Source organism: Augochlora pura, chromosome 6 (assembly GCF_028453695.1).
Source record: "Augochlora pura isolate Apur16 chromosome 6, APUR_v2.2.1, whole genome shotgun sequence".
Lineage (NCBI taxonomy): Eukaryota > Metazoa > Arthropoda > Insecta > Hymenoptera > Halictidae > Augochlora > Augochlora pura.
The window spans coordinates 1,559,830-1,630,953 of record NC_135777.1 but is presented as its reverse complement, the minus strand read 5'-3'; the positions used below and the strand labels follow the sequence as shown (position 1 = coordinate 1,630,953).

The following is a 71,124-nucleotide window of genomic DNA, read 5'->3' as shown; positions in this document are numbered from 1 at the left end:
CGCCCCGAAATTACCAACGCAAACCACCGACGTTACGTCCGCGGTAATCACCGGCTTTTTCGTTGCCGGTCGCTCGACATTAACCCGTAAAAATTCACTCGCGACCCCGGGCACCACTTAACTTAATCACGGGTATCCGTGGACGACCTCATATTTATTCATGGGGCTTCTGGACTGAAAAATGCTCGTCCCGGACACCCCCTTATCGGCTCGCGCCGCGACCCCGTCGCGACAACACCGTACGAAACACGATCTCTGCTCCGTCTCTCTTTCTTCTTACTAGCTTATATGGAATCGTCGCGGCGAGGAAAGACAGAGCGGAAGAACCGTGCGGCGAGGCAGAATGCGACGTCCGCAGGGTCGTCGGTGAGTTTTAGAAGGGTTGCCACGCCGCTGAAAAAAAAGGACGAGGTGCGGTGAGCAGAGCTGCGACCTCCTGCAAGACTGCGCCGTCTTCGGGCGCCGCGGGGCCCGAGCGAAAAGAACCGTCTCTCGGCTAGAATGGTTCCGAGTGGAACGAAGACGCGTTGAGCCACCGGCTCGCCGAGAAACAACAACGCGGACGCGGGGGATTAAAAACGAAACCGTTCGCGCCCTCCGGGACCTCGGCCGGGTTCGTCAGAAATATTTGAACGAGCCAGGAAAATATTTTTTGGTAGCGCGAGGCGAGACTCGGTTCCACGGGAACCGTACTTCTGAATAGCGGTCTCGGTTAGACAGGATCCAAATAGGGGTGGAAAAACAGAACGCGAGAAACAGATTCAATGGCGCCTATCTCTTTAACCCTCTTTGACCTACATTATCGTGACAGGCTCGTTGCGAAGATTTCGGACATGGTCTGCTAAATATGTACGTTGTTCTGCATCTTTCAAATCAAAGTTAAAGTCTACGCATCTAACAGTGCACGTGTTCGAAAACAACAAAACTTTTCCTTGCACTTAATATAAACTTAATAAAAATTTAATAAAAATTTAATAAAAAATTAATAAAAAATTAAAGAGTTAAAAAAAACTTAATAAAAATTTAAAGAGTTATATATTAAAGTCTACAAATCTAACATTGATATTTAACCCTTTGTATTGAGTTTATATTTAGGAGTATAAGTATATCATTCATTTTGGGGTGTAAGACGTTCAGACTTAAAATGGACATCTTTGAGACATCCCGTGCTTGTTGAGCAGAGGGATAAAACAGCTTACAAAAAGTGCATTGCATGTGAAATATTAACGCGTTGAACGCTGCAAATCAACCCCCGAAAATTCCCACAAAATAAATAATAATGATAATAATATAGATGCCCCTGGGCATCCAGTGTAAGCCCGGTGGAACATTATTTAAATAGTATTACTAATTAAAACAGTATTAATATTAATATGTCAAATTTAATGCTAATGCTATTAACCCTTTGTGGTCGTATGTCTGCTCTCAGCCACCAAAGTTATTTATTTATTCTTTACATCTTCTATTTTTACATAAAATTAAAACATATTATTGTGTCACCTATATCTAAATTTTAATCTTGCATGTATGTACTACTGTACATACAATTAAAATTCATTTCGACACTTATGTACAAACTTATGTACAAAAAAGCGTTATGTCGCCTTTGAATCGCCGTATAGAAAGACAAGACGCAAGGTATACATCGTGAGACATGGCTCGCACACCAAAGTGCATCTAACGAAAAAGTCTCAAAACTTTTTACTTCGCCATGACTTAATAAATCATTGCATTACATTTCATAGCGAGGCGAACTCGTCAAAGTAAAGTAAAGGGATTAAATGAATTGTAACAACAAACCGATTAAAAATGACAAGCCCCCGTGCCGTCGCAAATCGCCTTTGTTTTCGGCGGAACGAAATTATGTATCTAGGTGCGTCGGATGTCGCGGTCGGCTGACGTAGCCGCGGAGCACGTTGAACGGAATTATAGACAATAATGAAGTAAGTTCCCGGCTCCCTTTGTTCCCGGGTCAGACGAATGGGTCACGGACGTGTAACGAATGCGAGACCGTGGCCAACTACAAAGGGCTAAGCCCCTGACGTTAAGCCTCGACGCTTAAACCACACGTCAGCCGGCTCCCCTTTTTCTTCCCCTGCTTTATAAATTCCCAGCCCATTATTGCTCACGGAGTATCACGCTTAAGAAAAATTTCCGCCCTTTTTCTTCGGCGGACGAGCACAAAGCCCGGCCGCCGGGCACAAAGGGTTGGGAACGCGAAATTAAAGCTTGACGATTTAACCATGCGTTTATCCGCGGACCGAGTCCCTGAAATATCGCGGTCAAGGGAATTTCAACCGGACCATTCAGCCATAGTCTATAGTCGCGTCTATAGTCGCGTCTCCGGAGAGGGCGGTCCGAGGCAACGGCGGACGTGCTACGGAGTAAGGAAATCGGCGAACTTGAGAAAACTGTCGGACCCGGAAATCCGATATTCCCGATGGATTCTCGCCAGCTGTTTGTCGAGCCCTTCGAGGGATTCTATTTTCCTGCCGAGTTCCCCTAATGGCCGCGCTTTGTTAATGCGTTTAGCCCAAGCTGCGCGTAATCGCCGCTTCGATTAAGCTCGACGACCGTTGCCGAGCCGAGCAATCGTCGCCCCCGGCGAAAAGATTATGCTCGTTTTCAGCAAACTCCCCGACGAATTTCCCCAGCCGATTAATTGCTCCTTTTACTACGCGAGCAAATCTCATCGTTAATTAGCCGGCTCTGCTCGTTGGGTTTTCATTCTCAAAGGACCCTGTGCGTGTGTGTGTGTGTGTGTGTGTGTGTGTTTGTGTGTGTGTACGATATGCTTTGCCATCGCGTAAACTGCGCGTCAAAGGGCAGATCAGCCGGCATAGGGGTGCATGTGGGCCGAAGGACGACACGCGGCACAATGGTTGCTTGCGTATGGAAAATTGGATTCTCGCGCGCGCGCGCGCGGTCGAAAAATGAAATTCGCCGTGCGATTTTTAAAGCATGGGTACTGCTGAATAGCCGCCGAATTTGATAAGGGAACGAGCCGCGCGCATTCTCTTTACGGATTTCATTTCGAAGCCGGCACCTTTGATGCTCGAGGGGCGCTTTAATCTTTGAACTTACCGAATAGTGCTCCGAATGGACTCTTTCCGCTTAAAACTGGCGTCGGTCGGGCGCGTCACCGGGGGGAAAAACTTGCGCGAACCCCGTTTAGGTAAGTTGACAGTTTCCGCGGGCCAGCCTAACCCAGAGACCAAGCTCCGCTCTGCGATAAAACCACTATGTTCTTGTGCGGACCGCCGCACGAATAAATAGGATCTTTGAAACGCACAGATTTCCTCATGATATTAGCCTGTCGCGAGCGGAACGCGGAAATACTTTCCGCCCGGAAATCCGCGAGATCGTCTTCTATCCTCCCTCGAGCAAACTTAATACTTTACCGACGGATCACCTGCAAGTCGGTTGCCTTTTCACAATATTTCGTTATCTATTACTGAGGTAACAGTGTTGGATTGTATTACCGTAAGCTTCGGTATTATTAAATATTTTTTAAAATATTAAATACCTTTCGTGACTGAGCAAACAAGTAAAATAGAAGTAAAAAGTATTATACAATTTTTCAAATATTAGTCATCCTTCGCCAATAATAAAATAAATTAGATAATAAAATAAAGGAAATAGATGAAATAAATATTGTCTCATACTAAAGTAAAATGTGAAATATCAAAATGTTAGTAGCTTCATGTATTTAATTATCTTACAGTAACTTTATCTTATCATTATATTATTTAGTTATCTTACAATAACGTTATCTTATAAAAAAAACCACATCCAAAATTTTTGACATTTCTAAAAACAAACGATACTATAACATATAATAAAATAACAAGCATTGCGCGAAACTCGAAGCCGAAACAAAGCCGACGACAGGACAATGTTTACGGCCGAATGACCGGTTGGTAAAGTATTAACAAATTAATTGGGAACGTGGAAAGACACTCGCGTGAAAGACGGGTCGGTATATGAATGCTGCTTAATTTTAGATATCGCTCGATGACGAGCACGAAATAAATTATTGCGGAAAGGAGGATATATGAAACGGTCAATCTCTACCAGATATGCCATTGCATGTCGAATGGAATTTGCAGGATTGAAATGCATGCTCAGTAACGGTGACCTCATGGGCAATTAGTTGAATTAAAACCAAAATGACACTGTAAATAATCATTCTCGATCTGTATCAAATTAGGTATAATTATTTCACCGACAATAGCTTAATCGACACCATTTGACCGACAATATTAATTAACCCCTCGAGCGACACGGTTCACTGATGCAAGACTATACCTGGCTGGCAGCAATTTTCCCCCTGTAATGACCTGTACGTCATAGCCGCGATCGGAAACAAATTTGTGAATTTTAAGTGCACGAAAATGCAATACAATCTTGCAAATAAATAGATCTAATATAAATACCGAGGTATACGAGCTATCATAACCCATATTATACATATTGACCGTCGCATGTATAGGGTGACCAATTTAAATGAACCCAGCTAAATATCTTCAAACCCGTCGATAATATTAAAGAATGTTTCCAACATTTGAATCGTTTTAGTTGCAAGGTAATCTGGCACATTTCCTATACCATAATTATAACGCGAGAAATTAAAGATAGCACACGTGAGCTATCTTTTTCTTTCGGAGTGTAGATATATAGATATATAGATATATAGATATATAGATATATAGATATATAGATATATAGATATATAGATATATAGATATATAGATATATAGATATATAGATATATAGATATATTGATTACATAGATATATAGATATATAGATATATTGATTACATAGATGTATAGCTCACATAAATCCAGTTTCTGCAGCATTGAGCTAGTTCGTCTCGACCCCATCGAAGATTATCGATCCGGATCGAAGACGAAAAGTGGTGTACCGGAAACGGACGATCGATGAACCGGATCGATTCGAATGCAAATAGGCCGGTAGCCTCGCGATCTTTCACCGCTGGCGGTCTATAACCGAGGTGTTCGTCCAGTTGGCAAGAACACGAGTGGCCATCCCGAAGAAAAAGAGCCGTCGGCCGGAAAGTTTGCGAAGAGGGTGGCGAGCGAGCGTGACGGTGCAAGAGAGAAGAACGACGTCCGAGGTGAGGACGGGGTTGGTCCGGGGTGAAAAGTTAATCCCCTATCGGAACGGCCGTCAAAGGATCGGCTGGCTGGCTGGTTGGCTGGCTGGCTTGCTGGCGGAAGTTTACGGAATGATTCAAACGGGCCGGCAGCGGAATCGTAAAGTTCCCGTGGCCCTCGAAGAACCATTGACCCCGTGCTTATCGTTTCTCCAGGAGGCAGGCAGCGGCGAGCCCTCCGGGCGAGTTATAAAATCGAATGGTTCCTGTTCCCGCTCGTCCCGATGCCGGAGAGATCGTATCGCGGGGCTGGCGCGCCGCGTATCCGCGGGGGAACGAGTATGGCAAATGGAAATTAAAGTTTAAGCTACTCGAGATACGGGCCGAGCCTTGATAACACCTAGCTCACCCCGAAACTTTGCGAGCCAAAGACAATTCGGTCCGAGAGCATGGATCTTCGAACGACAGAGGCTCGCGCGACGCCTGCAGCGGCTCCGAAACGCGTAACCGGCTCCGAACGCTTTCCAAAGCTACCGAGATGGTTATTGCCATATGATTAACCCGAACCAACGCCGATTAGAACCGCGGCAAGGCGAAGACGACGGCAGCACACGCGTCGCCGCGATCTTTCCATGGACGCGTACAGTTCGCAGTTGAAAGCACAGCGCGCCGCATCGTCGCGCTTCCCGAACCTACGGACCTAAGAAGGTATGTATGTGTGTCTGAAAGAAAATATCAACGAAGCTATGCTTCTCGAACCTATATTTGACTGGCATTCTAAGGAGAGTTGCCTATTCCATTTACTGACATTTAGTGTAGAGATGCCTCGATTCACTGACTTTCAAAGGAGAAATGCGTCGATTCGGCAGACGTTCGCTGAAACGACGCGTTTCACGGAGACTGCGAAGCAACAGTTTACTGCACTTTCTCCATAAACGCAGGAATTTGAAGAGGTTTCGAAAACAGAGGAAAACCATGATCGCATGCCACAATACTAAACAATTTCAAGGCTGACGCGGAAGAATACAATTTACGGATAGAGATCATGGTGGTTTTCAAGACGGGCCAAAAGAAAAAAACGGCTGGCAATTCCAGCCCTCTTGTCGGGGATTAAAAAAAATCCAAAGTTAATAACAACGCGGATCGGTCATTCTTCTCCTTCGCCGGCGCTGTCTGGCTGTCGGCTCGTCCGCCCGGAGCTTACGGTACGACCTGGATCGTCCGTGACTTTGATTTATTACAAAAATGACTCGGCTCATCGACGAGCGTGCTCTCTTAGACTTACATGAAGACGTTCTCAAGGGGAGAATGGATGGAACTTGTACCATCGTGACAATCAATCTTACGGGGATCCTATATACGGGTCCGGCAGCCTCCGTCAAGAATTTCCTAGGTTTATGGAACGACGGATCGCCGCGCCGAGGCGTAATCGTCGCTCGGTTCCGCGTCGATTCCCGCGGCAATTCCTCGCGGAAACGCGGCCGCGCTGATCCCGTTCGGACTCATGGAAAAACGGGACCATATTCATAAATCGCGATCCATGCTAATCGGGGCTCTGCGCGGGTCGCGTGGCCAGCAATAAAAGGCTAATACACCATGAATCAGGTTTAATGCCGGCGTAAAACCGGTGCGTCGGTGCGTCCGCGCGCGAACGCGAGCGCGTGAAATTTTTAAGTCGGATCGCGTGACCCGCGCGCCGTAGAACCGTTCGAACCGGAAGGCGCGCGCGCGCGACCGCGTTATAAACCCTCGTACCTGGCCGAACAATAAAAACTTGGCGAACGAGTGGCCGTTGTTAAAAAGATACGGGTCCTCCGTCCGACGCTTTATCTTTTTTACGGCTGTAGTTTTCGACATGATCGCCCGGCGAAACGGAACCCCGCAGCGAAATAAGGGTAGCGTTATGCAGATCAACCCCCGGGCTTGTAAAGCGCGTGGCGCGGCGGCGGCGGCGGCAGCACGCGAGCCTGGAATCTTTAATTGCTGCGCGACGATCAGCCGCGAAGCAATCCTCGACAATTCTCCCGCCGGCCTGTACTTTCCGTTTACCATGTGTACACGCCTTTCATGCTCGGCGCTGATGCACGTTTACCTACGCCAGTCGACGGTGCCCGTCTCTCGATTGTGCACCTCCGTAACATTTCTTTCTGGTTCCATCCTCGCAGCACTTTTCTTTGTGATCGCCGTCTATTCTCCCCGGCCCCCGTCTCTGCCCCACCCGCCCGATTCTTCTCGTACCTTCGCACAGTCGATCATCTCCTACCGGGGAGAACACCTGTCTCCTCGTTCGCTCGCTTTTATACCTCGCAACGTCCATCGCTCGACAAGCGTTCCGACCTTTTAATCGCGCTTGCACTATTTCCAGCGCCCCACGATCGACTCTCTCTCTCTTTCTCTCTCTCTGGCTCCAATCGAAATCTTAACCCCTTGACACACAACTGAACCCTTTCCACGCGAAGCCATTTTAAACTATCGAACCGGTCAAAACGAGTGGTTTCTGATTTTTTTCTTTCACAGCACCCGATGTTGGAGGAGGAGGTGGAGTTACGTAGGACATCGCAGTGTTGAGTAATATACTGTAGGGTTTTTTCCGAGTATAAAAGGCGGAATGGTCGAGAGCGAGACTCGTAAAATAGAGAATGAATGGGACAGATGTTTACAGAGTGTTCGGACAGCTTTGACGTGAATCATAACTTTGCGGAAGATTTTGGAATGTTAGAATTGGATGATGAGGAAGCTCATTTATCTGTCTATAAACAGCAATATTACCAGGGTTTCATGAAATTTCCTTATAATAATCCTTACAATACGATACAGTAGCCAAGCCCTAAGATACAGCCCTAAAAGTCGCTCAAAATCGGAAAATATGGGGTTCCTCACGAAGTTCGATAGTTACAATTCTAAATCCGAAACACGGATAAATACTCTCCCTTACGAAATAGTATTTTTAGAAACGGTATTTATAGTTAGAAACGGTATTTTCATTTTACACGACTCGGTGCATTTTTCTGCATACAAAATTGAGTGCTGTGACTCACGTGAACTTCTCGTTTGTGCAAGTTCCAAGAAGAATTTCGTGCTGGATGGACGCGTTGCTCGGGTAATGGTGCACAATATTTCACGTCAACCTGTACCGCCGTGTGGCACAAGAGCGACGGAACGCAAGGGTGACCCAACAGTCAAAGCTAGAATTCCGTGCCCCCCCAAAGGGATCTTCCATAAAAGCATATCGTTGTCTAATTATCGGGGCCGTCGCGTCGTTATCGACGGCGAAAGCTCGGCCCCGGGATCAAAAACGGCGAGCCTACAGTCGTCGAACGAGACCGTAAAAACCGTCGAACGATGGAACAAAAATCCGAGGGCGACGCTCTATTCGTAGGACAAAGCTATTCGGAGCATCGACGGACGTTTCGTCGGGCACGTATAACGAGAACCGTGGATCGCGGCGACGCGAAGCGACGGTCAGCCAACGAAACGCGACGAGGAAAAGCGCGGGGGAAGGGGGGAGGGGGAAGGGAAAAGGACAAACAAAACAAAACAAAACAAAGAGTTTTCTCATAAATCCCAATTTGGTTGTCGACGGCAGGGATGGATGTTCTACGTCAGCGGTGGAGAGAAGGGGATTTCGACGGGGCCGCGAGGGGTTTGAATCGGAGCCGGGGGGCGGAGGGGGCGCGGTGGTACGGTCGGCTTCGTAATACCTCGGGGGTGTCGGCTGCGTTCGATCGTAACGGGGATGGCGCGCGGGCGCAAAAAAAAAAAATATATCCCGACAAAAGAATCACTGGCCGGCCGAATACGGGCCCGTTTGTTGATAAACAATGGACTGATGATTTATCGTCGGTTTATCAGCAAATCGAATCCATTTGTCATTTATCGAAGGCTGACGGGCTCGCGTCTCCCTCCGCCAGTCCGGCGACGGAGGGGGGAAACACCGAAATACTTGCGGAGGGTCGAGGATCTCTGTGGTAATTCGACGATGTTGGCCTCGGAAGCCAGGGAATCCCCCCGAAGACGATCGCTAATCACCCACAAAATACATGAAATTCTCTTTTTACGCGGGTAAATACGTCCCGGAAAAAAAGCGTGGAAAATACGAGGTGTACCACGAGTTCTGCCCGAACAATTTGAGGCAGAGAGTAATTTTATAGATTTTTAGGGGGTGCAGAGTACAAAGTTAAGCTAGCAACGGGGTAGTTGTTATGAACACAAGGATATTATCTACAAATAGATGCAGCAGGGAAGTTCTCGCGGTACTACTTCAAGAAGAAATGAGAAAGCAAAGTGAAGAAAAGCTTCGGAGCACTCAATAACAGATGGAATACACAACGCATGATTTTCTATGTAGATTATTAATAGAAGAAATATAGAATTACTTGAAAGTTAGATAACTACCCTTGTCGGAAGATTAAATTGCATCGACTACTCAAGAGATTTCAAGAGAAGCTAAAATTACTTAGAACAAGAGATAGAAAGACGCGCGCCCCTGTTAACCTAAAATGAAAGCGTTGACATTCTATTAAAGCCGAGAGAAAAGAAGCTAAGGGGGAACGGATGGTACGTTTTAAGAAAACAACCCCCATCGATATTACCTGGGCTATCTCGATGCTGCAGGACAAAGTAGCTCGTTGTCGAGGGTCGGTTAATTCGACTTAACCAGCCGGACGTTTAGTTAGCTGGGGATGTTCGGCAGGCGAATTTGAATTTAAGGCTCCCGGGAACAATGGCGGTCGCTGGACGCGGCGATATCCTCGTCACGGATGTCCGCAGTGTCCAGACGGTAACGCGGCGAGTTTCCCGAACGCGTTTGATAAGTTTATATTAAGTTGTGGCTGTTTGCGTTCCGGCGACGTTTAACCAGGAAACATATTCTCCAGCGCGCGTTCAATAAACGTCGACAAATATTTCCTCGAATTCCTCCAGGTAATTTCGGATCCATTTTACAAGCCATAGAACGGGACAAGCGCCCGCGCACGCTTGATGCTCGATGCTGTAGCGCAAATAATATTCCTAGCAGGCGCCGATGTACACCTTCTACGATCGAGTTGAGCAATGTGAGAAAAATTAACTGTAAATCGACCGTAAGCGTTTCTCTTACGGGATAATGAAATCCAACATTTTTATTAAGCTATTTAATTGTTTCTTTTTATTTATCATCCATCTCATTCCGTTCGATGAAGATTCGTTGGTGTTGCTGAGGGATTCATAATGTTAAGGAAACTAAACGTACACATACGTAGTAGTATCCCTAAAGAAGTTAAACAATATTTGTTTCATCTATTTTATTTATCTTATTTAATTTATTTTATTAATCGCAAAAGAAATATATTACTTAAAAAGTTATATATCATATTAGAGCTTACATTAGCTCGATGTTAAATTTTATTTCGTATTTTTCTTTTATTTATCATATATAAATAAATCGGTCGGTAAAGTGTTAATACTGGATCTACTGAATTCTACTAGATAGGATTATTATTAAAAACTTCATTGAGAACATATTTTTATATCTTTTTGAAATACGTTTCAATCAAACAATCCAATTACAATCATTTTGATATACCCTACCATTTATATAACAAAAAATTCATCTTCCCATTCAGTTTCAGAATCAGAAATAAATCTGGCTATTTTTTAGCAAGAGATATGCAACGAAAATTTTCATCCTCGCTACTCGAAAATTCAATTCTATTGGCAGCCTCCCCTATTTCAATTTCGTTATCGCGTAGTACCATATTCGTTGCATTCAATTACATTAGCTGATTGGCCTTCCCTTATTTCTATTATCTTTTTTAGCAAAAGAAAGTCTCACCGACGTTTCCCCATAATAACTACCCCATGCAATTCGAAATAAAACAGATATCAATTGAAATATCTTTCGCAAATAAATATCGAGATACCCTGCAAACCAAATCTCTGTTGCAAAAACTTTCTTCACTTTGTTCATTCATTAAATATTAATATTTAATAATATTTATGTTAGTATTATTATATCATACATCAAGTATATATTATTCTTTAAATACATATTTTGGTTTTTGCTTACATAATAAAATACATATAAATATTAATTCCTCTCCTCCACCTACCCCGTTATTCCGCATTGTCGAATATGGTATATCTATGTTCATAAGCTAATATATATATATATATAGGAATGAAATTTTAAATGAGCCAAATTGGCTCCGTCCATAAAGCTAATGATAAATAATATCCCTATTTCATGCGATATCCGTAACAATTCCCGGCGGTATTACTATACCCCTCGTATATGTAGAAACATCGTTTATTAATTGAACAGAACCATTTTCTTCCTGTTTGATGAAAGTTTAACGTCGTATCGATATCTATGCCATTAACGACGAGGTTCGATAATGGGCCGTACAAATTTTGCAGACGAGATTGGAGTCGAATAAATATTCCATAGTATTCCTAATGTGCTTGTCGGACGTGAGCGACGTGTAAGAGTTAATTCCGCGTTTCCGCCTATGAACTTCGAATCCCCTACATTCATGTAGAAGCTGATGAACAGTAATTTGACTAGGGCAGGTGTTGCAGGTTGATGGTTTCCTTTTCCCGAGTAAATGTTCATGCGTGATCCTCGAGTGGCCATCATCAGACGAGACATTATTATCCTCTCTCCTGCCTACTCGGATCGTTCACAGAGAAATCTTTGACTATAACATTGATGCGAACTCCGTTACTCAAAGCGTTATACGTCGCGGCATTTTATTCTCAAACTACGCTATTTACAAATGTGCTCTGATAACTAACATACAATTATATTGGATTGTTCGGAAAATAATTTCCCTTCCTTTTTCTTGTGATAATAAAAGACAATTTTCGTATAATGAACAAATACTTTATTTTTGATATTGGCCATTTTGTTCCCATTACCTTTTGCCATCTTTCTGGTAGTAGCATGATTCCACGCCCATAAAATTTTTGGTCTTTGCAGGCAAAAAACTGATCCAGGTGATTTTTGACCTCCTCATTTGAAGTGGAGGTTTTACCGTCTAAAAATTCGTCAAAAATTCTATGTCTAAAAATTCGTCAAATTCGGAAGCACTTTCGTCGGCAGCAGGTCGGATTGATTCCGAACAGTCTCGCATCGTTTATAAAATCCGTTTCGTCGCGCTGCCACCGGCAACAAAAGTTCACGGCCGTGCAAATAAACGCGACGTCGCCCGATAATGAAAACGAATAAACTGCGAGGGGAAATAAATAGAAGAGACAATCGGGTTTATGTCCCCGTTGAAATAATCATAACAGTAATGTAGACTCGCGGGCCCGTCTGATCGCGGCCGCGGTATTGGCCGAACGACAGGGAATAAAACCCGGCGGCGTAATTCCGCGGGAAACGCGTGCGTGGCAGGGTGCGCGGAAAGACAGGAGAAGAGAGGCCGAAGGTGGCGAGGATCCGGGGGGAGGGGAGGGCAGGGTAGAGCCGGAGGGGAAAAATGGAGTGAGCAGCGGTAAATCTGGGACGGTCGGCCGTTAATCCGGCCGGTATTTCTATATCCGAGCGATACCCCGCGGACGAATAAGAAACGGTGGCCGTTCCATGGGTTTACGAGGCCGTCGTTGCAACTTGAGCCGCGATTCGCGCCGGAAAATTCCCGCGGTTCGTCGGCGCGGCGCGCGTTGCCTTTCGCGTTTCATCTGCGGCGCCGTTATTTTTTTTCATCGCCCCCACCCCCCCCCCCCCCCCCCACCGGTTTTTCCGGCACCGTAAAAACCGACGGCGACGACGCGTTTTCCCGCGACACCCCGCCCGTAATTTACCGGGTAATATTTCCCGCGATGGAGTCACGGCGGAACGGAAAAAGTTCGTTTATTCCGCTCGGCTCGCGGATACATCGGGCCCGCGATTCTCCCGTTTCACAGCTCGGTGTCTATTGTCGCGGGGCAACATTGTCTCGGATGTCAGTTTCGGCATAGATCGCGCACCGCCGCCGCGCCGATAATCCGATAAAATTCGCGCATAGTACTTGAAACAACGGCACGGGGTAAAAAGCCCGGTCTCGTTCACCGTGCCGGGATCGAGAAATTGAATGACGTTTTGTCAAAAAATCGTCTTTCTATTACCGAAATCAATTGAGCTCTTCTCGTCTACGTGTCCGGTAACCGCAAAAATTAATGAAGTAATCAAATACGGTGTAAATTTTAAGTAATATGATCATTGAAAACTAGAAGTCTTAGCAAGTCTTGAACTATCGTAACTCTGTTAAAAACAACTGTACAATAATGAAAATTAGCGTGTTTTGTAGAGCAAAGTCTCCTCTTTAGTTTTCCTTAGTCGATTTTTAACTTGACCCTTCGGGAGCACCGAAAACGTTCGGAAAGCCAGGAGGCCAAAATCGGCCCGTGGGGACCGATTTAAATAGGCTGTAATTTCTATATTCATTTTCAAGAAGCTGTATCTTTTTTCCCAAAAATGGTAAACCAATGGGGCTTAGCAGGTTTTAAAGGGCAAAGTCTCTACTTTAATATGTACTAACTGATTTTTACTGTCAAAATTTGTATAAAATGTAAATAATACGTATGTGGAAAATGTGCAATACAAAATACTGTAATTTGTAAAAAATGTGATGAGAGGTAAATAAAACTTTCTAAATAGAAAAGCGGGGAGCGGGTTTTTATCGTAGCACTAGAAAAATATTTTGTTTACTATCCAATTGGCTAAAATCTCTTTCTATATTAAGATACATATGTTTTTTTTTTTTTGAAGCGGTCATTTGACCGACATGAAACTGGGACGATTTATAAATCAATTTTTCGTCGAATTTTAAACGTACAATTTTATTCTCAGTTCAATGTTAAAAGCGTCAGCGTTCGAATACTTTCGAGTATTATTGTACGTCGCGGAAGTGAAAGTTATACTAGCGCCCAAATAATTGATTAGAGTCACAGTACATATTTGTCCTAGGAAGGAAGGAAGGAAGGAAGGAAGAAGCAGTTTCAACGAGCAGACTGCGGAAAGGAGCTCTATTTCTCGCAATCGACGCAGACAATTTCCATCCGGCACAAAGATCCAAAGTCTACTAATTACCGTAGCAGCGGAGCGGATCCTGACGGAGCTTAATGGCGAGCAGAACGGCGCGCTCTCCTTACAATTACCGGTTTGTTCTTGTTAAATATGTTTGCCGAATCCGTCGATTATTTCGCATGCTAAATATTCAAAATCGCCGGAGGCTGAGCGTGTGCTCTCCGAAACGCACTCGTTCATTTCGCATTTTGCTAATCACGCTTCTGGAACGATCGCCGGGCGGCCGTGGCATGTTCGCTGCAATCAGCATCGTGCCTGTTAATCTCGGCCCGATCAGCGGGCGCGGCCGTGTCCCGATTAATTAAAACCCGTCATCGGACGGGCACACTTTTTCCGCTTCTTCCGAAATGCTCTCGCCTCGTGTCATCTCTGTCTCCCTGCGGGCTTTTCCCCCCTCCCCTCGCGGCGGCTGCTAATCCCGCGCGCAACTATCGTGGAAAAAAAAATAGCAGGCGGGTGGCTGCGGGGCGCAGTTTGCAGTTACACGCGCGCGTTCCGAAAGCGGATCCGTGCCAACACATTTTATTAGTTTGATGTTTGCGATGCTGGCACGCCGGCCGGTCGCTCGTCCGTTCCCATGAGCATCACGTTCCGAAACCTCCAGCGATTGCTTCTCGCGGCGAAACAAAATTGGTTCGAAAGGCTCGGAAATATTTTCCGCCGCGGGCGTTCCCCGGCTGCGAACAAACCGGCCCCCCGCTCTCTAATGAGCCGCCGGGAACGTTAATCACCCCGCGATTATGAAATCGCTTCCGCTTGTTCACGCTGAATCGCTGTTTTTCGGGGATCCGTTCGAGGCGAGAACCGTTCCGCGCGAAACTCCGCAGAGAGATATTTCCTCGACGGTTGATTAACGGAAACCGTTTCCGAAATTATCTGCGCGCGGTCGAAATTGAATTTTTACTTTCACATTTCGCTAGGCTGCTCCGCAAATCGTGGGAATAATGTTGGAATCGTCGCCGACGAACGAGCCGCTCCGACTTTTCCGCATATCGGGAAGCAACTCGCTGATCGAGCAACCATTCCCCTGAATCGCTACGTACCCCTTTTAACGATAGATTAAAACACGACAGTCCGCCGCGGATTCCATATTTCAAAGTGGCGATCACGACCATGACTGGCAGCGTTTCCCGATATTTCGAATTGGATCCCGTTCGAACCCCAGTAAATCAAAAACCATGTCACGGTCCTCGCGCCCGCCATTACAACCCCCCGAACTCTATCCCGGATCGCTCCAGCAAGTTTTCATTTGTCAGCCGAATTTTCGTGACCCGTGGCGCATTATCGTTTAACAGGGAAATGCAACGATACCCCGCGTGCCTTGAAAAATTGCGTTCCCGCCATTAAGCTTGACTGCTACATTGTCATTACGTTCTCTCATTCTGACAAAGGATTTATCTCGTCGATAAATGGGGTTGGCGTATATCCTTGTACGAATACTAAATTTTTCTATTATTTCTCTAGATTTTTTAGGGCAATAATTGCAATTTTTGTTATTTAATTTTTTAATAAAGAAACAGAGAATAATTGAAAAAAACAGAATATAATTGTCACAGAGGATATTTGTATAAAAGAAAAAGTTGCTTGAAATTACCTCAGATATTTCCAGATTATTAGGCATTTTTGGGACACCCTGTATATTTCAATAGCCCAGATATTTTTATCCACAATTGGACATATACATATATATAAATAAAAACTTGTTACAAAATGGGATTACTTAGATCGTCGAATCAGAATGTCGCCAATAAAATCCAAAGAAGAATTAAAATTGTGATTACCCGAAGAATGGTCACGTATGCCATTAGAATATTTAAAAAACTATAAATTCGTTAATTCAGCAAACAGTAAAGATACGGAGAGATATTATCTACACATCCTACCACTCGTCTTATAATAAAATACTGCAAAAACGATATATAAAAATACTATAATAATACATGATAATTAAAGAAGACCTGATAACGTAATTCGAGACTATTTGTACATTGCACTTTCGTCCCGCGAGCTTTTGTTCTCGCCGCACCGTGCGCCGATCGGAGGGGCGAGATCGCGTAATTTCCCTGGCGCGCGGATCGTTGTCGCCGTAAGAGGGTGGGACTGTTGAAGATCGAGAAGAATCGAGTATCGGCCGGGTGTCGGTGCAACTGCCGCCAATAAAGGGAAAGTATCGTAAACGCGGAAACGTAACGGGCGTGGTTAAGCGCAAATTGCCGTCGTAAAACCGGGAATCCATGGACGGGCAGTAATAACAGAAAGAAATGGAATCTTTATCGTTGTCGCCGGGTTAACGCTTCAATTACAAAAGTTTATCGCGACGATCCTCGGACGTACGAAGAAGTCGGCCAGAAAAGGGACCCAGCATCAACCGGGCCCCGCGCCATGATATATTTTTTAATCATAATAACTCGCACGCAGGAACAACCGGGCCGGGAAAGGGGGGGAGGGAGGGCGTAGTTTATGTACCGGCACGGTTCTCTCCCTTGGCCGCGAAAGAAAGCCACTTTCTGACCTCCGCTATAACTCCGGCCGTCCTTCATAAATCTTTGACGGTGGATCGTATCTTTCAAAGGCTGACTACCGCTATTCCGGACCTTTGGAAAATACTGGCCGCCCTGATACAAAATTTACGGCGGAGACCGGCCCGCCCTCGCAAAAAGGGCAACTTGATCGACGCGCGAGCCTCTCCAACAGCTTCTCGGCCCTTGTCAAAAAAATGCCCGAGAAAAATCGAACCGCCTTCCTTGGAACCGTATCAATTATACCTCCGCGATTTCACCGCTCTCGCCGAGAGCAAAAGCGTCGAACTTCCCGAAACCATAAACAAGATTCTGATTCTTTCGCGGAGGCAAACCGAGCTGCTGCCGCCTACGCTCCCAAGGCGTCCTCGGCATATTAAATATTTTTAGAAGCGAGTCCGAAAGGAACGTTCATTTAAGAATGGCTGGCGCAAGCTACGTCGAACCGAGTCTCGCTGCTACCTTGCCGCCGTAATATCTTTTGTTGACTTCCCTTTATGCTCCCGTTGGCTTTACTACCCAGCTGCGTCGTCACTCCCCGGCATACACTAAACTGCGCAACCGTATTGTGCAAATCTCTGTGCGGAAATTGATCGGAGAACCCTGGTGCATACTGTCAGGACAATAGGTTTTTGTAGCAATTACGATGTCTCTTAATTCTCTTAACCTAATCAATTGCAAGGATCTACATTTGGAGATTTTAGAATTTGATGCACACGTGTCAGACGCGTTTGACAGTTTAGTGTTATTTTATACATATCAGTCAATATTTTCTTGTAATTTTTACCAGTGTATCATCAGCAAAGCAATGATATAATAAGTTGGAACATGAAAAGTAACTGGAATTAAAACTAAATTTGTTTCCTCTAGCCGTATATAGAGTTAAATTATTATACAAAATATTATTACAAAATGAATTAATTGTAACAGAACTGTTTAAATTGGTAAAAATTTTGTATAGCAGGCGGAGTGAATTTTGTGTTGCGTTTCTTTTCATTAATGAATGGACAAATTCGGAAATCATCTGTACGTTGAACACAATTCAATTATCATGTTTGAAACATGATATTTTTGATTTTATTCTATAATTAAATACCTTATGCGAATATGTAGTTTACAAGATATAAAATATCACTTCGTAACATTTTACTTAGAGTCACCCCCAACCCATTAATGTCACTCATACCGAAAAACGAAAGGGGTTCGAATGATTCATTGAGATCCAAAAGAGTTTCAAACCATTGCGATTCAAGGGGAATTCCTGAAGGGATTCAAGGGGTCAAAAGGGATTTAAAGAGTTGAAAGTGTCAAGAGGTGTTCAAAGACTTAGAAAAACGTTCTAGAATTAAAAAACAATGTACATTATACCATCGTATTTCTCCACTTATTCCTTCATGGAGTTAATCGATTTCTACAACTTAAACACGACTGCCAATCATTTATTCTAAATAAAAAAAGAAAACCTTCGAATCTCCTCTCATCGAAACCTTGGAAACGAAAGTAAAGGAAGATGATCGGGAAACAAAAATCCTCTCGTTCCATCAAGGAGATAATTAAGGACAAAGTGCTAATCAACGCAGTTCGGGGTTAACCAACCCTCCAGCCATCCGACTGTTTGTGCTCCTCGACGATCCGAAAAAGGTTCCACATGTTCGAGCAACTCCTCGAACAAATGCTCGGCAAGAATTAGAGTAGCTGTTCAAAAACTCCGGCGCCCGGTAGAGGCGGTGAGATACGTGAACGGAATTGTTGGCTGAACAGAATGATTTCCTTTAAAGGACCGCCCGCCGAACAGAGGCGTTCGCAGCGTCGCGACGCAGCGACCTCGCGCGGAATAAAGACGCACTCGGGCCTCAATTTTCATCCTTTCTGAGAGGGGGAGGGCCACTTCGCCGGATTCGGGGCAAGTTACCCACGACGAACGTGCACGCGCACGAAATTCCCGCTTCGTCTCGCGGCTCGAGAAATTTCCGAGGTCCCGTTAAAATAAGAGTTGCCGATGCGAAAGTTCCACGTCGAGGGAAAAGTTCTTCCTACGGTACGGACGCCGCCCCTTTCCTTGCCGGTCGAGAGGCCCTCCCCTCTAGTATTCCGCATAATCGAGACACCGGTTCTCCGGCCAAGATACGAGCTTGTACCATTCCCAACTCTGACAACTGTCAGCGCTACCCGGATACACTCTGTTTTTCTATGGAAATTTTATAGGAGGCGATGGCTGCTACACGGAGACACTGCTGATTGGTACAGCAGTTAACATCGCCTAACTGCGAGACGGCGTGGAAAGTGCTTTCCCGGCTCGCTTCAAAAGGAGAAATTAATCTCGAGTGAATAACGTAGCGAATCTCGAATGAATAATGTAGCGAATCTCGAATTAATAATGTAGCGAATCACGAGTGAATAATTTAGCGAATCTCGAGTGAATCAATCGAATCGATGCTGATTAAAATAGCTTTAATATTAAATCGACCACGGCTAAATGACCAACTCCTCGTTTTAAAACAGGACGCCTATGTCACATTTATGTTTGTCCGAAAATTGGTGGAACAACTTGCAGGTGATTTTCGTGATGGAGCATCTTCGAAACCCGCATCCCGAGGACCATTGACCTCGGATAAAAAGGAAAGGCTTAATGGAAAACTGCATACATTGCGGCACTGTGAACGTGTAAAAAGTAAAAATCGTTCTGTATTTATTTTTAATTATTTATAATCTACTCATAACAGTTGAAGAATCTCGTACCATAAATCTTACAAAATATCAATTTACATTCAAGACTCTAGTTCTTATATTTCCATCTTACTCAATCTTTTGAATTAAACTATTAACTGAATTAATTCTCTAACCCTCGTAATTAAAATCTCCTGAAGATCCAATCGACGCCAAGAACGTACAAAGAATTCGCATGCTAAAGTCGCGTTAAAAACTTACACGCCAAAACAACCATAAGAATTAACGTGCTAAAACAATTCTAAGAATTTTCGCTCAAAAGCAACCGTAAGAATTAACGGTGTTAAAACAACCCTAAGAATTGCCACAGATTCAACGCATGGAGCGAGGGGTCGGAGGATGCCGGCGATGAACTCCGAAGTTTCGAGCGATGAGGAGCAGCAGCACGTGTCGCTCTCGGAGGGTAGAATAATGCAGACTCTCTCGCGAGGCTTGCAATGGGACTCGCTCCGAAGTCCGGCCAACGGTGGAGTTCTACCCTGGAAAGAAGCTGCTCGCGTGGACTGCCAAGTAGGGACGTAATCAACGTAATTGTAGCCGAAGGTCGTCGAGGGTCCGTCGCCGGCGCGTTTAAAAGTAATTTTCGCGTTATTAAACGGCCATCAGCCGGGCTTCCCATGTAATTAGACGAACACGGGGAGGATCCGGGAGGAATCGGAGCGACGCGCGCCCGGGTCTTGACCGACAAGCAGCAAATCGGATCTGGCTGTCGCTGGGAGCGTGTAACGCGATACACGGCTCCGGTATCGCCGACAGGATGCACTGTATCGATTGCGTGACGGTCCCGTAAACGGGTCAGGGATACTCGTGATCCACGACAGGGATCTCACGGATGTATTTCAATAGCCGGCAAGGATATCGAGAGACCCGCGTGATAATAGCGACGATTCAATAACCGTGGCATCGCGAACACCAGCGAGGATACCAGTCCCCCGATTTTCCACTCTCGCGCCACTTCCGTCTCTTATTTCCAGCGGGGCGCCGAGGCGGCGCTCGTTGTCGCCTCGCGGCGCTCGTTAACTTTAATTAAATTGTTTATTTAACAGCCCGAGAATTTCGTTCAACGAATGCAAACGGGCCGCGATAATGAAAGAATCCGGGAGGATCGGGGGACTTTGGAAGGGCGACCGCTTCGAGTCGAAGAATGCGGAGACACGCAGGCTCTGCGAGCTTCGTCAAAGTATTATTATTTAATACATTATTCTCGATTATTGAAATACACGAATTTTCATTGTTGTGCGATTTTGTTGAATCGAGTTATGATATTTCGAATTTAAAGAATTTCTAACAATACGATGCTTCCTATGCCTCCGACGTTGTTATAAATTCTTGAAATTTGAAATATCATAACTCGGTTCAACAAAATCGCACAACAATGAAAATTAGCGTACTTTAAAGAGCAAAGTCCCCTCTTTAATTTGTACTAATCTTTTCTGAATTTTACTGATTGGAGGAGATCAGAAATTATCGAAAAGCCAGAAGGTCCTTCAGACCTCATGGACTTCTCCAAAATTACAATTTAAATAGCCAGCGCTAAAATCAAACAAATTCAACGTAGGAATTAATTATAAATTAATAATGATACAGCTAAATGGTACAGCTATTTCTTTAACTTATGTTTTATATAATTAACTGACGCACGTTAATTTGTATCCTTGGCATAAACAAGAACGATATAATTCTTATCAGATTACATTGACTTTTGTGAAAAATGTAAATAATTATAATACTTAATAATTTACGCTTACGTCATGAAATTAGTGATAGAACAGGTGTAAAATATGAATCTTTAGTGATCATCATTCCCATATGAAAGGAGAATAAATTTAAAAAAAAAAAATTTCGTTTAGGATGACGTTTTAATTGTTTCTTAAAATATCTAAGTTAATATCAATATAAAAAGTATACTTACATTTTTCATAAAAATCCATGTCGTCTTACAAAAATCATATCGTGTTTGGTCTTATTTCAATAGGAAATCTCTCGCAATTGCATTAGCAAAAGTGTCACTAAGAACAAATAAAACAGTTACACATTGCATTATCTATTTTTCATTTGCTGTCCTTTTCTCCTGAGAAAAATCTTGGGCATGTTTCTAGCACGACCGAGCCTACAAGCGTGTTTGGAACCTTGCGCTCCGTTCCTCGCGAATCGGCCGATAGCAGCAAAGAGATTGATCGCGTCGCTTTTGCAGTGATATTTTTTTTGCAGACGACCAGACGCGCCGGTCCAGTTGTGACAAATTCTCGGTAACCGTTGACGCGGACATAAAACCTGATCGCCCGGTCGCATAGGAAATGCGGTGAAATTATTGAGCCTCCGCGAAGGGAAATATGGTGGCTGTCGACGATAAACCTATGCAAATGCACGGTTCCGTTAAATTTATTTGTCAATCCGGCGGCTCTAGCGGTCTGATTTATTTGTGTAATCCGCTGGAAAAATAACACTAACAGCTACGAAAAAATGGAAGCGCGCGAGAGTCGGCAGGGAGGAACGGGGGAAACGTGCAGGAGAAAAAGAGAGAGAGAGAGGGAGAGAGAGAGAGATAAACGCGACGCACGGGCTCGCATGAAACATTTTATTTGCGACTCGCGTCCACCAATTCGAACGTTTTGTTTGCAAACACCTCGGCCGCCGCGGAAAACGCCGGACAGGGAATAACGTCAAAATATTATTACACGCCGGGAATATTGCGCCCGAAATGTTCCGTATTTTTTTGCTCTTATCTCTATCAGGGCGAGCCGCGGAACAAATAATTTTTTCGCCGGGTTCTGGACGGCCGGTATGACCGGTGGCCGGTTGCCTAACGTTCGCCGGAATGCGCGCGGATAATTGATCCCGGCTGTTTAATTATTTCCTCGGTCGGTCCCCGTTACGCGAACGCGTTAGAACTCTAGCGAACGCTATTCGATTTCCCTCTTTCAATTTCTTTAATTCGCTCGTAGAGCGGGCCGGGCTCCGTTAATTAAACTTCTCGAACATAGTTTCCACCTCGGTTTTATGAATTCCCGCGCGCGCGCGAGAGGACCATAACCGTGGAGCTCCGCGCGGCGGAGCTACAGTCTTAAACAAGAATTAACCCCTCGCTTTACAATCCGCGACACACTTGCAGCCTAAATCCACTCGTTGGAAGTTTTTGAGGATCGCCGTGGAGAGAAGGGAGCCCGGATCGCCAGGAAATGAAGTTAACGGAGCCACGGCCGCGATAATAATCGCAAATCCTTTTGTCGGAGGCGCGCCGCGATCGTTACACGGGGGCTCTGCGGAAAATAATATCGTTCCGTCCGCGCAGTGGAGGGGGGGTTGGCAACGACTGAGATACGAGGACCGCGAAGACGACGGTGATAGTAAACGATCAACCAGACCGCCCCCGTGGGTGTAACACGGTGAACGAGCCGGCGAGTATGGTTCTCGAATGTATTTCACTGGTGCTCGCGTTCCGCTTGAAATTCTCGGATCATTATCGCACATCCGATTGCGGCGATTAAACGATAAAGCGGCCATCCGCCCGCGCCGTGCCACGCTGGCGGAATTTCCGCTTCGCGCGGGGCTCGCTGTCGAATCGTCTCGTCGATCATCCGCGGAGTTAACGAAGTCGTTCGAACGGGGCGCGCGGGTTTAATTAAAATAACCGGAGGATGAGGAACGACGGGAAAAATCGAAATAAACTCCGGGCGAGAAGAGAATTGAAATTCAAGCGAGGATAAGATCTGACTGCGGATTCCGTCGGTGCGGGATTTTTGGCAGCACGCGGTATCTGCGGAATTGAAAAAGTTCCGGGCGTCGCGGCCGCCCCCTGGGACCTCCAAGAGCCCGCCGTATCAACTTCTTATCGCGGCCGATTAATCTCGGCGAACACCGCCGTTGCCGGAATCCTGGCCGAGCCGTGCCGTACGTTCGATCGTAACGCGTTATCACTTAGTCCTCGCCGACGGTGTACACCGATAGACGCCGGTTCGGCTCTCCTCCCCGCGCGATCCACGTCGAGACGATCCACTTAACGGGAAACGGAACGCCGGGGAACATACATTGCTGCCGCCGGAACGACCGCCGCGACATGCACTCCGTGGGATTTTTACGCCGCGACCTGCGAACACGTCGTTGCGGTCGCGACAATTTCTCCGTTCGGTTTCTTTTTCTGCAAGTTCTATGGTGCTTTTTTTCGCCGATGAGATTAGCGAAACTTTTAAGTTAGAGTATTTTACAACATCTGTTAAAAGTGATTTCGATGTTAAAATACAACATCTTGCGAAATACATTTTGCAAGATGTTGTGATAATATTCGGAGGTTATATAATATTCGGTTGTATGATGATGAGGTTGTATAATATTGAGGTTGTATAATATTGGGCTGTTCCGAAAAGTAATTTCGTTTCTTCCCGACAGAGGATTTAATCGTATTTTTTACACCCAACTTCACACTTGAGCCGCACAATCATTATTATAATTTAGTTATAATTTATAATTCGAAAACGTCTAATTGATTCCACGCAGTAGTTTCTAGTTGGTGCCCTTTTTAAATATGGAGAGCGATAAGCAGTATTTTCGTCATATTTTACTTTTTTATTATAGAAAAGGTAAAAATGCTATTCAAGCCAGAAAGAAATGAGCCGTTGTGTATGGAGAAGATGTGTTCGACAGTATGCCAGTGCCAGAAGTGGTTTGCAAAATTTCGATCCGGCAATTTTGATGTCAAAGATGCACCACGTTTTGGAAGACCTGTTTGAAGCTGATAAAGTCACGATAATATCAAGAAAGTAATTATAAAATACATAGACGTCTCCAATGTCCTACGAACGGCCTAAAACCGTTCTGATTATTATGGCAGCTATTACTATGACAGTCTTTATCCTGTGATCAACCTGCATAGTATTCGTGTCACCACTAATATCTCAAGCTACTCTTTACATTATATTAGTATAACTATATACACAATTAAGTTACACACATGTAGACATATATAACTTCAATTTTTCTATACTAATTTACATCAGTCCTAGCAACCCCATGAAATTATTCCCCGGTTAACACTAAAACTGCCGAACACGTTACACCCGATTTCCGACCGTTTAAAAAATAAAACGAATTCCAGCGCCTAGTAAATTCAACGCGAAACAATCGAATCTGTAGAGTCAAACAGAGGAGAAGCCAACGTTGTCGCGGCACACAGGGTCGGGGGAAAACGAACGAAGAATCTCGCACTGTGCCGGTTAATTTCGAGTTGCACGCGGCGGAAAGATCGTCAAAGAGATACTCGTCTCGGTCTCCGGATCAGCGGAGCCTCTGTTCGGGGAGCAGCCGGAGACAGCGGGAAAGTCAAACGGGACGTTTTAATCGAAGAAGAGGACGGGAAATTCAAGATCTCGCGGATAATCCCGGAACGGTTTTTCGGATGGCGCAAGAGCAGGTCTTCCCGTGTAGCCGGGCCAACAAGATCGAAATAGAGGTCGGCGGGTGAAGCGAGGACGAAGAAACGGCGGTGGCAAAAGGAAATGAAAAAGAAGAGGGGCGGGAGGCGAGGAGGCGGGATGCAGCGAACCGTGGTAATTGGCCGAACAGTCGGTAAGTAATTTCGGGTGCGTGACCGGACGATGGAAAGGCGGTCGCCAGAATGGAAATTGATGCCGGAGAGAATACCGGGTAGTTTACCATGGAGCCTAATTTCCTGGAGACGATCCACAATCGTCCCTTTCCACTGGCCCCTGCAGTCGCTGGCGCCCCCTCCGTCCCGACCCGACGTTTCCCGCTCGGTACACCGGCCGAATTCGCGATAAATTCCGTCGACGACTACGGGGGACCCGTCAACGCGACGTCCCGGACCCGACCGGGAGCGGATGTCGTATGAATTTTTACGGAATTAGAGAGCGCTGGTCGCGGAGGATCCGCGACTGCGGCCCGGTCTGCGGCAGCTGGAAAATCGATGCGAAATTCGAGTTCAATTTTCGCGTGCATCCGAGCACGCTAAGGGAGGAATTCTGCGAGATCCTCGGCTGTGCTCGAGGACACGTCTACGTGTGCATTCCTCTCGGTTCTGCTTCTTTTTTCCCTCTGTTCCACGCCGCTCCTCTCTTCCGGCTCTCTATCTCCCGGGCGCGATAAGAGGGGATCCTTGGGAAATTTTTACGCTCGAACTTTTTGAAAGGTTCGTTCCGCCTTTAATTATCCGACGCTGCCGCGGCGCAACCTGATAGCCGGTCTGTAATATTTTTCCGGCTGCCCGATCCACCTCTATGAATAAACTTTCGGACGCGGAACGTCTTATAAAACTCGTAAACTCGGCCCTCGCCGGAGATCGTCCCCGGCTCGAATACTCCGCGAAAACTTTATTGCCCTCTGCTACAAGGTAATCAAATTTGATGCTTCATCAGATGGAACCGGGGAACCAGGTATCCACCGCGTGGCGATCGGCCGGTCCACTCGGGACTAGGACGTGAGACGAGTCCGCAATCGGACGCTTTGTCCGGCCACGGAGCAAACCCCGCCGATTAAAAGTGTCTACCATCTGTGGAGCCGGGGAGAGGAATTGGAATAGGGAGAGGAATCGAACGATTCCGAGCCGGACAGTGCGCACCCCGTTGATCCGAGACGATTGTCTTATTTTCGTCTCGTTGTCTATGGAATTCTCTTGTCCGCGACTACAGCCAACTAAGTGACACTAAATTCGACTGAAATCAATGGCCATCAGCATTAAACCTACTTTATAAACATGTTCATGAGAACTAACAATTTTTTTTTATTTTCTATTTACAATTACACCAGACTTTTGTGGGTCTATCAGTGATTTCGATCCATTTGTTAATGCAGGTAAAAGGGGGACACCTATGTGTACCTTTATTCTTTTGATATTTTTAATCTTTCATTAGTTCATGGGGTTCTCTTCAGTCTTTCTATATTGTTTCTAGTATTGATTAGGTTGATTACCAGCTGATTCGGGTGATGTTGGAGTCTAATGTTGTGGGATTTGGCGTCTTAAAGACAACTAAAAACATCGCAAATTAGAAAGCGTTGTAACGTCTGAAAACAGACGTCTTTAAGACACCTGATGCAAACCCTTAACCCTACCAGACAATCTACCTTTTTAAAAAAAACTGTCACTAACGAGCAGTTGCTCCAATACTCTCTGAGTCGAGCGGATGTTCCAAAAATCGCTGAGGCACTTTAGTGCTCAATGAAACGACTAAAAACAGAATAACTTGGCAGTCGGACGAGCTATAGAGCAGAGTCTGTCAGCCAGAAAATTAAAAAGATCTAGATCAGTCGGGGCTCGGTATGGCTCCCGTTCCAAAAGAATTAAGCTCTATTGCCTGAGGGATTGCCGCAATTAATTCTAATACCGGAGACACCGTAGTACCATCTGCGGAAATGTTCGCCCGGATCTCGGCTCCTTTGAAAGCCAATCTGTATCAATTCTGGAGACGTCTTCATGCGCCGGAGCAATCCCGGATCCCGTGCAGCGCGCGAACCCGGCACGGCGTGAGATCGCGGAACGCAGCGTCGTCGCGTGGAATCAGAGCGAGAATATTGTTCTTTTCGCGGGAGCGGGCCGGATTCCTGCAGGCCTGATCGATTCCCCGCGGAAAACGCGTCTTCAATTTCCGGGAGCGTTTGAGCGTGGCGGACCTCGAATTCCGCGTCTACTCTCCACCCCGTACCGCCGACGACTACGTCGACGACGAAGAGGAGGGCCTGGCCGAGAACACAGAGAGAGAGAGAGAGAGAGAGAGAGAGAGACGAGGGGAAACACGGCACTTTGAGGTCAAAGGAAACCTCATGGACGGGGGACGCGCTGCGGCCGGATCGATGATCGCGATCTCGATCGCGACGCGATGTTGTTATTTCGAGAATTCCAATTTTGACGAGCCGGATCCTGCGGGCGCCGCCGCGTCTGTGTTCCACCGGACCAGTTTCGTGTTTTTTAGCGGCCGTGTTTGCACGATCGGCACAGTAATAACTCGCACCTTCGAGCCGGAAGCCCCGCCGAGCACACCGTGTTTGTCGGGAATTGGACGCGGTCCCCCTCGGTCCAGGCTTTAATTAAAATGAGGAAGTACAGCTGCAGACTGTACCGGAGATATTAGAAAGGCGCCGAGGATTCTTTAGCGGCACCTGTCGCCGACGCGTTGCCGCGGAAATTCTTTCGGAACTCCCCCGGTTCTTTCCGAAGGAGCACTATAAACTCCTGGGACTCGGGGGGCTCTTAGTTTCCAAACGGGATTCTGTAATTCTCCGCGGGGAAAATTGCGAGGTCCAGGCCGGACCTGGCAGCTGAATGACGCCGTTCGAGGGTAATGCGATAGAACGCTGGAACGCGCAATTTTCATTTCCCAAACCCACCAACGAACCGAGGGCCAACCGAGACACTGGCTCGGCGTGACCATGGTTTCTGTACTCTCCGGATTTCTGCTCGGAGTTGACCTGTCAATGTCTCCTTCGCCGCTGACTCGCCACTGGATAACCAGATAGCACAAGGATGTCGTCTTTAAGACGGTTGGTGCACGACATTCGGAACGCTTTTAACGCTAAACCTACCACGGTCAAATGGCTGGTTACGTATTTCATAATTATTAGAAGAATTTATAATTACAAGAAACGCGTCCCAATGAAGTGCCGAGAAGTGAACTATGAGTGGGACATAATGAAGAATATACACTGTGGCAGTACCTGTGTATGTCCCAGCTATTTATCTCTTTATTTATACGTTATATTTATTTCTTTTATACATATACTTATTATCCCACGCTCATCATTTTTATGTAACGAGTTATTTATATATACCTACATTTTCTATTCTTATAAATATACCTATTTTTTTATTCACTACGTAGCCTAATTCTATTATATACATTTGTTATTTCTTTTTTATTAATTTATTTATTTCTATATTAACCCCCGCGCAAGACGGTAGAGTTGTAATTAATCCCGGGTATTCTATGTAAGATCCAAGGTGAACATTTATTAGAATTATGACATTTTTTATGAGAAATCGTCAGGTCACGCGACCATAACCCAACTTCCGATTGAATTGAAAAACATTGAAAACGTAAAACATGCCTTGAAGACATATCTGAAGTTTCTTAAAGACGTCTTTAACCCTTTTAGTACCGAAGAACGATATATCGTTGATGCTACTTTTGAACAAATATTGTTTTCTTAATATTTTTGGTAAATCACGATTTCATTTCTTACTTTTTCTCTCTTTTTGAATTTGGTAATTTTCAGGTATTACAGAATTCTTGTCATTTCTTTCCCGAAATTTTATCGTATTACATCAACCGAGGTTTGTACATTTTGCTCGGGTAAATGTGATTTTTTAGTTGGCACTAAAAGGGTTAAGATGTCTTAACTTAAGGAACAAGGGCAGTTTTCTTGAAGGATCGGGCCACGAAGCGAGGACGCAGGAGTGTCTTTTAGTAATAGTATGTATAAGTATAATATAGTATGTATAAGTAATGTATAAGTATAATAACAATGAGTATAATAATAGCCTGTATGTGACAGCCATAATATGACATAACCTGACATAACCTAACAATGAGTATAATAATAGCATATATTAAGCACAGTAATTTAGAGGCACAGATGTTTACTGGGTACATATGCAGATCAATGAACTTGCCATTGTCTCTTTAAAGAGGAACTTGTAAATGAAACCAATAAATAAATCTTGCGAAAACGGAAGAGGACGCCAGATAGAGAAAGAGAGAAAGCGAGAGCGGAGACGGAGAGGTTCTGAGAAAGAGAGGGAGAGAGAGGGAGGACATCGATAAGGACAAAATGGGAATAAAACGCGAGCGTTGTCAACGTCGCGACCCGTCGGCCGGTGGGGCTGTCAGGGCACGATTAACCGCGAGAAAGGGCCGACAGCGCAGAAGCTCGGCTCGCCTGTGGTCTCCCGATTGTCTGATCAGCATTCAGCCAGAAGGCAGGGAAGAGCGGATAGAAATCCGGTCCATTCGGCTCTGTCTTTGGGCTCCCGGAGACTTATAGTCCTTTCAATCAATCTGCTCGAAGACATCCCCTTTATGCGGATTCCGGATAGTCGGCGGATCCTAGATTAATGTCGCCGGGGCTGTGCCGGACATACTACCGGAGGCAGTCGGATAGCGGCCGAGATAGTGGTTTAGAGATCGAAGGGCCAACAGATGGGGTTGTGTTTGCGATGGAGCAAGCGAGACCTCGGTAGAGCAAGACGATGGAAGAAGAGAGTGAGTGAGGAGAGAGAGAGAGAGAGAGAGAGAGAGAGAGATCGCGCGACAGAGGGTCGAATCATTGGCCTTTGTGTTCCGATCAGCCGAAGGATTACGAAGAAACGGAGCCGGCTCAAGTGTCCGGGACAGCTTAACGCCGCTACAAACGATACGGTTTACTTATTTGTACCTGAGGATCGATCAACGCCCGCTCGCTTTTTACAAGCAGTCTCGCGGAAAACCGGTCTTTTTGCGGGTAAGCTGCCCGGCATCGAGCGTCGCGAGACCGCTCAATGGCTCGTGTAGCCAGGGTACGTGTGTCGAATCGATTTCCCATTAAGAGAAAAAGGGCTCGAGCGTCGCGGCGACACAGGGAAACACGCCTTTTTCTAATTGTGCCGCCTGGCCCACCAGGTCCAGGCGGTGCCTCCGTTTTCGATTCCATTCGGCAGGTGTCAACCGAGAAGGTCGAGCCCGGCAAGGCGAGTGAGAATCGACCCGGTCGCCCGGTCACCTTTACGAACACACGCCTCTCCCCGAGGTAATATCGCAATGAAATCTGGTTTAGTCCCCTTAGCCCGGCCAAGGGGTCGCGATACCCGATGGTTTATCCCTGGACCGTCGTAATTTCCCTGGCCTCGACCACTCGTAGCACGGTGCGCGTAATACAAATTCATGTCGGCGGAGTGTTCCCCGTCAAATTAGGACGGACCATAACGCATATATTATAGAAAGCAGCGGTGGCTCCCACTTGGACCGTCTTGTCCTTTCAGGATGTTCGAATGCCCGCTCCACAGCGGATCCCGGGTCTGTTCGGGTTAACTGTCCACCGAGCTGACTCCGAAGCCCTGAATACGTATATATCGAGGCGATTCGTTTGAATACCAAAAGGTGGCACATCTTTTTATCTCGTTTCTCCTTCGAGCCCCTTTATTCCGAGTTGATACCGTGTCTCGTCGAACCTGGTTCCGCCGACTTTCCCGCGACAAAAGGCTCGAGGAGAAGCCGAGGCGAGGACGAATGCCGGCTTGGCCGCGAATAAAACCAGCGGCGAAAAGATTGTTTAAACTACATGAATATTAATGGCTCGTGAACACCTCGGACTGTTTACGAGACCGCCGGAACGGGGCCGGCCGCGGCGGAACGCATTGTGTTACAAATAAATTCGCCGAACAAAAAGGGAGCCCCGGTTAATGGGCAGGAATGTTTACGAGGCTTGACTGTATTAATTAATCGCGGCCGCGGTCCGCACCGACGCTGGATGCATCTGCTAAATGGTAGGAACTCGTATAGCGTGCCGGATCGTTGAAATAGAGCAACATTTTGTCGAAAAGCAGCCTCCCGTTATCGATATCTACTCGACTTTTTTAGATATTTTTCTAAATCGAAAGTAGCAATTGCAAAACAGTCTAGTCAAGGATGGATATAAATAAATCGGACAATCGGATACATGTTAAACAAAGTCTTGAAGTTCGCGTAAAAATAATGGACTTCTTTCTCTCCAACCTAATATTTCTAAATAGTTCAGAGGTTAGAACAGCTTGTCGCTGAATTTTTCGAGCCGGTCCACCGTGCGGCGAGTCGAGCTTATGAAAGCCGAACCGACCGAAGAGTCTTTATCGCGCAATTAACATACTAGATTCGCTATGGAATTACGATGCGCACAAAGGACCGAGGCACCGAAAGACAAGGCTCCATAATCCGGTGAAAGCATGGCTCGTTAACCGCATTAGCGAACTAGTTACGCCGCGAAGAACCTGATATAAAAGCAATACGATTACCCGAAACCGAAGGAGAGCTAAGCAGATTGAATAACGCAGTTACGATAACAATTCGCCGCAGAAACGGGAGCATCGATTCGCCGTCGATTATCAGCCTTAAAGAGATTAGCTCGCCGCGGTGTGTGCGCGCGCTAATTCCGAGCCGTCTTCTCCGCGGGCGTCGTAAATCTCGTTAGTCTTCAATTATGGTCAAAGTTTCGAGATATGAAAATGGAATTAGGGAGCCGGCTGAGCCCGCCGGCCGGGGAGATGCCGCATGATAAATACCCCTCGGATCGTAAACAAACTAATTACGAGATCGACGGACGAACCCCGGATACGATCGAACTTCCGAGGAGCTGGGAGAGATCCGGGATCGGTCCAGGGAGACCGTCTCCGCTCTATACGAAATTCAGGAGATTCTTCGAAGAGAGCACGTTCTACCGAGTCAGCCATTCGGAACTCGAGGAGACGCGATGACAACCGGCCTCGCGTCTCTCATTCGGACCTGCATCGCTTAGGATCCCGCAGAAACCCGGCGGAGCAACATCTGGGCTCGGTAAGTTCAAACCAAGACTGATGACAGCGCGAGACAGAAAGTTCCCTGGCCTCGCCTAGCTGGTGAACTATGCGAATACTGTTCAGCCTTTCGCAGACCTACCCTCCGGAGACACCGGCTGCGGCCGCTCCTTCCTTCCTCTCCCGAAACGGATCGACAAGTTAGAAGCGGAGCCAGGCCAGAAGCCACGACGAATATTAATCCCGTTCCCATCGACGACACCGAGAGAGAGAGAGAGAGAGAACCCCCTGCGATCCTGCCCGAATAAATCCTTCGACCCCCAACCCCCGTGACGGCCCAGTATTATTGCAGTCACGTTACGACACCAGCCTGCCAATAAAAAAGAGCGACGCTCGCAGCGACGCCCATAAAATCCGTACCTCCCGCGGATAAAGCCGACGCGAATTTGACGACCCACCTTTTGAACTGTCTCTCACGTGTTGCAGGGTCAATACCGAAGTCTCCGGACTCCGGCACCCGACATCTGCGGCGGGATCAAGGAGATCCTCGCGTTTCACGCAATCGTCCGCTGCGATAGGATTCGAGATATTGCGATTTGAGGGATGGATGGTGATCGTTCTACGGGATGATTAACTGTTCGACGACGGTGTCGGTTCGGTGACAATAAAACGCTTTACTTTTTTATAATGCCTGAGGCACACTAATTTAGATTCGATCAAATGTGACTCGACATTATTTTTTCACCGTTCGCTTTACGACTGTTAAAAGGTTCGACAATTTCGTTGGGTGATTTCCGTAGATTTTGACAATTTTATGGCGACGACCGAACGCAAAGTTTTGTGTAAACATTTCTTAAAAATCGAGTTTAATCGTCTGATTCAACTTGACCCATTGCAGTCGAAACTATTTTAACCACTTGCACAACGATTTCTTTTGTCGATAGAATGATTAACATATCTTTCTTGTTAACCCTTTACACTCGAAGCTATTATAAACCTAGATCTAAAATAATTATTTTGATCAGCTGTATTTAACTTTTTCTAATTTCGTGCGTCGTCTCATTGGCGTCGGCACCTACGTGTTAAGAAAAATAATATAAACGAAAAAACTGTGTTACCGGGAAACGGAAAACAGTGTATAAGACGCCGTTAGCGCTATCAGCACTTGAAATAAATGTTCAGTTCACTCCGAGATCGAATCCGACCTCGATTTCCTCCCGAAGATCGAACTTCCCCGAAATCGCGTGCCGTGATCGTGTTCTCCGAGTGACTTTCTAGGAAGCGAATTAACAAGCGCCTATCGATTAGATCAGCACGGTAGCAAGAACAGAGACAGCGACGGAAGACTGGAGGTTACTATTATTCGCTGGTACAAAGAACGTCGAAAAGGGGGGGGGAGGGTGAATTCGAGCGTCGTCGAGCCGGTAAAAGATACGGCTGGCTGGAAGGAATATTTCATGATTCGACGACGGTGGGACGAGCAAGATGACAGACGAGGCGAGGGTTGAAAGGGATATCGAGGCCGAGAAGTTGGTCGCGGCTACCCGGAAAGACGGTATTAATCAAATGAAGCGGTTTCTGTTACAAGCCGAGGCGAGGATGGCTCCAGGAGCCGGCTGCCTGTACCCCGGGGATAATCAATCTGGAGAATTAGATCAGATAGCTGGGCTGTACGTGCGCCGGCTCCGTCTCCTTAGATTTATCCAGTCGGCGAGGAAGCCTGATAAAGCGTCGCGCGCTTCCTCGATATCGAATAAATTCCACGCTTTTCGCTTATCAGACAGGCACAATCGTCCGCGGTTTTCCTCGGAATTTATTAAGGTAAATTTTCGCCGGTCGGCCGGCGCCGCGCGAAATGCTCGCGTCATCAGGGTTCCCGAGCGATTTACATCCCGGCTCCCATGAATATTACACCGAAGCCGATATTATAGCCGTCTGTGTTCGATAGCGTCGCAGAAATTTACGCTTGTACCTCGGCTCGAGAAATGCGCCGAACGAATCCGCCGAAAATAGAAAGTCGACCGCAATCGCGGCATCGCTCGTTAATGCGAGACATTTCTCCTAATAGAATCCGACGGAAGCAGTAGATGTATCGCGGAACGAGTAATAATAAAAAATAACGTTCCTCCGGTGCTTTTAGCGGTGTCTTATTTTCGCGCGACCCCTTTCTGCTGTGACGTACGAGGTACGCTCGCAAAACGGTGTCCTGTTTTCATCTCTTCCGTTCCCACGTACGGAAATGAAAAAATTCACGAGGATCCCAGATATACGGTTTTCGCGGAGCGGTCTCTCTCTCTCTCTCTCTCTCTCTCCGGACGAATCTTTCGCGGCCGAGAATCTACGTACGGTAACCGTACAAAACTGGATCCCGGGGGTGTCATTACCGACCTAAAAGGGGGAACGTACGCTGTGCGAGAAAACTGGTCCCCGTGCTGTGCTTCTTATTCGTTTACGAGCGGAAAAATTCTCTGCGGTCTACGTCTGGGAAATAATTTCAAGCGGGCGGTGAGCCGGATCGCAGAAAAGAATCCCGTGCCGTCGTTGAACCGTTCGCGGACCCATTCAAACGACAGACACGGGACACCGAAGACACGTACTTCCTCGTGAATAATCAAATTGGTGCTCGGAACGAACGTCTTCGGCCAACGGGAACGCTCGCACGCGAGGACGTTCCGTGACTGCGCTCGTTGAAACTTCATTTCGTTCCGATCCCGGTTTAATTCCGTAGAGAACCGCGGGCTCTCGCGTGATTCGGTTATTTCCGGGACGAGCGAAGCTCGCACAGAATCACGCGCACGCTTGTCGCAGGAAAATAATTCCGCTGTGTATTACAAGTGTCTTTTTATTTGATTATAAATACAATCGTACTGGTACACCAGTTCGCCCTGTTGCCGCTGAATAGCAACCATGAATGGAGGGCAACTCTCTGCGACTACCTGAAAAAGAATTCGTTCGCCTGTCTACCCCGCGAGGTCCGTGTCTTTTAGCCGCGTAAATCCTGCGCCGGCAGTAATTGCGAGGTGCATAATCCTCGTGGAAAACGAGCCCCTTATTGTCTATGCAAGCATCTCGAAGCGTATGAAGGGAAATTTAAAGTACATCAACGAGGAAAACGAGGGGACACGCGACCGGCTCGTTACCCTGCCAATTACACGACACTTAGAACTGTTTCAACAGCGTGCTAATGACTTAATTAGCACTGCACAATGTTCGAGTATTGTGAGGACTCGCTCCCGCACACTGATCAAACGAAATCATTGCGCCATGAACGATACATGTCATCGCGGCACGACGAACAGGGTTGGAGAGGTTCGCCACGGCAAGAGTTGCTTTCGCATTTTATTCACGAAGAAACGAAATACTGAGGTGGATACAGTACTAACGCTATGCTGTCGAAGGCGCCAGGATTCTCTGTCGGCAGGACGTTTGGTATCTTTTGATTACGCGACAGCCTAACGCTGCCGCCGCCTCGGTTACACTAGTACGTATAAATACAGCTAAGTGCTGGCGTATCGTATAATGGAGCGATAATTACATATCCTTATCCGTAGGTATATAAATACGATCCTCGACGGGACCAAGATAAAATAATGTTCACCAAGGGGAATACTATTTACCGAAAAATACACTTTCTCCTATCCGATACAAAGATTAGTTTGATTTTCCCGTTTTAGAAAACTCGCGTGCTATCCGAGACTCTTAGGAGTACGATCGTCGTGTCGGTTACCATACTAAGTCGATCTTAGATGCTACACCTGTTTACAGCGCTAGGTCACGTCGCCGAGACCAGAGGACGCCAAGAACCCTTCAGTTTCCAGCCTTTCATCACCATCTACTGTTTTGATATACTCGAACGCTTAAACGCAGGGTTCCACGTAATTACCGGGGAACAAACCCGTTATGCCATCCATCACACCCTCCCACCATCCGTCGTCATTCTTCTTCAATACATAAATTACAGAGCTCTCTTGGAAGCTCAGCTCGTCTTCCTTGTCAGCATAATAATCGTAAATTGCGACCACTGAAAGCACAACGTTATATTTCTGAAATCATGAACCGCGAATATTCAACATACCTTTCTCGATGTAGTTTTTGGGCACCCATCCTGGCAGGTCCTCCTCATCGGGTACAATCGGCATAATGGCGCCGCTGGACTGCATGGGTCTGCCAAATTGCGGGTGTTCCTCCTGTTCAGGGGGCGGCGGAGGTGGCAACGGCGGGCTGCTCGCACCGCTGCACCGACTGATTTGATGGGACAATCTGTGCGGCAGAGTATGGTGGCCGCTATAATCCGCCATGTCGCCGGTGATGCCGACCAGGGGCGATGGTGGTGCTGGAAGCGAATACGAACATTGAGTACATGCCTCGGCCTTGCCGTTTGACATTGGCTACTTACGAGGCATGCTGTTATGCGCCTCTTGTACGTATCCCGCAGTTACACTGGATGGCGCGGGCGGTGGAGTCTGAGGATGACTCTGCAGAGGGTGGACTGTGCCCACCTGGGGTGGAGAAGTGTGTTGAGCTATGGTGTTAGTATTTATAGTGTTGTGGTTAGCATTGTGAGCAGTGTGCGAGGTTGTATGGGCATGCAAAGGTAGGGTACTGTAACCAGGACCACGCTCCCGTCGCGGATGGCCCAGTGGGTAATTGGGAGCGTAATGACTAGGAACTTGAGGTGGAGCCACCGCAGGTGGTGTCCTGTATTCTCGCGATCCTTTGCTCAAAGTTCCTGTGCACAAAAAATACCCTTTATTAATATCTGGTAGCATTATAATAATACATACGCATTAAGCATTTCATGCTCACCTGTTCGTACTGTCTGAGGAGGAGTTGGGGGCTTTGTAGTAGGTGCTGGTCCCACCATTGCAGCACCCAATCCAGAACCAGTAGAAGCAGCACCGAGGCTCTGAACGCTCCCCTGACTTCCACCCCTTTGTTTGCTCCTTGGAGTACCACTGCTACGTACCCCATGCCCAATGTCATCCAAGATATTATAGTCGATACTCTTTCTCACATATTTAATCGGTTTCTCAGGTATCACCGGTGCAATGATTTTATACTGACGTACTGTAATTTTGTTCGCAGTGAGCACACCTATCTCCCTTCTAGCCACTTTCTCTTTGTGTATCATCACTGTTTGAGCAATATGGTTCATCTGGCTCTCCATTTCGTCCAGTTGGGACGATTGAAGATCCAACAATTGCAAGAAATTATAGGCAAGAGTGTTTATTTGGTACGCAACACTGGCCAGTGACTGTGTAGTGAAATTTTTCGTCTCCTCCAATGCTTTTCTTTTATTCTCCGCTTGAAAATAGTTTGCCTCGCAGTAATCCGCCACCCTCTCCAAATTAATATGATTGTCGGCCAGGTTATTTCTCCCCTCGGGGATCTCCTGGCCCAGGAAGGCTGCCAATTCAGCCATGACTTCCGAATCACTCCCTACACCTGACGATACACCAGATGAACCAGCTCCTTTGAACACCAGAAAAATGTTTGCTCACAATCCCAGAATAGCAGTTCTTTTCATTGTGAACTGTGAACGGTGCTCATTGCATTCCTCCGTCATAATGTGCCATCCTTATCTAAAATCAGGCCTCCAAATACAGGCAGCGATTAAGAACCCCTGACTCTCCCCAAAAACTAGATCACCACCCATCCTAGATCGACCCTAGATCCTCGTTCTTAATAATTGACACACAAAACAAAACAATCCCGAAAAATGCAAGAATTCGAGAAATACCGATGGGCTATGGTTATGACGTCACGAGACTAGATAAATTTTTAGAAAGCATAGAAAAAAAACAAACAGAAATATCCATAAAGTATCGAAACGCTGATTTAGGACACAGTCGATTCTAATAATTGCGAAAAGGGCGGTGTCGTAGGCGCAGAGTGAGCAAAATGGTGGCGCAACTCTCGAAGCGATTCTCTTGTCCAAAATATAACGAATGACAGTCGGAAGTCGTAAATGATATGAAAAAATAGAAAATGAACTAACTGTACTCAGCCATATCGTAACTACCAGGTACTACACCTTCATTAATTCATAATTACCAAGCCTCTGGAATTTAGACGTAACACAACGAACGTTTATGTGAACGCGATATAATGCTGCCCGAAAAAAAGCGAACGACGCCCATATGAGTATGTTTCTGGACGGCTTTTATACGAATTTTCCACTGGTATCGCACCAGTTATGCATTAATTCGACAATTCCGAAACACGGGAACGAAAACAGAGCCGATCGAGACAGGCGCATTAACCAGCGACACAGAATACACCAGAAGGGAAACTGTAGGGACATTGGAAAACCTGATTTCCACCGCACATGCGTCTACAAGTACAATAATGAGAGCCACTCCTGCACAACACCAGATCGCAGCACGATCCGTTAGCGAGGGTTAAAATAGAAATGTTCATTGCTCCGATTGGTTGGCAATTTATTGGTGAGATGGAAATATCTAAAAAACTATGGAAGAGCAATTAACAGCAATTACAGATCAATAACGTGGAATTAAACGGTAACTGTGTAAGTATTTACACAGTGAATTAGAGCAATTTTTTGAGCTATGTTTCATTAAGGTTGGTTACTATCGTGGTGCATGCGCTACTATTATAAAGTTTTATGTTGGTAGCACTTTGTCAGTTCTTCGGTTTGATTTTCAACTTTCAAAGTAGAGCCGTTTCAAGTCTTAAACGGCCAGTGCAAGGTAGTCAGTCAGTCACTGTTAGTTAATTTACATTTCTGTAGTAGCTATAATAAGTAACAGTGTTAAAGGCTTAATTTGAAGGATTTTTAATTTTTTAAGCGAGAGAAATTTAAGTGGAAAGCTTCCTGTAACGATGTAAATCACTCAACAATTTGGAATAATTGTTTGAGATAGTTTCGACTGTTGAAAAATGTCTTACGTTTAAATACCTCTTACGTCGTTCTTGTATTGAAAGTTACAGTAAACTACAATATATGGAGAAGCAGCAATAATAATGGGGAATTATGTAAGCAAATATTTTTTCCATAATACTGAGACAGTGAAAGAAAAAACAAGAACACAGCCTACTTCTGCAGATGAAGAAATTGTGGATGATGTACATACTCCAGTAGCACAAAAAACATTATCTATTGATCCTAGATCAGTGACAAGTGGTATTGATAGAACACCAATAGAGGTAGTTTTTTAATTTTAGTATTTAAATAAAATTCTTCTAATATTATTTATTACATTAAATAATGTTAAAATAATATTTGTAGGTATATTCCACTCCTGAGAGATTATACAGAAGAACACTTTCTGCAATTCCAAGGCATTTACAATGCAAACCATACTTAGAAACAGATATAGATACATTGCTACTGTTATCACCAAAGAAATCTTTTCCAAAAATGGATGGAAAATTAGAAAATTTAGATTTGGTAAAATATACATTGTACAATAATATAATACTTGTATTATTTTATCAAGCTTCCAAAATTAATTAAGTTATTTTTAGGATAAAACAAATTTAGAAATGGAATTGACACCAACAAGAAATTGTTCAATGAAGGAAACAGTGTTTCTACCAATAGAGGAAGAGCGATACAATGTTTTAGGCATTGACCCTAGATCACCAGCTGCAGATTTTGATAGAACTCCAATGTTAAGACCAAAATCTATGGAACTTCTATTAGCTAGGCACAAAGAAAATTTGTTAAGACGTGGAAGTTACGAGACAGATGTCCTTCATCCAAGATTTTCATACTGTGAAACTTCATCAGAGTTTAACATACCTGAAATACAAGTTTTGCCTGATTTAGCCACATGTAAAGTATTAACTTCAGATTTGTTCAACAATGAAATTGATAACAGATTTAATGATTCTGAAACAAGTTCAAATCATTCATCTAAAACTGAAACTGATTATGGTGAGGATATTACTTTTATTGATTAATTTGTGCCATAACTAGTAGTGGAATTTAAAGGATTATAATTGATATGTATATGTTTATCGCAGGAGAAACACAAATGGACAGTGAACGTGAAGATGAAAATAAAATAGCTAAAGATGATTGCAATGATGATATTAAGAAGAGCACACAACACAAGGAAACTACTGCTGGTGATACAATTAAAGTATGGGCAGATGCATTAGTATCAGATAATCCCAATAAATCTGATTCAACTAAATCGCAAGATATACATGTTGATGAGAAAATGTCGCAATTGTCGAAACAAGAAGTCATCATTACATTTGATGATGATAGTATTGTAAAAGATACACTGTCACAAAAATTATCTAAATGCGAAATAAATAAGAAAAGAGTAGACGTTACTAAAATGAAAAAAAAGACTTTAAAATTAGAAACTAAAATTACAACAGAAGAAAAGAAAATTTTCAACTGTAATGATAAAAATGGAAACGAAAATATTAAGGTATTTAATATATTACCAATCGCATTAAAATCAATGGAATATTAATCTTTCTTGTTTTCAGATCCGAACTCCTCTTGCTAATCGTTCAAACAATGGGCACGTCAAGAAAGTATTAACAAGTTCTCCACAACAGGTAATTAGAAATAAAATTATGAAGGCTAAAATTTCGCAGGAAAACTCGTCGCCACACAAATATATTACAAAGTATAAATCGAGAGGTATAGAATGGGATCCAGACTCAACAGTTATTATTTAAGAATTACTATTATTATTAGATTCGTTGATTTAGCTTTTTAAGCACAAAAATTCCTTGGGTTTCTATAAAAGTTGTGTTTTGCAGCACAAATATAGTAAAAATCGGAAATAATAATTTCCGTCTAATTAAAAATAAATAATGTTAATAATAATGTGTAATAATATTAAATAATTTTTATATCAAGTTGCCTTATTATTATTATCTTATGCTACTAAAATGAAGTGTCCTATTCTTTTGCTTGCATTGCCATTCGTATCTTAGATTTGGCTTCTTGAATGGAAAGCTGAAGGTCGTTGCTTGGTTGTACTAATTGCGAGACCCTGAAAAGTATATTAAAAATAAAAGCTGATATATTGAATTTACTAACAAGAGTAACTTACTTAGGGTCTTTTATTACAATCCTCTTCTTATTAATGTCACCTTTTGAGATCAATTTAATTGTTATATTGCTGTCAACTTTTTTGGGATTACTGAAAACTTTTTTTTTAGAGTCCCAATTTACTATAGTGCTTGTGTTGACAATTGAAGGTCTTACTACTTTGTTTTTTACATTACTAACAATAGACTGTCCTTTGTAATTCCTTTTCTTACTTTGTGCACTGTCAAACCTAGTCAACTTTTTATTGATTGTTGTTGCTTGAATAATAGCTTCATCTATATTATACGGAGCTTGTGGTATAGCAGATGTAATTGATTGATTATCTTTACAACTGCTTGATGTTGAAGGTAAACTAGGTTCAGATACAGGCCGTGGATCTATGTTTTGTGGAATACCATTATAAATAGATGTTAATGTTTCACCAGGATAATGTTTAGTTAAACGTTCTTCTGTTAATGGCAGTGCTGGTGTTCTCTTCCTTCTATGATAGTGCTTCCTGAAATTTATTATTTAACTTCAATTTTACAATGGATAAATAGTCTATGGATTTCTATAGAGCACCAATTTCATAACATACTGAGGAACAAATTTATCTGTGCTGGGATTCAATGCATCTTTTTGATTTCTCTTTATACGTAGAATTACTTCTCTACTACGGTGAGCAAGCTTAGCTTTAGTTTCAGCCACAGTTTCCACTTCAGGTACATAAAATATATGTAACGAACCTCCATAAAAATTTTTACCATCAATAAATCGTTTTGCTATTCTGTGTAATACCGTTTATAAACATAGTTAAGAGAAAAAGTTTTCTAATAAATATTAAGTTATGCAGTAATAACAAATATAAACCTTGCACTCTGTATACGTGCATACTGTATGTAATAAGCTTCTGTAAATTCTTCTGTGGGATAGTCGGCTACTACATGAATCTTTTTCACATCTCCATACGGCTCAACAAGCTTTTTTACCTCCTCTCCTAATTGAAGCTTTGGTACTCCACATATCATAATATGTTTCGATTCATCATTTATTGTATAAACCTGTTACACAGAGCTGGTGTGTCAAGGAAATATTACAACAGTAGCAAATTATAGTTAGAACATATTAAAAAATCTGTAAACCATAAACTGCGAAAATTGAAATCAATGTTACAAATCGCGAAATTTATAACAACAACGGATTTTAAGCTGGTCTCTTGAAAATATGAGATTGGAAAGAAAGCATAATACAAAAGTATTTCATTATTTTATATTGAATAGGATACAGGTCCACAATGCTACCTTCACGGATGTCAACCTTTTCCCTTGTCTATAAGGTGGTCTTGTATTACAAAGCTTCTGTTGTATATGATGAGGAAGTTTCGATATTTCGCATCCATCATTCATTATTAATTCTATCTTATAATTTCCTTTCGTTTTCGCTTAAAAATAATGTCAACAGATTGATATATAATCGTATTTCCTATACAATACTATACGTAGAGTCGGAATCTACTGTTTCTTTTATAAATAAGATAATTTACTGGTTTCTAGAAATGAAAAATTTTAATCGTTTGATTTATGTAATTAATCGTCACTCGAATTTTTTATACCTTGTCATATAGTGGTTAGTAACTAGTTAATTTTTACAAGTCCTTCACAAGCAGAACAGTAGAATACAACTAACGTAACCTAAGAGCTTAAAACTAACTATGCTAATGACTAGTTATATTTTATTCTAACCTAGTTACATTTATCTTAACCTAGTTATTCTAGATGGCGCGTCGAGCCTACCGCTACAAGCCCATAACACCCACCGCCACCTACCTGCTTTTACTAAACTCACAAGTGTCCATCAAGCTGAGTTTGAACTTGAGTTCAGTGTGGCGTAGTGTGTCGTTTCCAGTCGAGTATTTATATTTATTTTTATATTTAACAATGAGTTATTGCATTGTATATCAGTGCAGTAATCGGAATGCTAATAAAAAGAAAAATTGGGGGCAAAATTAATTGTCTAAGGAAACGCCTGATGCCTGCTTGTACATATATTTCAGGGATACCATTATAGTCGGAGATCTAATCCCTTTGTCAGAAAAAGGATAAAGGAGATTACAAAGGAGTATAGTACGAAAGAAAATGGCAAAGTAATAATAATAATAAACGACAGCACTAAATGAAATGATAATAAAACGAGAAAAAAGACAATTAGTAATATAATTATTTTAATGTACAAATAAATTATTGTACTCTAACAATACACTGATTCAATTGAATATTTAATTCAATTGCATTTTTAAAATTTTCATTATGGACTCGGGTAAAAAAGTAAAAAAAAACGAGATTTTTTAAATCCTTTTTATTCCAAATAATAGCAAAATTATAGAAAAGAAATATTTTAATAATCGCTCAGTGATTTGTCAGTAATTTAATTATTGTTCCAAAATACACGAGCAACAAAACGACTATTACTTTCTTTCCTAGCATATGAGGAGAAAACAAATTATGCGAACAAAGTAAAGATATTATACCAAAATAAATAGAAGGTTACCTTCGACTATTGAACCAAGTGTTCATAATATTTTGATAATATATACATACGTATAAATGAAGTGTTCTGTAGCACTGTCTGTATATCATTTTATTAGGAAAAGATCCGTGGGATTACTTCTCGGAAGAAATCTTTGTATAGCTTTAACAGTTACAATTGAAAATTTAATGTTTTGAAATTATATCCCACAGGCGCATATATTAGTGAAACGCTACTCGGAAAAAATGTTTAAAAATCACCTATTGATAAGAATGAACGAAACGAGGTTGCGATAATGGCATAAATTGATCCAGGAGTTGATTTAAAGTCAGCAAACAGTACTCATTCTCATAATAATTGTTTATTGTTGAAGTGATATAGATATAATGATCCGTAATGTAATTTAACTACAATGATGGGTTTCGCAACTAGTAGAGTTGTGTTTATACATGGATTATACAATATGTACAGAAAAGCAATACTTCATTTTGGACAATTTCACAGAATTTGCAATCAATGATTAGCTGCCGGGCTTTTTCGTTCCCCCCTCGTTCCATCTTTGAAAAACAGTGTTGTGCAAGCACGTGACACCAGCACTTTTCAAACGTCTAAACGTCCGTTCCACTTATCTTACGAAACATTTGAGTAGCACACTAATGATTTACATGGGCTGTTCTAACCGATTTCATTTCCACTTATCACGTGTTTCTTATTTACATTAGCATTATGTATATATTTATACCGTCCGTCTCCCTTGTCGAAGAACCAACCAGTTCCGACCGGCAAGGATCTTTTGATTTTCCTCCTAAAACTACATCCATTACCTTGAAGTTCTTTCATTTAAATATGTTGCATCGGATGCACCTCCCCCCTTTCGTTTTCTCTCCGCGTTAGAAATCATACCGAATTCTTTCATACTTTTGATACGGCTGCAATTGTTTTAACTCGTTTAATTGTTCACGATATATGTATTTGTTTCCAGCTACTTATTTATACAAATAAAAAACAGACGCGTCCAAAGGACATATCGTCGATATGCTTTTCGATTTGTGATCATTTGAAAAAGGAAAAGTAACGTGACGATAGATGTTGATTGAATTTCTATTATTTAATCAATATGATACGGGAAGCGTAGACAATTTGAACTTTTTCTGTGGAAATCAAGATGGATTGGCTTAAAAATACGCGAGACACGTCTCGCTTTCTTTCTGTGTGATCAAACAATTCATTCAAACTTATTCTTTCAAATGCGAGACTATTATTTAAATGAATGATGGAGTTATGCGATTCAAGTTTGAGAAAGAGATGAGGATGTAACTCGCTCAATACAACGGTATTTGTTTGTATAAAATAATTTGTTACCGTAACGCTTGCAGCAGATTTTATTTTTCCATAGCCTCATGTCACCATTTAATTTACTAATTATAAGATTCGTAAAGTCGAATTTATATTATAAAGATATGGGACAACATTTGCTTCTTTCGGATCTGATCTAAAAATTTTAATTATTAGAGAGCCCAGCGATGGTTCTCTTTGTAGTTAATAGTTTTGAGTTCAGCATCCTAAACCTTCCTAACAGTTTCCAGTAATTTTGATTTACGGAAAGTCATTGTAGACGTCGAGATCGTGGCTTCGGACTTTCTTGTTCGTTTCGCACGCAATTAATCATCCAATCGACGGAGTTCATTAAAACTTTATCTCTAGGCTAATTAAAAATCAGATAAATTACATAAAGTGCCTACTGGACATACGTATGGTCGCTATCATTACTTTTTACAGGTTTATACACGTATATCGCTTCGCTTAGTTTCTTTTATCTCCTTCGCATTTCATGGTTTGACACGATAACATACGGGAAAGCCGTTACACACAAGTATGCTGTAGTTTTCGAGTATGAGTGCATCGGATTAATCGCACCGCGAACGGTGTTCGAACGTTTGAATTTCTGATCTTGGGAACGCACATAAAATTTCGTACAGCGTATAGTGGTATTAAATAAAATTCAATTGCTCTGTTTACGACGTAAATGAAATTGTTCGTTCAATTAATTTCATCGTGTTATTTTATAGATTTCTGTTAATCTCCGAATCCAATGAATATTCTCCATTTTGGTCTTTTCTTTTCGTATAATAAATAATCAATAAATTATGCATTAGCATTTATACAATTCTTATTCTCTTATTTAATTAAAAAATTTCGCGACATCGAAATTTCTTCACCGCCAGGTTTCTTGGTCAAACGTAAGAAAACGTTATCGAATAGTGTACAACATCGTTTGGATTATCAAAAAAAAAGTTACGCCAGACGTATAAAAATAAATAAGTGAAAATTGGCGAAATTCTTTACGACGACGCAAGAGACAAACGAAATATCGTCTCCTAAATTTTCTTCCATTGTTAGGAACCCCGTACAGTCGAGTTATCAAAATAGAATTCATGTTAACGAAATTTTGTATAAAAATTATTACTCGGCAATTAATGTACATATGCGAAATTGTCGGACGTCTCTGTAAAACAAGGATTATGCACAATCATTTCCAAGAGCTTTGTTTACCAAAGTATAGGAGGTATTTCACATTGATCGAATTGTGACAATAGTCTGTTTAACTGTTTACTATAGTCCATTTCTTATATGCGTTCGAATGTGTTATGGTTTTCGCAGATTGTAACCGTTTGAATGCCTGGAGTGGTTAGAAGAATTTGGTCGAGTAGCGTCGAGCGACACGATACCGTGTTACCCTAATTTGGCGTCTTGACCGGACTTGCGTTAATACTTTTCGACACGATTAAGATGGACAATCAAACGGTTAACGTAACACAGTGTCCTCCGATGCCACGTTGTCGAGTGACTATCGCGCCCCACAACGTGCTCCCGGCTCACTCGGAAAATTTCGGACGCCACGATTTTCGCGTGTACAATGTTTAGTTTCGAGTCAGAGACACGTGTCAGGAGAACAAAGTTTGCCCACGAGAAGAATATCGTGCAGCATGAATCGAAAAAGAGAGAGAGAGAGAGAGAGAGAGAAAGAGTGATGTTGTTCGGTTTCTTAAGCGTACAACGATGCTACGAATCACGGTGTATTGTCCACCAGAATTGAATTTCAATTCTGCAGCGGGGATTACTGGCGCTCAATCGAGGAGAAGTTGAAAATCGTCGAGGTTCGGGGGAACACAAATAAGACGTCGGCTGTCTTTCTATACAAAAGAACGACGAGTTAATTTGCAAGTGCGTACTGTACATCGAGTGTAAATAATAATACTATGGTACAACGTATAAGTACATTGGTTTAAATGATTGCAGGCTGCTCCTCTCATATCACAGCGAGGGGCGTTGCCGGACCCGCTTTTAAACTTCTAAAAACGACCTTCCTCGGAAAAAGAAAGCGACGCACGTACTCGCGTGTGTATACAACTTGCGCGCACTCGTACCCCTTCGCACCAATATAATATTTTATATTTATATATGTATATATATATATATCTTTCTCTTTTTTTATGTATATATTTATATCATCTCGCGCAGTACGTGCCATGTAACTCTACCGAGGTCGCCGAGAACATGTCCCGCTACAGTCGACCGTACAACGAAATTGTTCTCGTTTCAAAAGGCGTAGAAATTTGACTAAATACTACCTCGGAGACATCGAAATAAATCGATCTCTGCGAGGACTTCGCGGTAGGTGGAACGGTGCAACGGCGGCTCCCGGCGCGACGGAGAGCGAAACGGCACGGGCTGCGTACAATTTGTAACGTAAAATAAGCCTAAGTGAGGTGACCATCACTGTCGCGCATGGACGGTCAGAGTACGGAGGGCCGGGACGTCGCGGCACCACATGTCTTGCGGCTCAACGGCTCAGTCTAGGTACCGCGTCCGTCAGACCCTCGTGCGAAACCACGTCACGGGGGTTCTGGAAACCGGAACGTAAACCCGCTGACGCTGGGACTCCAGCTGCCGGGCCCATCGGTCCTCTTTAACACGTTTAAGACTAGTGTGACAATAGGAACATGGTATCTGCTGGCTCTGGGTGTTACGAGGATATGTCGTCGGATTTCGGGTCCCGAGTCTCTCGGTTCATCTTGGATGCACTGAAGCATTGCCGTCGTCCGCGACAACGACCTTTCTCTTCTAGCCCTATCGGTCGGCCAGCCCTGTCTTCTAGAGGCTAGCAGGGCGGAGTTTGATTTCCCATCGAAGGAAGATATGTACCGGTCGAACTTCACGTGGCCAAGCCCTCGCCCCTGGCGGCCGGAGGTGGCGGCAGTCGAGCTGACGGCGGCGTCGAGTTGCTCTCGGACCGGTTCGAAGGCTCTCTGTCGAAGTGGTGCTGGAGACCGTCGCCCGTCCACGCGGACACCCCCGTCGAGTTCTGGTTGCTGCCGTTCGACGACGGCGTGCCAGGCGAGTGCGATGGCGACGACGTCTGGAAGAGCATGGAGCCGGGCGGGATCGAGGATTTACCATCGATCAGGGGCCCGTTACTCGTCGGGGCCATCGACTGCTTGTCCAATGGAAATCCAGCACCGGCCGCGTATACCGAGCCGAACAGGCCCGCGTACTTGCCGGTGGCCACCGAATGACCCGGTAACCCGTTGTTACTTTGGATCACCGAGATCTCGTTCAACTGTAAGTAATGCACGCCGACTGGTTAGCTTTATTCTGGAGCAATTACCTATAAAAATCAAAAAACAAAGATCATCGTTAACCGTGACGAACGTTTAACCACGGGCTACTTTTCTTACGACGCTTCACCCTTTCAATGCTTTGCCCCATTTCTCATAATCTTTATATGACGTATCTTTCTTGACACAATGGAAGCACGAGTAATATGATTTGAATAGCATTCATTATGAGATAAATGTCCCAATTTTCGTGTCCCAAGATTAAGAGCGTATAGAAAAAGGAAAGCGTCGTGTATAAATTGATGATTTATATATTTTTTTATTACGTTTATCTATCAACACGTTAGATTCAGGAAGAAGTGGCAGTTTATGTATAAAACTTTTCTTCTCCTATACGTTTTTAATTCAATAACACGAAAATTGAGATATTATGGAAAGTAGACATTTCTTCTATCATTTGTTCCATTTTAGTCAGCACTGAAAGGGTTAATTTCAAGCTGCTCTACGTCTACAGCGAGTACCATTAACGTTCTTAAACGACAATAGTTTTCTCAATGTTCGACCAACTAGTTTGAGTTTTCGAGATGTAAGAAAGACTAATTCTAATTTTTACAATTGTAGGAAAAGAATCAAAGATTGCCTTCCACAACTGTTTTATCCGGATGCACATTGAGAATTTAGGAAATTCGTTTTGAGGATCAGTTGCAGTTAATGGACATAGATTGTTTCCACTTTGAAGAGGTATTCCCATTTGTAGACATTTCTTTGGACGATTTATCGAGACAGTCTTTGATCAGTTATGAAAATCGCATTCGTTTATGTGCATAATTTAGTTGATATATTATAGTTATGTTTAGTCTTCTTGACTCCTATAACTCTGTGGTCTACACATAAATGCGTAATATTCTATTGTATGTGTAATATCAGTTGTGTCCTAGTAATCGTTGTAAACGGATTCCCACCGAATTTATTTTTATCAGCATTTTTTCGCATGTGCTCAGTCTCAACGTTAAACCTGTCCGTACCGTGCATGAAAACAATTTGCAAGTCGATTACACTGTAGATATGCGAGTACGTTTTATAGAATACTTCACCGAGCGTGTACAGCTTTCTTATTTCGTCGAGTCAATGCGTGCAAGTATAGATACAAACTCTTACATATGGGAATACCTTTTAACTAGTACGTATTACGTTGGTGCATACGAAATGTCGGATTTTTAACCGAGTATAGAAAACTGCATATCATTTTTCAAAAGCCATTGATTTAATCGAAATTTACCTCATATGTTTTAATACAATTTTTCCAACGCGATTTTAAGTCAGGTTATGTGATTTTTAAGTCAGAAATTGTGATTTTTCGGATCGATAAACCGTGGTATGGAATTTTTCAGACTGTCTTAATAAATAATAATTCAGCCTGTCTAAATAAGTGAAGACAGCCTGAAAAATTCCATATCAGAGTTTATTAATTCTAAAGACCAAAATTTGTTTAAGACAGTCATCGACAGTGCCTTGAAATTTCGTTGAAAAGAGTGTAGTACAGCAAACGGGGCGTATTTTGATTAAATCAACAGCTTTTGAAAAAAGATATACTGTTTTATATATTTACTTAACACTAGATTGCCTAAGCAAGTCATTTCGACTGCTTTTCAATTTCAATTAGAAAAATAATTACGTAAAAAATGACACAGCTTTTTACAATTTTGTGACTTTTTCTGCTATATTTATATATTTTCTTATATATTTTCTGCTATAAATATCCGACATTTTATATCCGCCAACCTAATAGACAGCATTACTGACTTATTTCTTTATATTAACTTACTTTCTGTTGCACACCGTTAAGGAACGGCGCGGGTAAATACGGATAGAAGAGATCCGGCCGTCGCTGAAGAAACTCCGAGTCCTTGGGCGTGATGGGTAGGGGAGGCAGATCCAGCGACATTCGACGGCCTCGCCGCGAGGCCCCGTTGGTCCACATATGCGTGCCCATGTGCACCTACGGTCAGAAATCACGGGGACGTCGGTTTGGCTGTCGGAGTTTGACGGACGCGTGTGTCTTTCATCGAGCTTGCAATATTTTTGTACGTTACGCGTCAGCGTTAGTACAAGCGGTAGCGGCTAGCCAGCTAATGTTAGTGAAGAAACTCGAAGACTCCAAAAAACACACGGAGGGTATGGAGAGTAGAAAGACGAAACAGAGCAAAGTGACACGGAAATATAGATAAATACAAAGAGAGAAAGAGAGAGAGATACAGAAAGAAAGAGAGAAAGAGAGAGAGAGAGATACAGAAAGAGAGAGATAGAGAGAGAGAGAAAGAAAGAGAAAGGAGGAGGAAGAGAAAAGTAAATAGAGAAAAGGGAAAATTGTATGTATACCTTGAGATTGCCCTTGGTGGTGAAGGCCTTCTGGCAGACGGTACATCGGAACGGTTTGTCGCCAGTGTGGGTTCTCATATGGATCTGGAGCGCCGAAGATGAGGAGAAATTCTTATTGCAAATCTGGCACAAGTGTTTGCTCGGCACGCCTGCAAATACACACACACAGTTTCTCTAAACAAGCCCTGACACAAGTTTCACGGGGCTGAAAAGCTTGTTCTCATCCGAGTGTACTCTCGCTCGACCCGAAACCGCAGAGACGGTGGTCATCATAACCGAAGCTCCGACGTCTGCGATCGGGAAGCAGATAGACGGGAAATGAAAGACGAAAAAAATAGATCCAGGTAATTCTGCCACCACCGGGAGAGTGCGTGAAAGAAAAAAAAAGAAAAACAAAAACAAAAGAGAAGAGCGGTGTGTATACGGGAAGTAAAAAGCGTGCAAATAAGCGAAGCTCGTCGAGATATACCCTCGAGGCTCTGTAGACGCTGGAACGTGAGATCTGTTAGCGGAAGAATGAAGTATTTTTTTGCCAAACCAAGCCTCGGGCTGGACGAATTGTGCTCGATGAAGAAGCGAATTTGTCTTTTGAACCAGTGGCGTCCCTACTTACTGGCTGGTCTCTTCGGTGCTGGCAGGTCCCCCTCGGACGGCGATCTCTTCACCGAGATCGCTTGCTCTATCGACGTCGTCGGCATCGGCGGAGGAGGCGGCGGCGGCGGTGGCGGCGGAGGCGGCGGCAGGCTCGTGTCGTCGGCGCACATCGGACTCCTCGAGGTCTCGTGCTCCTGAGACTGCTGCTGCTGCTGCTGCTGCAGCTGTTGCTTCGAGTCGCTGAACAGATGAGGCGGCATGTCGCGTATTTTGTGTGTTAGCATGTGTTGCTTCATGTTCCCCTGCGAACCAAAAGACCAGACGCGGCTTTAGACCCTCTGCGGCCGGGACGATCGCGCTTCAACCGCTCTCCGTCGATTACACCACTCTGCATAATTTCAGATGTCTCAAAACGATTGATCACACCTGACGGTAATCGGTTCGACGGCGACACTATCGCGTCGAGTCTCCCGAACGCGGGAACAGTTTCACGCATGTCGTTGCAACTATCGTTGCAGGTGTGCGGCACGCAAGCAACGGGATACAGGGAAGGATTGGAACACGACGAAACGGTGAACTGCGAAAGTGATACAGAGAAAAAAGAGAAAAAAAAAGAAAAGAAAACAGAGAGGAAACATCGAGAGAAACGCACGAAAGAACGGCGCGAACCTCGTCGGAACGTTTCGAGTTTAGAATTTCATGGGTTCGCCGTTCCGTTTTGGTAAAGAATGTTAATTTCGTGAGTTTTCTTGCAAAATTGATGGATTAAGTGGAGAATGTTACTCGATCCCTAAGGCACGGGGACCGCTTAGCAGAACGCATTACAGAAATTCTCGAAGCGATTGTTCCGATTGCATTTTGGGTCGTGGTTGCGAATCAGAATGGAATCTTTCGAAAATACACAGTGGTGTTATCATGGTTTTGTTTTTTGTTTCGTTCTCAAAACTGAGCAGGCTCTTACCAGGAGGCTGTGGGCCGAGGGTAGAAGTCCGAGGGCGGCGGGTGTCATCAGCGAGGGTAGGCGGACGGCAGGAAAGACAGGTGTCAGCCCCCGCCCCCCTCCGGCTCCTCTCCGCCCCCGGTTCTTCCGTTCCTCAGGCCGCCGCCGCCTGCGTTTCGGTTTCTCTCGATTACTGGCGCACGATGTTTGATATTGGGAATCGGGTGAAGTGATCGAACTACTATCGGGCAACGGTTGAGGTGTACAGTTGCACGTTTGCTGACCGGAACCGTCGTTCTGAAAGTATCGTAGAAAAACAAAGATAGAGAGAGATGACCGAACACACCTGTTTCGGATTAGGCTTTGGGCGTGGCCAGTAGGTTTCGGATACGAGTCAAACAAAAATCCGCGATTCATCGATCACAATTGGATATCGTCAATCGATCGTCCCGATGAATACTCTCTCAGGAGTTCTCCTCAATATGTCTGTTCAAATTATTATCGGTACATGCTTTCCTCGAACTTGAATTTTAATAACCAAACGAAACAGAATTTTGACGAGCTCCTAATAGAGATACAGTGAAAGACTGTCTCGACGGTCTAACTGGTATCCAATTAAAAGTGGAATACTGTTTTCGTGTGCTTACTGTTTATTTCAAGAATTGAAATCGATCGATGGAAATCCGGCCTGTATAATCGCAGACACAAAAACGAATAGAAACCACTCGTCGAAATACGAAACGTAGGTTCGATCGATGCCTGCTTTCAAAGTTACTATTTCGTTCATTTACTATTCATTTTTGACAGATTCTGGGTGTTTGCACGCGAACGCAAAACTTTGCACAAGAAAAATGTATCAAGTTATTAGGCGTACCAATGAATACTCGTTTATCCCGCTACGCTACCTTTAGCCTGTGCTATTTATGCATTTGTAATAAAAATTAAACGAAACGCGGAACGGAGCGAAGAGAAAAAATAGTGCGCGAAAATACCGTGACATTAATTTCACTGTGTCGATATCATCGAAAGAAGGGAAAAGATCCGCAAGGTCAGTTTTTATCATTGACGCGAGGATAGATCGGGAGGAGAATCGAACGAACTTCTCTCATCGGCGCACCTAATAAATTGATAGAAGAAAATCCATTACCTTCGTGGAAAAGCCTCGGTCGCATATGGTGCATTTGAAAGGTCGCTCCTTCGTGTGGCTCCGGTAATGAATCTCCAGCGCGGAGTTGCACGCAAATGTCTTGTAGCAGATATTACATGTGGTGTTTCCACGCACTGTAACAGATCGTAGCCCTTTACAATCGCTTCTCGACACATCCACGGCGTTCTGTGTTCATGAAAACCATTTTATAAAACCGTGACTCGATCGTCGAATTAAACGCATCGAACGCGAGAAGAGTTCTGGACTAATTTCGAATGCGGAATCACCGAAACCAACAGAGAGAGATAGAGAGATACGTATGGTATGTCGTAACGTGAGTATCGGAAGATATGAATCGACTTTGTTATCACCCATGAGACTACGTACAGCTTGGAAAACTGCCTCTGTGCGATCTCGTTCCATGACCGTACGATGGAAGGAGTGAAATGAATTGTGAACGCAACAATAAATTTTGTATAAAGATTTATTTATTCACCATGTATCCGCAGTTCCGTCTTTCTTTTGTGCAAAAAATGGATAAATACAAAATTGATCTGTAGTCACAAACGCCAAATGTATTTCGTATTTTCAGACAAGAACGCAAAGTGACTCGAACATGAGAAACTAGAAAGCAATAGAACGAGAGAGAGAGAGAGAGAGAGAGAGTGATAGAGAAGAAGAGAGAAAAAGACAGTGACAGAGAGAGATGTACAGATAAATAATGAGATATATATATATAGAGAGAGAGAGATAGAGAGAGAGAGAGAGAAAGTTAGAGACATAGATACAAAGAGACAAAGAGGCAGAGAAAAATAGATATCGAGAAGGTGTACAAAGAGACAATAACAAAGTTAAGCGGAAGGGTAGGAGTGCTAGGTCCGGCTACACCACAAACAGGATGTCGATAGTACAGCTTGGATAAGGTGGACGAATCAGTCAGTCTTTCGGTCAGGATCAGTGAATCGTGTCAGATCGATCGGGAGGTGTAGCAGGAACTGCAGCTCGCCCTGATGCTAGCAGCGCCTACCTGCTGGCCCTCCGACAGCTAGGCCGAGCGGGTTGTAGGTGGATGTGGCAGCGAGAACGGCCGACGTGGTGAGCGAGGCCAGAGGTCCAGCAGCGCCGGATCCCGGAGTGACGGCGTTCATCGAACTGACACTATTTATGCTCGAGGATCCTATGCTGCTGGTGGACGGCGACGAGGAGACCGCCTGCAGGAGGCCTGCGAACATGCCGAATGGGTGTGGATGGTGCGTCTGAGGCGGCGGAGGCGGCGGCGGCGTTGGTATCGAGGCCACGGTGGCTGGCGTCGAGGATGCACGCGGCGTCAGGTCGAGGGGCGCGCCCGAGTTCGGAGGGCTGCTGCTCTTCTCGCTGCCGTTGTATCGGTGAAACGGCGACGACCTGGCCGCGTTCCCCGTCGTCGAGGTCGCTATCGTGGTGATGGTCCGCACCTGGTTCTCGAGAGCCGCGAGAGACGTCGAGAAACTCGGCAAAGAGAGCTCCTTGTGCTCGTTCTCCTCGCTCTCGCGATCCTGCTCGTCCTCCGGTTCGCATCGGCCGTCGCGATTCACGTCGCACCGTTCGTCGTCCTCTCTACGGTCTTCCTCCTCGTCCTCTTGATCGTCGGCCTCCTCGCTATGATCTTCCGTATACCTCTGCTGCTGCTGTTGCTGTTGTTGCTGGAGGTGGTGCTGGTGCTGGTGTTGGTGTTGGTGTTGCTGCTGATGCTGGACTTCGTCCTTCAGTTCCAATTTCGGTGGGAAACCTAGAGGAAAGCCCGGCCCAGCAGGGTGAATCGGCGGGAAGCCCTGCGGGAGAAACGACGCCAACGGATGGTGAGGATAACCCGGTGGGAACTCGTTCACCTCACCGGCCTGGATCTGCTCCGGGCTGAGCTCTGTCGGCTCGCCGGTATGCAGACGTATGTGCTGCTGCAGGACCAGCGCGTTCGTGAATTTCTTGTGACAGACGGGACACTGGTGCAGCACTCTGAGTGGCGGTTTCGCTCTGTGCACGCCCATGTGCGTCTTCAGGTTGCCCTTGGTAGTGAACGCGCGACCGCAGATTTTACATTTGAACGGACGTTCACCGGTGTGGGTCCTGTAGTGCATCTGCAGCGCGCTCTTGCAGGACAACACTCTGTGGCAGATCACGCACTGGTTCGGATCGGTCAGCTTGTGCTCGATGTTGTCGACTAACTGTTGCAACTTGGACGTCTCCGAAGTTTTCGTGATCTCGATCAGACTTTCCCAGGAGTTGTCGTTGCTGCCCGGTCGTGGCAGGAGGCTCGAGTAGATGGCCGGGTCCTTGGCCGGGTCGATCATCTCGTTGGTGGAAACGGGAAGCGGCGTGTTCGCGACCGCCGTCGCGGCGTGATGGGGTATTTGATGGTGCGCCGGCGGCCCGGGGAAAAGAATCCCCGCGAACGAGGTCTGGAGACTCCCGCTGCTCGCGCTACTGCTGGCAGGCGATGCTCCCGGATAAGCGACGATCTGTTGCGGCAAACGGTTCATGGCTCCCCGACCGGACAAATTCTCGGGCTGTTCCTCGATCTCTTCGTCGACCTCCATGTCACCGTCCGCTTCCAGTCGTCCGCTGATCTTGCTGTCCAGGCTGCAGTCCTCGTACGCTTGCGGATGCGAGAGCGGATTCACGGACGACTGGGGAGAGTTCAAGTACCGTCTGGACGCCTCTTCGAAGTCCTCGCTCTCCTCTTCCGTCGGCTCCTCGGTCTCCTCCGGCTCCTTCTTCGGCGTTATCCTCTCGGACGCCTCTCGACTCGTGGGCCGCTGTTGGTACTGCTCTTGCATGGGCGACCGCTGCTCGAGCTTGATCTCGTCCCTCTGTTCGAGCTGCTGCTTTTGTTGTTGGTGATTGTCGTGAAAGGAATGACGAGAGTTCGACACAATCGCGGGGGAATGTGGAGACGTGGTGGGGGCAGTGGTTACGGGTTTGCTCAGGTTCTCCGGTACGTCCTGATCGTCTCGATGGGCGACGACCGGTGATCTGTACAAGGGCGGCATACCGGGCAGGGCTAAACTGAGTGGCAGGGGCGGCTGAGGAGGTAAAAAACCATGCGCCGCCGCCGGGTGAAAAGAGGGATGATGAGAAGGTGGCGGCGGCGGCGGGGACGGCATTGGTCTCTGACCGGAGGCGATCTGCTGTAGCAGGGGTGGATGGTACTTGTCCAGGTGTTCCGGAACGGGATTCGGGTTCATCTTAACATGTGGAAACTTGGCCGTATGCCTTTGGAAGTGGACCTTCAAGTTCCCTTTCGTGGTGAAGCGGCTGCCGCAGACGTTGCATTTAAAGGGTCGCTCACCTGTGTGCGATCGTATGTGGATCTGAAGCGCTGAATCGCTGCCGAACACCTTGCCGCAGTAGCGGCACCGATGCTTGAAGAACGGCTCCCCGCGACCGCTACCAGACTTTGAGTCGTACGGAGAGGGACGGGAGCCCTTCCCACCCCTGAACGCGAGCTCGTCAGCCAAGTTGTTGGCCAGCAGACCCTGGCTGGCGTTGTCGAGCACTTCCTGAGCTCTCTTCTGCAGCATCTCCAGCGTGTTCGGCTCGTGCAACGGCGGCGGATCGGTGTTCGTTATTATCGACGAGGCGAGGGAGGAGCTGATGGAACAGAGGGGTGGCATCTGATGAGACATCGGCACCTGGCTGCTGCTGCTGCTGCTCGTAGTAGCCGTGGTGCCGGTGGCGTTCGACGAAGGTAACGGAAGATTCAAAGGGGAAGCGCTGCTCGTCGGAGTCGGTCGTTCTTGGGACAGATTCGGCGTCATGGGGGCCGGCGACGTTTGCTGGTGGCTCGGCGGACGCGACGACGGAGGCGACGTTAAACTCGAGATGGGTTTCGGTTGGATTATGGGAGACGGAGATACTTCTTTGTTATCCGACGGCTCACCCACGGTCTGCTGTTGCGCCGACTGGCTGTGCGTGATGGACAGTTGTTGCTGTAGTTGGCTGATCAACTGCAACTGGAACACCTGCTGATGCTGCAGAGTGTACAAGGTGCTCTGCAGCAACGCCAGATCTTGCAGGGCCGCCTCGCTGTCGGCGCCACCGGCCAGGGCTGTCGCCGCGAACTGCGCGACCGCCACTTTTGTGTTCTGCAGGGCTTCCAAGGTGACATGACTAGTTCCAGCTGGTGGAAACAGGCCGGCGGCCGCGCCGCTCTCCACGAAATTGTTGTTGTTCTCCGCGTCTTGACGATGGTGCATCTGTTTGCGCGAACCCTCTTCGTCGTCGTCCTGCTCGTCCTGCTCGTCCACGCCTTCCTCTTCGTCCTCCTCCAGAGCGTCATCCTGGTCCTTATCGTCCTCATCGCCCTGATGAGATCGGGCTGCAGTGAGATCCACAGCTTCGTCTCCTCCGCCTCCCGGACCACCGCTCTCTTCACCGTCCGATGTAAAGTCATTTTCTTCTCCTGCAACAGAAATTAGTTTCGAGAAATTATTAGCAACGCCTTCGAATCTCAACGACTCTTAATAAAAACAACTGTACTGCTTCTAATTCTATCCTGCGCGCAATTCTCTTTCGTCTATATTTTCTGCAGCGACTTTATAAAAAAAAAAGAAATCGTTTTACATCCGTTTCCAAAAATCATAGACAGTTTCCACGATGCTACGATGATTACGTAGTCGACGATTGCACAATTCTCGGTCGATAATTAGCTTGAGAAATGGTCAGACTTCGTGAACGGGTGCTACTTCCGACTAGGAAGGACTTGTTTTTCTTCGAAGAAAATCCAAGAGTCTCCCACCGAAGGCGAGAGATATTCGCCGGAAGGCCGTCAACAGAGGCATTAACGATCCAAGGAGCACGCGACTTAGACTTTCAAAGATTAAGTTTCAAAGATAACGTTATCCAAGAACCGAGTCGACGCGGGACTAGAGAAGCGATCGAAACTTCGTAAGGTTTCACTTCGCGATTAAACCTCCTTCGTCGAAGTCGAGGAGGAGCATAAACTTGGCGATTCTGGCGCGAAAACAACGACGGAATCGGCGATCGCTGATCACCGACGCGAAGCGACGGACCCGATCCCGATTTACGGGATCGTGGAAGCGGAAACGTCGGTGAAAACGAACAACCACCACCCACACGGAAACAACAAACCAGCATGCGATAGAATTAGCAAAAAAAGACCTTGGCGGGAATCGTGTCATAATCGTGTCAATGATAAGGAACTGTGACTGGAACGATTAGTATTCCGTGGCCACGGCGCGCGAGACCCGTACGTACCGCTGGAAACTTTTAACTAGCACACGGGGGCCAGTGAAAAATGAAAATCGCGCGATTACTATTCCCAGCGGGTTGTTCAGCTCCGTTCGAATAGCACCAATAATTAAAACGCTTCACGAAAGAGGCCCGACGTCTAATCGACACGAGAACTCCCCGAGCGGGTTTTCCCATCCCTCCGGCAGGACGACGACGACGACGACGACGACAACGACGGGTGACTTGTGCGTGGCCGCAGCGTTCAAGGTTGAACCGTACCGGAAGATCGGGGACACGAGAGCCTCGACTGTCTGCAGGTGCTTTGCTTGATGCCGCGGGATTCGAGACGACGCGTAATGCTCCATCTCATGAGCTGCATGTTCTCCTCTGATTCACGGATGCAGCCGATTCGTGGCGCCGACTCGCGGTGACGCGTCGAAGCTGCGCTGCACTTTGCTGCGCTACGCTCGGTTCCGCTCGGTTCGGTTGCGTTGCGTCTGGTTTCGAGCGGACGTCCGCGTCTCGACCGATGTCATCCGGCAAAGGACGAGAACCGACTGATCGCTTGGTAAAGAGCCGGCCTGGGCGTAGGTAGTGTCGTGCGACGTCACGCATTACCCTTCTCCCACCACTCCTCGCTCCATCCCCTCCACCGGTGGCCGTCCCCACCACGGCGGTGCTACTACGCTCACGGTTATGACAGGGAAGGCGGTGCGGTTCATAAATCAGGGGGTAAAGGGCGGGGTCTACGCGAACCACTCAGCGGCCGGTTATTAATTATTATACAGAGTTAGCCCCTCTCCTTGGTACCACCTACGCCGCGCAACTTCCGGATTCACGGAGCTGCACGCGTCCCTCCACTCGGCCGCCGCTCTGACACGGCTCGTTGCGTCCCGCTTTCGATTTTCTTCCCGCGCGGCGCGACGTTGCGTCGCCCCGACACGAGAGTGCGAATTTGCCGGCCAACTCCGTGAACACTGCCATTTTCCTTTTTCGCCAAACGAAATGTTCCGTTTTTCATTACGTGCGGCCGTTCCGATCCGCCGTCTTTTCCAATGACGCGACTTTGTGTCGGCTTTTTAAACGCTTGGCGAACGTTGACACTTTATTTAACGAAAGCCTATCGACAGATTTTTTATGCAACGATATATTCGACTATTAATCCGCAGCTGATAATAAATAAATAAATCTCTCGCATCTAAGCTCTACCAATGACACCATAAGTAACACATTATGTTTTTTTAATTTCGTTTATTATTTCACAATTATATTATATATTTAATTACATTTAATGACACGTATCGCTGTTAATAATATCGTTATTATTATATATCTATCGATACTAAATATCGATAGAAGTAGGACGTACTGCCATTACCGGTATGTGAAATAAACTAAAAATTACTATATAAATTTAAATTGTTCGTTGAATTACAGATGAAACTGTCGATCTTTCGAACAATTTTTTCAAAATTTCCCAACCGTTGAATTTCGAATTTGAAAAGGCTATTGGGAGAGATTGCCGGTAGATGACGTGTCAAGAAACTGATGCTACCTCTGGCGAGAACAATTGAAAACGATGGATGTTGTCTATTTACCGTGTCTGATGAAACATGCAATTACGTTGGAAATACACCGATGATATTAAAGTTAATCGACGCCACCTAAAAAAAAAAAGCATTACGACAACTGCCGATGTTCTCAATTTTTATATTGAGTTAGTCTTGGCAAACTGTAATAAATTAATGTCGATTAGGTCGTTGTGTAATGTCGCTCATTACATAAACCCGCATCTAATATTATTCTGCTGAGTCATGCACGTATACCGATCAGTCTTCTTGTTTAACGTTATCGAATAAAATTGATAACTATATAAGTTCCACTACATTTATCATCACGTGTCACAGAAAAAACGAATTCAGATTAAACAATTTTCATTTACTGAGACAGATCCTATTTATTTAAGAGATTTTTCACTTATTGTTTACGTTTTCATCATCGTGCTCAGTTTCATTGCGATGATAATTTTTCTTACGTTGCTCCACGTAAAGTTTAGTCTCACTGAAATTTTTCTTTCACGAAACGATTTTAAAAACAAGTGAATTCGTTCAAGCCCAACGATTTCCACGTAATCGCGCTAATTGCCTGTCCTTGAAATAGTAAGGTTTAAGAAAGATAGTCCTAATTAGTCTAACATGCTTTCGCTCTAAACCAGCGGAGTCCCTCTAACATGGAACCAAGGCCCCTCGAAATGCAAGGTTCGTCGGTGCCACCATTACAACTATAAGCAGCCTGAAGAAAAACTTAGTCATATCGGAATCGTCTTATCTTTCTTCAAAGTTCTCGGTATTCCACGACCGATTAAAAAGAAAAGGATCCAAGTGATAGATCGTAAATTTGACAAATTTTAGTACAACAAATAAAACGCTGAATAAGGTAACAATTCAACACCAATAAACCAAAGAAATATTCTCTGATATATATGTTCTTCGCATGAAAAATTGTACAATGATTATTATATAATATTCTGATATAATTATCAGAAGGTTCGTTTCCGTAGCAACGAAAGCAGCATTGTTTTGCGGTATCATATTTCTCGAACAAAGAAATGGGTAGGCGTGTCGTGCCAAGCAGAGTCTTGTTGAATTATCTATGTATAGTCTATAGGTCGCATAAAGTAGGGTTAAATTCGATTACGTGTTATTGAGCGCAAACACTGCTATTTCATATGACTTCGCGACCAGTTCTGCAGCCTTTTCTTCAAGATTGCATATCGTGCTTTGAAAGCGTTACCGTCTATCACGTTTCCAAAAATTTATTCCATCGTCCTGAAACCTCGTTTCATACTTATACGACATTTTCGATTAGTACATTGCTGTCACCTAATACTGCATCCTATGTCTGTTATAAATTTCCTTAATTTTGCACAGTTTAAATAATATTTATCATGTTTTCAAATCTAATTTAATTTTAATTAAAATTTAATTCTTCTCTTACTTCTCCCACGTAATCGAACAAGTTACTACAATTTCTAAATCTTACATCACACGTCAAAATAAATTCAATTCTTTTAAAAATTACAAAGTCGTTGAATTATACCTAGAGATTCATACCCGTTGATTTTCAATACATTTTTATATGCCTAAATAAGTGTTCGAATTTTATAGAGTTGAAAACTATTCTGATTCTACAACTATCGATACTAAAAAAAAAACGATTAAACACCGTTTATTGTAAGCCGAGTTTTTATTTTTAAAACGAAACTGTAGGTAGTTCCAATTTTAGGAGATCGTCCTCGTGAAACGAGATATTGCCATGGGTGAGGCAACGGTTCAAGAGCGGTGCGCCGAGGTATACGGACGAGAAACACTTTCGAAAGACCGTGGGCTTCGTGTAGGGTACGGGGTGAGCAAAGTTGGAAAAAGGAGCCCGGACACGCGCCCAATAATGCGTCGGGCGGTGCAGGTGGTTGAAGTAGGGATTTAAACGCGAGACAACAATCTCAGTTCCTCCCTCGGTCGGGGTAACTTCCTGCAGGTCAAAAGCGGACCGGCGTTCGGTGGTTGGTTGCGCAACGTGCAGCCCAGACCCGTGACACAAGGCGACGAACTTTTGTCGATGCGGCGCGACCTTGGCTCGCCAGATGATTTATACGACCGTAAATCATAAATTCAAGAAGACCGCCGGCCCGGACGAAGGTTAACGAGCACCCGGGCTTTGCGACAATGTGAAAATGGGTCGGAAGACATAATTCATGTCCGTGGAGCAGTAAGCAGCAGCCGGCTCGCTTCCTGCTTCGAGGAGCATAAATATTTCACTCGAAAGAAACTATGAATTCGCTGGGAACACAGCGATAGACCTCTGACTTTCACGGACCCCGAGGTAAAAGGCGCTTCCTGTTGGAGATCTTCTTTTTTAATCTCTGCTGACGAACCACCTCCGCGAGGTGTGCGTATCCACCGGTGCCGCGCCAGGATAGAAACGACGTCGTGCCAGACCGCCTCGGTTACACCTTGCCGAGGGAACGCCGATTTCTCAATTTACAGCCGCCAGGTAGAACCGCGCGCAGGAACTCATCGAAGGAATCTCGGAAGCCTAACGATGCCAACAAATCCCGAGCTACGGTGGAACCTCGATTAACCGGACTAATTGGGAGGCAGACAAGTCAGCTGAATTCAGACCCTGCGGATAAGCGAGGCCCGAGCACGAATTATTCGGGGCGTGCTTGAACAGTAGAAATAGATGCAACAATCGTTCTTTTCTTTATAACTTCAGGGAAATTATAACGTATCGTGAAAATATTAGGCGATGTAAAAAGTACACTTTCAATAGTTTTTTTTAAAAATATAATTTGATAGTGTCTAAATTATCTTGGAACATGATACAATAGTTTTTAGTGGCGCCATGATGCGTAATTTTGCTTGGTAGAAGATGAAACAATCATATTGCCCTAAATCTGAAAGACAGTCAAGTTCGCACACGAAAATGTCATTTCATAAAGTAAACCAGGTTAACAGTGTTCATTCGGTTGTACATCGTTCATAGTTTTTCTTGGAGCGCCGCCATTGTACGAAACATTGAACAGCGAGATTAAGTATCTGCCGCATAATTTTGCCTGGCGTTTTAAATAGGCAACGTTTACAAAGTCAAAGACAGTGATATTTGCATAGGAAAATATCAGTGTGACAGAAAATCGTTCGATACCGAAGCTTCGCGGCGAAAGCGATCATTTCTGTGGTCGAGGAAATCGTCGAGTGAAAACGGAGCACGAGGTTGTGATTCGAAAATTCCAACCGGTCGAGATCCTGTACGATCGGGAGCACGGATAACCGCGACCCGGTTAGCCGGCTAGGGTCGTTTGTTTGTAAGATCGCAGGGCTGATGGAGGGCCGAACGGACATGGCGGGCACGGTCCTGTCGCCCGGCCACCGCGCACACGGAATAGCAGAAACAGGAAGTTGGTCGTAGGAGATACAGGGATTTGTGCATCCTGTGGAGTACAAGGTCACGGGACAAAGAAGGCCGATCGATAAAACCAGCGGCCGAAGAATCGTTGCGGGGGTCGTTGCTCTCGAGTCACGGCGCATCGGTGCCGAATACGAAAGGGATTCGTACTCGCAGTGACGGGGTCGAGTCTCGTTTAAATAAGTTAGCAGCGGCGGCGAACACAGAGAGGCAAGACAGGGAGGCAAGGCATGGAGATAGTAGAGGAGGAATGAGAAATGAACGGGGAAAGAGAGACGCCGAGGGAAATTGCACGTGGCGGGCCGCGATTGGCTCGCACCTGTCTCCTCGGACCGCCCTCTTTTAGCCCAGGATCGCATGCCTGCGTACCTAATACGCTTTCTTACTCGTTGCATACGCGGCTGCCTTGCACCGCGTGCGTGTGGATGCACACTTTCTCATCGGGCCAAGGTGTTCGTGCTGTGTAATGAACCACCACCGCACCGCACCGCACCGCCCCACCCCACCCCCTCGGCTTTCCTCCTCCGCGCCTCCCACTCCAGCTGAAACTGCGACGGATCGTCCCGGGAGTGGGGCACCCGGCTGCCGTGGAGGGGTACGGAAGACTCGCGGAGAGCAAAGGACAGAGGATAGTACATATTATACTTTTGTACGGGCGTGTAGAGGAACGGTGGGGGTGGCAGGCAGGCATAGCCGCGGTTGCACACGGTTAATCTATCTCCGGGTAGACACTAAAGCGCAAGATGGAAGTCTCCTTCCATTACGATTGCCATATTTGCAACTCGCCCTCCCCCCGTACCCCCCCATGCCCCCTCTCCCCCTTTCCCCCCGGACCCCCCTCCGTTCAACACCCCGCTCGCGATCTTTGCGACCGGGCTCTCTTTGTTCGCGAGTGACTGCTGTCGGCTCGATGAGTTACGGACCGCTCGTTTTTCTCTCCGTGGCTCTCGCTGCAAACGCGCTGAAACGCGATGCAACGCGTCGAAGGTACTTGCCCTACGCTTCATTCGTACCACAAATATCGCAGGCATCGATTGGTTTCATCCTTAAAAACTCGTTTATTTCTCTTTTATCAAATGGCTCGGGCGTTACTTGGTCCGTTTCTTATCATTTTGGATCACTGACTTTGGAGGGGCGGGCAAGAGATCGGTGCGTAACGATTGCATTGTTTCTTGTACGCGCAAGCGTATTAGTTGAAGCGCTCCTTGAATGCACCGTACGTTTTCCTTGGGAAAATAAAAGGGATATATATATATATTTTTTTTTGTTTTCGTCGTTCCAAGTAATAGCAAAATTTGAAAAAGCATTTTAGGCAATGCCGAGTAAACTAATCCTTCTGTCGTCTAAAAAATATTCAAATCCGTTAGTGCAGTTTGGACAAATTTGTACTGTTTTTTAAGCGGTCTTAAGTATATGATCGCCACTGTATTTGCTGCTTTAAATCGCATCTACTTGGTCGTCCAAAAATTTCTACAATCCTCAGTCCGGCAATGACGTTTATAAATCGTCGAATAAAATAAATAATATAAAATTCTCAAACTATTTGTGAATAACATATAAATGATGTTAAGGAAAAACTATTTATGGTATCAATGGTTATCATTGCAATTCTTTCTCGGTGCACAACAGCCGCTGAAAATGCACCTTCAGCGATCAACATGCTAAGGGTTGAGCAGTAATTGAACGTCGTTGACAGCAAGGTGCGACGAGGTCGCACAATTAATCCTGTCAGGCAGTCTATCGATACTTATCTTAAAAATTACCGGACGGGTCGAATCTGCTCTGTCTTTCCTAGTTTCCAAGCATCTTTTTCAGAGAAATTAAATAAACATGAATGTATGGATTTAAAGCGTTCTAACTACAATAAAACTTTACTATATCGATTATATTTCTTATAATATTTCATAACAGTATTTTTCATTGTGATTCGCTGTACTCCAGTAGAACTAAGAAAAGGTTCTAGAGACATTGGTGTCCATTCATCTCTATTTAATTCATCATTTTCAAATTCACCCTCTGAAGAAGATAACCTACATGCAATTTTTTTCCTGGAAGACAAAAATACACTGTCACCACTTGAAACATCACTTTCTTCATCAAGGTTCTCAAACTGAACATCACTTCCGGATAAGAGTCAGCCGGTTCTAGGAAGTCAGAATGGAAAAACGTAAATCTACGGGGCCCGTCCGTGAAGTGTTAAGAAAAATGAAAGCGAATGTTTAACACTAGAAAGACGGGAACTCGAGGACGGGAAAATGACTGCTTCTCGGCAATATAGGTATAACACACATATATATATTATGTAAATAATAATTATGTAAATAATGACACAGCTTCTTATAATTTTGTGACTTTTTCTACAACATATAAATTCGTTTATTAATCATTGTTATTATTAATCATATATATGTATATATACCGGAAATGAAGGAGGGGGGGGGGCAACAACAGTGATTAATAAACGAATATATATGTTGTAGAAAAAGTCACAAAATTATAAGAAGCTGTGTCATTGTTTACATAATTATTTTTCTAATTGAAATTGTGAAAGCAGTCAAAATGACTTGCTTAGGCGATCTACTGTTGATTGAAAAACGCAGAGAAACGCGACAACGTCCGATCGACGCGGAAGGACAGATCGGCGTCGAGGGAGCCGATCGAGAAATCGAGAATCTTTAGACTTTATCACGTAGCACACCGGCGATGTACCGTCTCGGATGAAATTGCCCGATCTCGATGTCGGCGATCGATAGTTTTTCACCGGCTCCCCCCCCCTTGCCCCGTTGGCTCCGAGGAGGTGTCGAACATTTTCATCGCGCGATTCCCGGCAGGACTTATTGCGAGCCGCGTGTTTGCTAGGCGATCAGTAACGCGTTAACCGTGTCCGGGCTTTGTTATCTCGGAGCCCAGGGAACTCGGAAACAAAAACACCGTCCGGCCGGGCATGAAGTAATAAAGAACCATAGCGAACGGTACGGGGGTGGGGGGGCGGCGAGGCGGCGGGGCGGCGGCGGGGCTGAAGATCGTTCGGCGACCTGTTAAGTAACCAACAGATTTACAGGACTCTATCTTATCGAGCGGCCGTACACCGTCCCTCGGTGTGCACGCTTATTTATTCGTTTGCAAATGAATAAAGAAGGCCGATCGATGCTCGCGGGTCCGAGCCGCAGCGCTACAGGTCGCTATGGATTCCAATCTAGAAGTAGAAGTTGCCTGGGCACCGAAACCCGAGGGGGTGGGGGTGGTGGGGGCAGTCCGGGCATGTCATACGCGAAACCCTTATCTCGTCCGAGCGGAATCATGATCGTTCCTCGCGCGAAGTTCCCCGTGGGACAGCCAGGTACACCAATTCACGGGCGCAACACGGAGTGTGAGAGGGTTTTAATGTTACCGGTGCTCGGCCCCGGGAATTTATCGTTATTTGTAATCGCGGCTGGTCGAGTTTCTTGGCGGTTTACCTTTTGGTGGCCTTCGACGCGCGGGGCGCAACCCCCCCTCTACGTACTGTCGGATCAGAAATGTCTTCTGTGGAAAGAACACCGGGCCCGTGTAACAGAGAGGCTTAAAAAACCATTAGATATCGGCAACTAAGTACCAACGATCGACGCGCCGACGTGCCCCGGCTCTCGACGCTCGGAGAAGAACACAGCTCATTGCCGGCTGTTGATCCTTCTCGCGCGCCGCGGATACTTTTCGCTTTGGTGGGTCCGAGATTAGGTCCGAGATTCGTAGGTTCGAGATATTAGGTTCGAGAACGGCTAAGTAACAATTTTAATTATTATTTCACCTTCCCGTTTGAATTTGGTAATTATCTAATTCTGCAAAATTCACGCAGATTCTTCTCGAGCCTTGATTAAGCTACGTCAAACGAGTCTCGTATATTTCGTTCGAATCACCCTCGACTCTTTTGGTTGGCACTAAAAGGGTTAAGGATTGAACAGCCAGAGGTTGACAGGTTGTCGAATGGATTCGAATGTTTCGGATGGGTCGTTGAATGAGATTGCATAGGCGAATTGTTTCGATCGTCGCAAGAAAACCGGTTGATATTAGGGATAGCTCGTGGCGCCGTTTCATTGTTATTCCCCGATAATAAAATTAAACGTTCGATCAGCTAGACTGGGCTGGACGATCTCGAGAAGGTCTCGGAATCGGTGCCGCGACAGCATCCCAATCGCGGAGTTGAACTTGACCGGGTGAGTTAAGGAGATTTGCGACGCGTCGATCAGTCACGCAGCTTACAAACCTATAACCGAACCATTTAGCTGACCTAATCTTCATCCGGCCCGGTGGTATAATCCCCGAGGGAAAGAAGGACGCGCGGGGGAACGGGTGATCGCAAAGTGGCCACGCATGCGAACATTGTTCTGGACGCAATTTAAACGCGGCGTTCGACCGAGAGGTCAATCTGCCGTCACTAATGCGCTCATGCCTCTATAATAGACTGGCGAAAGTAAAAGCAAAACCGCGCGGATCGTTCTCTTTTCTTATTGGCCGTTATTTACGAGGTGCACAGCACGAATGCGCTAAGATTGTGAATCGCGTACGCATACGAATGTTTCTCGCGCAAGCCGTTCCTCCGGCCCCTCAAAATGATCGTCGGCCGGGACGATCCACGATTTTACACCGATACTCGGTAATTAACTGGCCCCGCTTTTCTGCTCGATCGACTCATTATACGGTCCGATGGTCCGCGTGCCGAGAAAGTAGAGTAAAGGCTTGAAAAACCGGTCGCGATGTTTCTATCGAAAAATTTGCGGCGGCCGTTTCAAAGATGCGTCCATCCGGACGATCGATATTTTCTGGGAACTGCTCATACCTCGTTAAACGATCGTTTAATAGGTATCCTGCTCGCGAACGTCCTTGGGGTGGTTCGCGTCATCCTCGTAGAGAAATCCTTCGTTCGACGCTCGATAAATTACCGACGTATCACCTGTCATCTTTCGCGAAGAAGGATCGCACTGTTGCAAGAAATCTACCAGAGTTAGGCGAACTTTTAGTTAGATGACGGATAAGAGATAAGGATTGGCGAGTAAAATGTTGAATAAATGTATTAATTCGAGTCGAAATTTATCCAAATTTATTAAATTTTATATAAATTTATTTATCTAAATTTATCCGAAATTTATTCGAAATTGATTTTAGACGAATTAAAATCATTCGAATAAGAAGTTATTTGTTATTGGAGTTTTTCTATAATTCTATTAATTTCTTTCGCGTTGATTTTTACGATTAACTTTTCTTTTAACTGTTGCATCGAGAGCGTTGTTATTTCTGGGTAGAATCCATCTTTCTGCAGGTGCACAAGATGTCATCGTACACTAAAGAATTACACAAAAAGACAGTCAACAATTGTTTATATTATTATTTAAACCCATTTTATACTCTCTATCTAAACGATTTATACGAAAAGAATCGTTTGATAAATTGATAAAATAAATTCTAACGAATTATGAATGATTGTTGTTTTGTTTGTTGAAACGGAATTTTATTTATTTAACTTGATTATCAAAATTGTTCGTTACAGCTAACTTTGCAGTCAACGTAAGCAATAAATCATGAAATATAAGAAAAGTCAAGATTAAAATAAACACTGGGAACTAAATAAAAATAATAATAAATGGAACAATAATATAATGAATTTTCATCGGTTATTATGCAGAATCTCTTGTTGTAACAGTGTAACTTTTTTTCTGAGTAACGAATAATTCGTATATATTGAAAAATAAATAGTTGGTTACTAGCTGGTTACTATAGAGTGACCAATTGTTGCGCCCATACTTTATATGTCGGTCACAATTAACTTCGTTTATCGAAGAAGACAAGTTAAATTGTTATTATTAAAAAATAAACGAAGGAATAGGAAACAGAAATTTACTTTGCGTTATTCGGTAATTGTAAAGTGAATTATTCCCGGAGACGATCTAAAAGCGCAGCAATTGGTCGCTCCGCGGTAACCGTATCCACATTAAAATGTTTTCCTAGTTTGTATCGAAGAAACGATTTAACGAAATATACCCGATATCGAAGGGACACCGGACGTTTAAGAACCACCGTAAGGGATTATTAGCATGAATTTCCGCTTAATTAGATAAAAGAGGAATTATCGGCCGGGTTTCCGGAGCACTTTCATAGAGCCGCGTGCATTCACACCATTACTAAGATTTATACGCTTTGACCCGGCCAAGTTTTATCCGCTCGATTGGCAATGTCCAATGAACGACGATTAATGCCACTCGTTTAGTCGGTTCGCGATAATTGCCATTCATTTTAACTTGCCGTTGGAAAACTGAATAATGCACGTGAACGGAATTCTTGATCATCATTGAGATCAGTTTTCTCAATGATTTACGAGCCGCGAAACTATTTGCGTGATCATTTTTGGGATCAGTTCGATGGGATTCTTGACGATGTGCGAATAGCTTTTCATAGAAATTTAAATCAAAGGTTTGCAATGTATTTTAGAAAATAAAAAAAAATCAACATTCGGTTAATAATTTTTGTGGTTTGATTCCGATTGTTTTTTAAATACGGGAATATTTCTATATTTCGATGACACGTTGCCTTTGAAAAGAACGATATTTTCTGTATCAGATTATGTGAATTACATGAAAGAAAAATGCTCAACCAATTGCAAATGCCTCGCTTCAAATAAGTTATACTTCAACTTACTATTATCTGATTGATGCAAGATGATTTAATATCTACAAGTCGATTGTAAAACTAAAAAAAAGACTGTAGAACAGAAAAATTGTCTGCATAAATTACAAGACATAGAAGCCAAGTGCATCTAGTTTCCTACTCTAAATAATATTAATAAGCTGCAATTAATTAACATTCATAGTTTCTTTCAATCTTTTCACTATATGGAAAAAGTCCACATATTGTCATAAATGCATACTTGATTATGCTTGTTAACTTTAATTGTCACAATCCTGTCTCGCAATTTTAATAGCTATACCGTTAATTGTAGCCTAATCTTCTGAAGCGAGTACAATACGTATTTTCCGCACACGGACTAAACGGGCTTAGCAAATAAATAATGAAATGTCTGGTAGACGGTTTATATCTGGAAAATAGACGCCGAAGGAAGTTTCTAAAAATTAACTCCGAGCTATCTGATATTCGAGTCAGGTATTATGCAAGGGGTTGATGCGGTCTAAGAGAAACTCCCGAGTTATCTGTCTCCGTACAGTTCCCCCTTCCCCGAGCCACGCGATGACCGACCCTTCCACGTAGGTGTGATTAATTCTCCCAACGCACGGACTACGCTCGAAAAGCTGTTAGACACGAGAACCGTGATACCTGAAATATTCGATTGAGTCGTCGTCGTCGTCGTCGTCGTCGTCGTCAAATATCCCACTGCAGATGGTGCTTTCTGTAGAAATATCTGTAGTCCGGAAAGTATCTTAATAATTTCACGCGTTATCGGACGAACAATTGTCCTCCACCAAGTATTTCTAAAAGCTCGGACATCGAGTTTGACAGTTTTACAACTAGCAGGACATTACACTTTAATCGTCTCTCAAGATAACGTTTATTCAACGGTTGAGAAATGTTCTATTTTCGGACAAAGTAAAACTATGTTTACGGCACGTCAAAGTAATCTAACCCTTCAACTAACCTATATTTATTCAACGAATCTAGAATTTTGATGTCAGTATGGATGATAAAAGGTATGTTTTTTTTACATTAATTCCAATTTTGTTCTTACTTACCGTATACAAAGATACATAAAGTTCTCTCAATTTGCTTATATTGGATATTTACATATGTCAAATTTTGTGTTATCGACATCTTGGGACACTTCTTCGACACACGTAATTC

The 71,124-nt window shown here is 44.7% G+C and overlaps 4 protein-coding genes across 14 annotated transcripts; 1 reads left to right on the top strand and 3 right to left on the bottom strand.

The window, feature by feature from the left end:
- Nucleotides 1–34,705: 34,705 nt before the first annotated feature.
- On the bottom strand, nt 34,706–38,160 carry Abi (tyrosine kinase Abl). 8 transcript variants are annotated; one of them, XM_078182801.1, is made up of 5 exons: nt 37,878–38,160; nt 36,686–37,473; nt 36,276–36,608; nt 35,955–36,212; nt 34,706–35,900 (listed from the first exon to the last, which is right to left on the bottom strand). In XM_078182801.1, exons 2-5 carry the CDS (start codon nt 37,299–37,301, stop codon nt 35,737–35,739), a joined length of 1,371 nt encoding a protein of 456 aa, XP_078038927.1. In that variant the 5' UTR covers nt 37,302–37,473; nt 37,878–38,160; the 3' UTR covers nt 34,706–35,736. The 8 variants fall into 8 exon arrangements, with proteins under 8 accessions (XP_078038927.1, XP_078038928.1, XP_078038925.1 ...); XM_078182802.1 differs by having other exon boundaries at nt 36,686–37,461; XM_078182799.1 differs by having other exon boundaries at nt 36,686–37,351.
- A 452-nt stretch (nt 38,161–38,612) lies between these two features.
- On the top strand, nt 38,613–40,559 carry LOC144470824 (uncharacterized). The gene is made up of 5 exons (XM_078182367.1): nt 38,613–39,046; nt 39,129–39,290; nt 39,368–39,779; nt 39,869–40,287; nt 40,349–40,559. Exons 1-5 carry the CDS (start codon nt 38,864–38,866, stop codon nt 40,541–40,543), a joined length of 1,371 nt encoding a protein of 456 aa, XP_078038493.1. The 5' UTR covers nt 38,613–38,863; the 3' UTR covers nt 40,544–40,559.
- Nucleotides 40,560–40,589: 30 nt separating this feature from the next.
- On the bottom strand, nt 40,590–42,611 carry LOC144470825 (RNA-binding protein 48-like). 3 transcript variants are annotated; one of them, XM_078182370.1, is made up of 6 exons: nt 42,514–42,611; nt 42,203–42,342; nt 41,772–41,962; nt 41,500–41,688; nt 40,924–41,418; nt 40,590–40,863 (listed from the first exon to the last, which is right to left on the bottom strand). In XM_078182370.1, the coding sequence occupies exons 2-6, from the start codon at nt 42,305–42,307 to the stop codon at nt 40,770–40,772; spliced, it is 1,074 nt and encodes a 357-aa protein (XP_078038496.1). In that variant the 5' UTR covers nt 42,308–42,342; nt 42,514–42,611; the 3' UTR covers nt 40,590–40,769. The 3 variants fall into 3 exon arrangements, with proteins under 3 accessions (XP_078038496.1, XP_078038494.1, XP_078038497.1); XM_078182368.1 differs by having other exon boundaries at nt 40,593–40,863; nt 42,203–42,450; nt 42,514–42,564; XM_078182371.1 differs by lacking the exon at nt 42,514–42,611 and having other exon boundaries at nt 40,594–40,863; nt 42,187–42,503.
- A 1,200-nt stretch (nt 42,612–43,811) lies between these two features.
- Nucleotides 43,812–58,803, bottom strand: Salm (spalt major). Of its 2 annotated transcripts, none has more exons than XM_078183308.1 (7): nt 58,615–58,803; nt 54,134–57,544; nt 53,107–53,240; nt 51,039–51,321; nt 50,426–50,574; nt 49,872–50,045; nt 43,812–48,048 (listed from the first exon to the last, which is right to left on the bottom strand). In XM_078183308.1, the coding sequence occupies exons 1-7, from the start codon at nt 58,712–58,714 to the stop codon at nt 47,644–47,646; spliced, it is 4,656 nt and encodes a 1,551-aa protein (XP_078039434.1). In that variant the 5' UTR covers nt 58,715–58,803; the 3' UTR covers nt 43,812–47,643. The 2 variants fall into 2 exon arrangements, with proteins under 2 accessions (XP_078039434.1, XP_078039436.1); XM_078183310.1 differs by having other exon boundaries at nt 47,941–48,096.
- Nucleotides 58,804–71,124: the final 12,321 nt, after the last annotated feature.

Coding starts and splice junctions, on each gene's coding strand:
- Salm (XM_078183308.1), bottom strand. CDS start 58,714: ATGCAGCTCATGAGATGGAGCATTACGCGTCGTCTCGAATCCCGCGGC. Junction 50,575..51,038: donor AGCACCGAAGAGACCAGCCA/GTAAGTAGGGAC, acceptor GTGTATTTGCAG/GCGTGCCGAGCAAACACTTG. Junction 50,046..50,425: donor CCACCAAGGGCAATCTCAAG/GTATACATACAA, acceptor TTCTGACCGTAG/GTGCACATGGGCACGCATAT.
- Abi (XM_078182799.1), bottom strand. Junction 36,609..36,685: donor TCCTCAGACAGTACGAACAG/GTGAGCATGAAA, acceptor TTTTGTGCACAG/GAACTTTGAGCAAAGGATCG. Junction 36,213..36,275: donor GGCGCATAACAGCATGCCTC/GTAAGTAGCCAA, acceptor ATTCGCTTCCAG/CACCACCATCGCCCCTGGTC.
- LOC144470825 (XM_078182370.1), bottom strand. CDS start 42,307: ATGAATGATGGATGCGAAATATCGAAACTTCCTCATCATATACAACAG. Junction 41,963..42,202: donor AAAGGTTGACATCCGTGAAG/GTAGCATTGTGG, acceptor TCTGTGTAACAG/GTTTATACAATAAATGATGA. Junction 41,689..41,771: donor GCACGTATACAGAGTGCAAG/GTTTATATTTGT, acceptor GGTATTACACAG/AATAGCAAAACGATTTATTG.
- LOC144470824 (XM_078182367.1), top strand. CDS start 38,864: ATGGGGAATTATGTAAGCAAATATTTTTTCCATAATACTGAGACAGTG. Junction 39,047..39,128: donor TTGATAGAACACCAATAGAG/GTAGTTTTTTAA, acceptor TAATATTTGTAG/GTATATTCCACTCCTGAGAG. Junction 39,291..39,367: donor AATTAGAAAATTTAGATTTG/GTAAAATATACA, acceptor AGTTATTTTTAG/GATAAAACAAATTTAGAAAT.